Source organism: Castor canadensis, chromosome 6 (genome assembly GCF_047511655.1).
Source record: "Castor canadensis chromosome 6, mCasCan1.hap1v2, whole genome shotgun sequence".
NCBI lineage: Eukaryota > Metazoa > Chordata > Mammalia > Rodentia > Castoridae > Castor > Castor canadensis.
Window position 1 is genome coordinate 21,925,167 of NC_133391.1, and position 67,287 is coordinate 21,992,453.

At 38.8% G+C, this 67,287-nt stretch overlaps 2 protein-coding genes across 4 annotated transcripts; one reads left to right on the plus strand and one right to left on the minus strand.

The window, feature by feature from the left end:
• Nucleotides 1-5,781: 5,781 nt before the first annotated feature.
• LOC109700115 (sulfotransferase 6B1-like) lies at nucleotides 5,782-25,479 on the plus strand. 2 transcript variants are annotated; one of them, XM_074075888.1, is made up of 6 exons: nucleotides 5,782-6,852; nucleotides 8,996-9,180; nucleotides 12,067-12,193; nucleotides 17,770-17,864; nucleotides 18,015-18,201; nucleotides 18,671-19,569. In XM_074075888.1, exons 1-6 carry the CDS (start codon nucleotides 6,708-6,710, stop codon nucleotides 18,685-18,687), a joined length of 756 nt encoding a protein of 251 aa, XP_073931989.1. In that variant the 5' UTR covers nucleotides 5,782-6,707; the 3' UTR covers nucleotides 18,688-19,569. The 2 variants fall into 2 exon arrangements, with proteins under 2 accessions (XP_073931989.1, XP_020040749.2); XM_020185160.2 differs by lacking the exon at nucleotides 18,671-19,569 and adding an exon at nucleotides 24,406-25,479 and having other exon boundaries at nucleotides 5,785-6,852.
• Nucleotides 25,480-37,626: 12,147 nt separating this feature from the next.
• Cmas (cytidine monophosphate N-acetylneuraminic acid synthetase) lies at nucleotides 37,627-57,695 on the minus strand. Of its 2 annotated transcripts, none has more exons than XM_020185161.2 (8): nucleotides 57,328-57,695; nucleotides 49,302-49,444; nucleotides 48,992-49,147; nucleotides 44,569-44,702; nucleotides 42,739-42,833; nucleotides 42,197-42,368; nucleotides 41,275-41,428; nucleotides 37,627-38,227 (listed from the first exon to the last, which is right to left on the minus strand). In XM_020185161.2, the coding sequence occupies exons 1-8, from the start codon at nucleotides 57,585-57,587 to the stop codon at nucleotides 38,037-38,039; spliced, it is 1,305 nt and encodes a 434-aa protein (XP_020040750.1). In that variant the 5' UTR covers nucleotides 57,588-57,695; the 3' UTR covers nucleotides 37,627-38,036. The 2 variants fall into 2 exon arrangements, with proteins under 2 accessions (XP_020040750.1, XP_073931990.1); XM_074075889.1 differs by lacking the exon at nucleotides 57,328-57,695 and adding an exon at nucleotides 56,881-57,220.
• Between the last annotated feature and the right edge of the window lie 9,592 nt (nucleotides 57,696-67,287).

Consider the following 67,287-nt stretch of genomic DNA (forward strand, 5'->3'; position numbering starts at 1 on the left):
CTTCCACATTTGACATTGAAAGTAGAATTATGCATCAAGACACTTGTCAAATAAACCAAGTTATGGTTTTGAGAGATATTTAAATTTCTTTAGTATGCTCCTTCACCTCCACCTCCATCTCTTTATGTTTATCCTCACAACCAACCTTTTGAGGTTAGAGTTTTCTGTAAGGAAGATTAGGTGCAGTGTGCCCTGTCTGGCCATGGGGTGGAAGAAGATGGAGGGAGCGATTCACACATGCATAGCTGTTGGTAGTCCTCTTTATCAGTCACCAATGAGTGTCATACACACTGATGGGCTTTTTCCTATTCCATCACTGCTACTGTCCTTGTCACCATACCCATAAGGCTCCCCAACTCCCAGATACTTGGGGCATTATCTAATTTGTGTAAAGAGCTCTTATAATTAAAAAAATCCAAATATAAAATTCTCAAAGTGTCTGAGAACATGTGTGTTTCACTTTTGTGTTGTGCTGATTCCCCAAATTTCTACTGATCTTGATTTCTAGCTTAACTCTATTGTGGTCAGAGAACATATTTGGTATGATTTCAATACTTGTGAAAGTATGGAGGTTTTTTTTTTTAGAGTATAACACATTATTTATCTGGGAAAGTATTTTATGTGCATTTGAGGAGAATGTGTATTTGTTGTTATTTGTTAGTTTATGGTGTGGTTCAAACAGCTGGTTTATTTTCTGCATATTTCTTTCCATCTGGTTTTGAAAATAGGACATGAAAATCTCCAATTATTATGATTGAATTGTTTATTACTCCCCTAAATCCTGCATATTTTGTTTCACAAATTTTAGGGCTCTGTTCCTGGGTACATATAGGTTTATAATTTTATATTTCTCTGATTGATTGACACTTAAAATCATGAGCAAATATTTAGAGTTTTTATCTCTAATGACTTTTCATTTTGTCTTTTTTGTATTAGCTTCCTGTGGCTGCTATTTACACAGTATTTTTTTCCATCATTTTTCTTCCTTCTTATTTGTGTTTGAAGTTCAATCTGTAGATAACATATAGTTGGAATTTTAATTAATTCTGTCAATCTGTTTTTTTATTAAATTGTATAATTTAGTAACATTTAATGTTATGATATAATTGAACCAATATCTGCCACTTTACTTTGTGTTTTCTATATGTCTCATGTTCTTTTGTTCCTCTTAAAATGCGTTCTCTTGTACTAAGGAAGTATTTTATCATGTAACATTTAAATCCCTTTATTTTTTTATCACATATTTAAATTTTATTGATAGAATTATAAGGCCTAATTTACATATTTTGCAGAATAAATGTCAAATTTATAGAGTCAGTTCTAATGAGATACAGAAACATTACTTCCATATAGTCCTACTTCCAAATTTTGGGTTATTACTGCTGTACATATTACATCTACATATGTTAAAACCCAATAGTATATTTTTATAATTATTACTGCTCATAACTGGTGCTTTTAAAGAAGATGAGAGAGGAAAGGAGATTGGGTGCACATTTATAAGAGTTCATTTCATTAACCTTCCAACTGACCTTTTGTTTTGTGTATTTGTTCTTGTGAACTCAAGTCACCACCTGGTGTCATTTCCTTAGTCCAGTACTACTTTTCTTCCATCTACTGTTGTCAAATACATAACATTTCTGTGTATTATATTCAACAACATATTTTTATATAGTTTCCTTTTAACTTAGTTAAAAGAATAAAAGAAAAGAAATATGCATATGTAATGTTTTTATAACAACTTAATTGCCTTTAAAGGAGGTCTTTGACATTTTTATATGGGTTTTAATTTCTATCTGGGTACTTGATTTTAACCAGATAAACTTACGTTATTTAGATTTCTTGTGAGGTGAGTCTGCTACTAACTAACTCTCTTAGTTACTGTTCTTCTGGAATGCTTTGCCTTCTTCATTTTTTAATACACTTTTGCTGGAATTAATACTGTTTTAGCACCCTGAAAACATTATTCCAGTGCCTTCTGCCTGCAATCTTTCTTAAGAAAAATCAGCTGATAATTATATTGGGGGTTCCTTCATGTGTGAGAAACATTTTTTTCTCTAACTACTTTTAAGATTTTCTCTTTATCTTTGAATATTTTGCTGTGGTGAGTCTGTGTGACTGTTTTACTTAGAGTTCTCGGACCTCCTTGAATGTGTAAATTAATGGTTTTCATCAATTTGGGGGTATATTCAGCCATTGCTCTTTCAAATATGTTTTTCTGCTTCTTTTGCTGTCTTCTCCTTTTGAAATTCCTTTTCTGTATATTTGGGGCACTTAATGGAATCCCACCTTTCTTTGAGGCTCTGTCCATTTGTATTCATACTTTGTTCATTTGTTCATCCTCTTCAGAATGCATACTTTCTAATGACCTAACTTCAAGTTCATTGATTTTTTCATCTGTAAGTTCCTATCTATTGTTTAGCTCCTGCTGTGAAATTTTCATGTCAGTTATTACACTTTTCAACTCCAGAGTTTCTATTAGGTCCCTTTTTTTGGTCCTTTTTTCCTCTGTATGATGACACATTGTCATCATACTTTATTTTTTAAATCATGGTTACTTTAGTTCTAGTGAATATATATATATATATTCAGTGCCTGTTAAGTACAACACATGGGATTTCTCACTGACATGTTGCCTGCTTCCCCCTTTTATGAGTCATACTTAACTGTTTGCACAATTCATAGTTTGGCTGAAATCTGTACATTTTAGAAAATAAACTATAATAGCCCTGGATACTGATTCCTACTTCTCCTTTGGGGCTTGTTGATTTTTTTCTTAAAAGACAGTTTGGCTTGACAACTTTAATAAAGTATATTTTCCCCACAGCATGAAGTTTCTGTTGCACAGTGACCCCAGGGTGACAGTAGCATTACCAGGACTCCCTTGATCTTTCTGCTTAACTGTCTGCTTCTCTCTGTATCTCCCTTCACTACTAGACTCCACCACTGGTAGCTGATTGCACCACTGTTTCCAGCAATACCTTGGAAGGGAGGGTATAAATTGCCCCACAGTCTGACTAAATTAAATGTGAGCCCTTTGCAGAGGTAGTCTTTGAAGCCAACCTTTTCACTGGCCTCTGACTCCAGGAGACCTCTTAGCTGCCTCTTTCCCTGCTCTTTGGTGAGCAAGATGGCCCGAACACTTCTGAATTGCTTACCACCAAAACCTCTATTTTCCCCCTAGAGCGTCCTTCCCCCACATTCTCTTCTAAATTATTTTGACCTCTTTTCAGAGAGATTCAGAATTCTTTATTCTTAGGTCTGACTTCTCCCTCTGAGAAAAATATCTGAGCTGCCATTTTGGATTTTGCTGTGGATACAGGTGCCTATCTCTCTTGGAGCTATGAGCTCTAAGTTCTCCCAGGTCTACAAGCAGGGGTCGGGGAAGGGGTAATAGTCTCTGGTCTTCTCAGTTTGCACGCCTGATGTAGAACCTCTGGTCTCTGAGTGATCTGATCTATGGGCAATCAGAGACTCTATAATATCTTTCTGCTTTGCCAGGTAGAGCCTCTATCCTATGTGTGGAATCTGGATGAAGAAAGAGAGTCCCCAACCTCAACTGCCTTCACCTGGGATTTAGCCTCTGCAAAAAAGAATGGAGGGCAAGAAATGATGGCCTGACTTCCATAGACATACAATAACCCTTGGCTAGAAGCAGGGAGAGAGGGAATCTAACCTTTTGGACATACTTTCCTGTAGTGGAACTTCCATGTTGAACTGGCAGAGGTCATGAAGGAAGGGGCAGATCATGCCTCAACTGTGACGGATTCTCACAGTTCTTATCGAGATTTGGTAGATTTTCTTGAATAAGTGTATACTCACTTGCTGTCAATTTTTAGGACAATTTCTAGAGGCTAAACATTTAAAATGTTTATTTATTTTCATTAATTAATTAATCTGAGACATATTCTCACTTTGTAGCCCAGGCTGGCCTCAAGGTTGCAATCCTTTTGCCTCAGCCTCCTGAGTGTGAGATCACAGGCATGTGACACCACACCCAACTTTCTTATTTTTAGGAGAACTGTCACTATTATTGTTGTTTTCCCAGACAGTAAGTCCATGGAATGCCTCATGTTACTCTTGTAGAAGTAGAGCTCCTTTATAGCATTAGTTTTAACTTTCATTTCCTTAATGAATAATAATATTTCACCTTTTCAAAGACTTCTGTATCTAATTTTTTAAAATATTGAATTATTTGGTTTTTTATTATTGATTAGAAGGGGTCCTTTAAGAGTCTGAAAATGAGCACAGTATTTAATATACATGTCAATATTTTCTAGCAGTCTGTGGCTTGCTTTTTATTCAATGATGTCTTTTAACCAACAGAGAGTTTCTTAATTAAAAAAAAATTTTTATTAGGATATAGTCAATGTACAGGAAGGATTCGTTGTGACCCAATTTCAAATAGGCTTATGTTGTACATTGGTTAGATCACCTTTACAGTCTCTCCCCCTCAACTCCTTCCCTGCCCACTTAAAGCAATTGCAAGAGGTTTCTTTATTCTATCTGATGGAAGTATATGAAGTCCATTCACCATATACTTTCACCTTACTCTTCATTACCCTCCCCTCTCCCACAAGTATCCCCCCACTGTACCTATTTTACAGCCTTGTCTTTCATTATTAATATTTAAGTCAATGTTCCAAGGGATTTCTCAATGTGTCCCCCAGTGAGTCTACTTTACCTTTGGTCCATGTAACCCTTTCTATTGCTCTCCTTACCCTTTAGGATGTCCAATGATAATGATTTAATGGCTAGTGTTTATATGTATCCTTTTGAAGAAATCGTTGCCTTGCCAAAGATACTTGTGATATCTTCTTCTGTTTTCTTCTAGGAGCTTTTTAGTTCAACAATTTAATTCTGTAATCCATCTTGAATTTTTTGCTGTGTATGGTATAAAACAGTATTTATTTCAATAGGGGTCCAATTGAATGAGTACCATTTACTTATTATCTTTTACTTACTGAATTTTATCTTTGTCATGAATCAAGGGACCATTTATCATCTTCTGCATTCTAGTCGTTTCCACTGATCCAGGTGTTCAGCCTTGGACTCAAGCTCTACTACCTTAATTACTTTTGTTCTATGGTAAATCTCAAAATCTGATAAATCCTCCACATTTTTACCTTCTTTAAGATTTCTTTAGCTCCTTTTAGGCCTTTTCATCTTCATATAATTGCTTATCAATTTACACACACATATACACATAAACAAACACATGTGGTTGTGCATGCCTGTTGGGATTTTGATCAAACTCTATTGACTTTATAAATCAAAAAGGAGAATTTAGATATTTTAATAATATTGAATCATTTATCTTATGACATGATATATTTCTACATTTATTTAAGTGTTTAAAAACTATGTCTGCAGTATCTGTAGTTTCCAGTACTTTGCACATACTTCATTAGATTTACTTGTAGGAACTTGATTTTTCATGTGTTTTTATTGCTTTGCTGGGTGAGGGTATGTGTGGCATTTACAAAAGTTCTTACAATGTATCAAATATATCATACTTGAATTCACCCCCTCCATCTTTTCCATTATCTCCCCTGCCCCATTCCTGGAATAGTTTCAACAGGTCTCATTTTTCCATTTACATACGCATGTACACAGTTTTTGCACCATATTCACTCTCCCACACCCTTTCCCCACCACCTCCCCTTTCCCACTGGTTCTTTTAAATAGTATTGCTTTTTGAATTTTATTTCAATTGATTTTTCCTTAGAACATGTGAATATAATTTATTTTCACATATTGACCTCACAATCCAGCAGCCATGCTCAATTCACATATTTATTCTAAATTCTTTGGGATTTTCTATGTATTTGATCTTTCTAAATTTCATTTTTGTAACAGTCATAGGTATCTTTCTCCTTCATTTATTTCGGTAAGCCTCTTTTATTTTGTGCTTAATTAAAAATTGTGCTCATTTGCTTCTTTTGATATATTTCTTTTGATGATTAGACAAACAAAAATTCAAATGTAGCTCACTGAAATAACTGGACATTTCATTAGCATATGTAATTAATCCTTAATATTGCAGTATTACTGACAAGAGCTAAGAGTGCCTCAGACAATAGTTTATTTGCTTTGAGCTAAAACTTCCTGTTTTCATGAAACTTTAAGATATCTCCTTTCTGGTGTGGATGTCTCTTCTAATGTACTTCCTAAAAGTTTGTCTTAAGTCATAGATGTATCTGCCAGTTCCTAGAAAAATCTTATTTCTCTTTTCTCTGTTCCTCTTTTCTTTAAAGCAATATTAGCTACTTCTTCTGTGTCACTAAGTAGAGATCTCATTTTTATAATCATTTTCACAGTGATGTAATTCATTCTAGCCACTAAAAACCTTTCCTTTGTAGGCCAAAGGATTTGATTAATTGTACTATATTAATATAACGATTGCATTCTGATAGCTTGGCAACTTTGTACACAAAGTATCCTGAGTCAAGTTGAAAGAAACATTTTGTAACCTCTGTTATCATAAAAATTTAGATTACATTGTTTTCACACTAGACTTTGGTTCAGTTGCAGTATAAAAATTCCTTTTATGAGGGTATATATACATTCCCCTGATTGGACTGCCGGCTTAGTGATTCTGTGATTACTTTGCCACTCACCTAGGGTGAAGGTTAAGGACTGGACTTGCTGTATGCCTTGTGTAGGGTCAGTGTTTAGTGAACAATTTTTGATAGATTTGACAAAAAATGTCATCCCAGAACCAGCTGAGTGTTCTTCATAATTTCAAGGGGATTCTCTTTTCTACTATGTCTTCAAAAGAACTTCTTAATTCCCTGGATTCTTTTGATGCAAGAGAAGATGATGTGTTTCTGGTTTCCTACCCAAAATCTGGTGAGTTTGTTTTAATACATATTTTAAATGTAGAAATGCAATAAAAATAAATTTAATAATCATTTTTGCTTATTTACTTTTTAGAATTTTCTATCATTTATTCTAATGAAAAAGTTGATGGTGAAATTTTAAAAATTTGCCCTGAAGAAGATTCTCTTGGAATAATTAAAGTTTTACCAATTTTCTTGTTTTTTATTTTGTTTATAAAGACATATATTGATATATATGTAATATGCATAATATCTGTAACATTAGAAAATTGTCATCATATTTGTACCAGGTATAGTGGTAAATACTATTTTTGTCCAATTCATATTTAATGATCGATTTATAAATATAGAAATTTTTTTCCTACTAATAAAAACCGTAAATATTTTATTTTTAAGGGGGTTCACTTCAAAGTTTATTCCCATTTATAGTTATATATCCATGAAGGGATGGTTTTTATGAATAATGTCATTCTGTATATTATTAAAATCATTTATGCATTCATTTTTGGAAGTGCTGGGTATCACACCCAGGGCTTTGGTGTATGTGAGGCAAGCACTGTACCACTGAGTTATATCCCTGGTGAACATTGGTGATGGCAAGTACAGGGTAGCATGAGATCAGCAAGCAAGAGCAAGGCTCCCTTTGAGTCAAGAGTGCAGCAGAGCCTCTCTCTGAAGCCCAGGAGAGCCCCTCTCTGGGAAGATGCAGTGTTCACATAAGACTAGATATCCCAAGCTGCTTTTTTGAGCACATATGTCCAAACATAATATAGATGATATAGATATAGATACAGATCTTTTGTTTTGGAAAATAATGCTGTAAAGACAAATTAAATGACAGTTCCCAGAATACCTCAGGGTAAAGGTGAAGTATGAATAAATGTATATCCAATTGCTATGTTAGTTTAGAAAGGACTTTATGTTACTTTAAATGTTCTTAGAGCAGGTGGCTATCTTCTATGATCTATAAACAGGCTTCCATTTTATACACTGGTGCTATAAGTTGATATCTTCTGCTACCAATAGCATCAGCTGCCAGCAGGTCCCCTTCATAGCACAAAGCCATGCATATTCTCTTCCTTCATCAAAATAAATCAATATATTCTGCTAAAATAATGCAAGTATGTCTACAATATGAGTCACAATTATATAGATACTATAAGTATTTAAGTCTTATTAAAATTACAATCTAAATGATTTTAATGCTAAAACATATAATAAAAATGAGAGTATTGACTAAATTCTAAATATTTATTCAGTTGTAATCTGCTAGTATTATATTTCATTGAAATTACAATGGGATTAATGGAGATGAGGCCTGATTTAAACTCTTTTGGGGCATTGCTTTCAAATTAGCAAGACCGTCTGCCCCCTCCTACAAACTTATTTCTCCACTCCAATTTACTATTGTCTACAGAACTGGAAAGTATCCGCCATCTTCTCTATGTCAATGTAAAGTTGTGTTCTTGGGCTAGGGGTACAGCTCAGTGCATGAGGCCCTGTGTTTGGTCCCTAGCACCTCAAAAAAACAAACCACTGCCAATGACAAAGCAGAATTATAGTTGTATTCTTTACAAATTCCATGCTACTGGGCTTGTATCTGTGGGATGCTTTTATAGAGTATACACTCATTGTTCAAATACTTCGCTTGTAGAGCTATGAGTCAATGCCCACACAAAGAAGGTTCTATGTCTATCTTCAAGGGGGTGGGGATGGGAAGAAAAACATGAACACGTGCCATTGCAACTACTCTGGCGCATGCTCTAACAACTTTGTACAATGTGGGGAGACACCTGAGCAACTCAGCCATGGGGACTCAGAACACAATTTACAAACATGGAAGTTGAATGAGCTCATAGGTGCGAGATCTGTGTGAATTTGTGAATTGAGGGGCCTGGGAGTGAGTAGTAACACAGAAGTGTATTTCAAGCCAAGGAAACAGCAAGAACAGTTGTTTGTACCCTTTTTTCCTTTAAAATGTCATATTACCTATAAAATGAATTAGCATCTCCAAGGTTTCAACAGGTTCTAGTGGTGCAATAGTAACTATTTGTGATAAATTTAATGCTTTCATAACATGCTAGTTTTCTACACTCATTTCATCAAGAGTGATGTTTAATTAAGATTGCTTTTCACTTTATGCTTATGTAAAGGCACTCACTGGGTTGCAGAGGTCATTGAGAACATCCCCAATGCAGGAATTACCCTAACATCTCCTATCGAATTTGGAGACATTTCTAAATTTGAAGAGCTAAAAGCATATTCGAAGAGAAGAGTAATTCCAACGCACTTGAACTATGACATGTTACCTGTGAATGTCAAACAAAAGCAGTGCAAGGTAAGCTCAGTGGGTTAAGGGTAGAGCTTTGGGACTCTGACAACACTGGACTTGGATTTGCTCTGTCACATGGCTGCAAAGTGGTAGAACAAATGCTGCTTATATTTTAATTGTTTTATTGTCATTTATCAAGGCAGTATATGTGAAAAGATAAGTTACAAATTGTGACACAAAATGCTAAAGAATAGGTATTCCAAGCCATTTTAAAAGCTCACACATTATTATCTTAAAAGTGAATTGGAACAGGGGAGATGGCCCAAGTGGTAGAATGTTTGCCTAGCAACTTCAGGCCCTAAGTTCAATCCCAAGTACCATGAAAAAAAGAGAATGAATTGTAATTTAAAAGAATTTTTTTCAATTTTTATATACTGAATAATCCCAAGTTGGTTCAAATACACACACACGTATACAAAAATTGAGGTGTAAGTATATCAGCAAGTCAAGTGGTTTTCCAAAGTATGCTATTAGGGTTCAATTTTATTGTTTTTTTCAGAGTGATATGTATAAGGAACATTTGAAAATTCTGTTTTGATCAGGAAAAAAAGAAAAAAAAATTGAAAACCAAAGACAAGACACATGTGGCAGCTGTATCAAGTTCCTAGAAATGAAGCCTCTTTCGGCAATGTCAGCCTTATTACAAACATAGAAACAAAACAGCCTGCCAGTCAGAGATGCATCCATCAAAGGGGATCTTTATGGCTGTCATTCTGTGACCATGGGGCCTCTGTGCCCACCATCTACTCTTCTACACAAGTGAAAAGTACACACAATCAACCACAGACAAATGTCATAGAGTTTGGCTTTGTCTGCAGCAATTCTGTCAGAAAAGGGAACACCTTGACTCACTCAACCCTTCATTTTCCTTCCAAACAGATTGTTACTGAGACGGAGGGAGAAAGGCAAAGAGAAATGCTTTTCAACATGCTTCTTTTTAATTTTTCCCTGATCAAAATAGAATCAAGACAGAGGAAAGGAGAGAGAGGGAGACACAGAGAGAAGCAAAGAGAGAGAGGAGAGAAAGGGGAGAAGGATGGGTCTGATTAACCTCAGTAAACTCCAAACAGTGTACTAGCATTGATAACATGGCTGCCATGTTGCAGGCTGTGAGCTTCCTTCACATTTCAACATGACAAGTGCAAAGGAAATGAAGTTCTCAGGTAGGATATGATGCTTCTTAACTCCCACACCAAAGGTACAGCCTTAGGTTTCAGCCCTTTCACTGCAACCTTTACTGGGAACTGAATCTTCGTGATTCCCCCTGGTCTCCTGAGAGTTTGAATCCTCCATGTTGCTGATGGCTTCGGTCTTCACAGCATGAGCAATGGACAAGTCTTCTTTGTCCCAACAGTGCCTGCCAAGACTGTACTGTCCTCCCCAAGATTTCTCCCCTGGCTTTCAACCCTACTTGGCCTCTGCATTTATTTCTCCTTCTTCATGTTTCTAAAACTCTCTGGTGTAAAACTTATGCCTTCTTGCTCATGTCGTGTTTTGTTAGATATTTGCTTTCTCTTCCCCAAAGTACTATTCTGCTTACTCTTTATTGTCTTTAAACTCCTCCACTAATTCTTCTGATTTCATAGACTACACTCTTTGGCAGAATAGTTTTAATAGATTGTGTTGTATTTCCCAGTAAGTAATACGGATATAAAACTTTAGGGTTTCTCCAAAGGCCCTAAAAACACTTTTCTCTACCAAAACAAGTGTGCCCAACTGAACAACTGAGGTTTCGATTTTTGCCACTTTGTTGCTTATTGTTAGGCAGTGGATTTTAAGGTTCTCCAAGCCTTAGTTCTGTGAATCTCGTTGAGAAGGCCTAGTGTGACAGGTTATTCATAATTGTGTCTTAGGGTAGAGGATACTGGGGAAGGGTGGGATAAAGGTGTTTCTTCATTACTATACACAGTGACCTTTACACATTTCTCAATTAAAGAAGAACAGGAAGCATTCATGTGAACCCACACAATACCTGGACTATGGACATGATACACAGAGATAATTATGTCCTAGAAATGACTCAGAAAATAACTTCTTATCTAAGTAAATTGTGTCTGCCCTGATTTTCAATTAAAAGGCAAAGAGAACACCTTGTATGCATCATGCAACATTAAATGTGATTGCGAGTATGCCTACCGAACCCAGTTTCTCACACTGGTTCCCTGAGGCCTCTTTATGCTCCTCTGTATTCTACATTCCCCTATTTTAACTCCTACCGTACTGCATTGTTGAGAGCACATTTAATTATCTGCTTCCTTCCCCCACTGGAAGTTTTGACATGGATAGAACCATTTCTGTCTTCCTTATCTTTGTATTCCTTGGATATGGAGTATTCGGCACTACCTATTACACAATAGGTACTAAAGCAGTGTTCATTGAATTAAATTGCAGTTGCCATGTTTGTGGAAATTGGGAGGGAATCTCAGATTCCCTGCTCTTTGGAATGAAATTTAGCAAAGGGAAATTCCAAAATATAGTTCTTCCTGTAAGTCATAACTGACAATGTTAAAGCAATCTTGTCCAGAGGTCAGTTTTGTAATATACAGATAACTGAAAGTGATTTTGTCCCAGGGTTTTTCCAATGTCTGCCCCTACTTGGACTAAATTTAGCACATAAATTTAAAAAGTGTGGTCGGTGGGTAGTATGTCACGTGGGAGCTTGTTAGGAATACAGGATGCCAGGTGGTCCTGAATCTCCTGAGTCCAAATCTGCATTCTAACAAGATTCCCTGATGATTCTTATGCACGTTGTGTTTTCACTCTGTGCTAAAGTCACCCGAAAAAGTCATGCTTTGCACAGGGAAGTTTAGCTGCTATTTTGTTTTAGGACTTTTTTTTTTTTTTTTTGTGGAGCTATTTCAACCCACGAATAAGCTGATTTTTTTTTAACAGATTATCTACATTGTTCGAAATCCAAAAGATACTGCTGTTTCGCTTTTCCACTACTACCGAGATAACCCTAATCTCCCTTGTGTTGAAACATGGGCTGCCTTTTTTGAGCTATTCCTCAGAGGAGATGGTAAATATATTCATAATGTACAGTGAACTTTCTCACTCAAATTGAAAGCATGTTCCAAAAGTGTAATTGGATCCTAACTGTCTATTTTCAGAAATGCTTTGAAGAGATGACTCTTTTATTTCTCCTAAGCATATATTCTCTTTGCTTCTTCACAGTCTTTCTTAGCACATATGCATAGTAACATTATCAGTGATTATTTATTAAGCTAGTTCTAATATTTGCAAAACAGAGACTAATTCTGTAAGCACCTCATTTTTTCATATACCAATCTTTTCAGTAAAGTAATTATGTACCAGCTGGAGTGGATAGGTAGCTTGGATCATACTATGTGTATGTGTGTGTGTATGTGTGTGTATACACCTGCCTGGAAGGTAATACCAAAACAACAAATGCACACATGTTCCCTAAAGACACCAATTAACAAATGCTGAGAGAACTGATTTCATGAAAATTAACAGGAAGTAACTTACCCTGTAAACACCACAGTGAAACCTGATTTGTGGAGCTGCATAGTGCACACTGGTTGTGCTGTGCTCCACCTCTCATTTTACTCTTCTTCCTCTGAATTGGTGTCCAAGGCACTTAAAAGAAACTATTCAGAATGCTTAAACAAGTACTAAAGAAAAAATAATATACCAAGACAATGCAAGAATTTTTAAGACAGACATGAGTTACAAATGGTGAGTATTCAGAGAACCCTGTCTGTGTTTACCGTCAGTGTTCTTAATGGCTAGTGTTGATGTTTTACTGGCAAATTGTTCAATATTTACTTGTTAATTTTAGAGGCCACAGTGCAGCCTTAACATGAGAACATAGGTAACTGCCTAGGATGGGTATAGAACAATAAGCTATACTCATACTTCTCCTGTTATTGATCTACCTTCTTCCTTAACCAATGGCAGACATTCAGCACAATCATAACGTCTTAGGAGTGACAGGTACTTAAAGGTTATCTGGCCCAAGCACCTAGCTGATGTTTGAATCAAGCTTACAACATTTCCAAGAATGATACAGGCTAAGCTTGAACAATTTAACCCTGACAACAAGTTCACCAACCCCATAAAGCATCACATTCCAGAAGTCTGGGAGCTGCTAAGATTTTTTCATTTTAGCATTTACTGTGTGCTGATCATATGGTACACGCTTGAGTGTTGTGCAAACATTATCTCATTCCATCCTCACAAAACACCATGGGTGAGATGTTATTATCCTTACTTTATAGCTGGAAAGAATCTTGACCTTGGGAGTTCAAATAACTTGTCCACAGATGCATGACTAATAAGTGACAGAGCCGAGACCTCATTTCAGGTGTCAGCTTCTACATCTGCCCCTTAGCACTGTGCCATACAAAACAACAACAACAAAAAAGTCATCCCGATTATTAATTCCTCTTCCACATGGTAGCCTTCTAAATATTTGAAGATAGTTACCATGCCTCACTCTGCCTCCATTCCATTTTTGGAACAAGCAGAGTTTAAATACATAAATTATTTTTTCAGAACAGACCATGAGTCTGCTTTTCCTCAAGATGAGAAATGCTGTTTTTTGTCTCCTGTTGGTTTTGCACACTGTGGTTCCTTTACACTGCATGAACTCTGACTTGGCTACAATCATGTTATTGTACAATGCCCAGAAAGCAAGCATGTCCTAGGTGTGGTCTGACAGGGCTGGTAAAGCAGGACTAGCACTGCTTCTGCTCAGTGATAATGTTTATATGAACACAGCCCCAAAGGTGCCAGCCAAGGACAGGATGCAGCGAGGCTACCAGGCCTTGGAGAAACAGCTGCCTCATCACTACCACACTATCAGGAGTTACAGCAGAACATCTAGAAGAGGCAGAGCAAGGTTGGGAAGATATTCCAGGGGTTTCTCTTATACCTCCTTGGGTGAACGAATAGAGTTTTTGTTGCAATGGGATTTTATCTGTAAGTTTTTTATCTGGGTGATCCAGCCTGTGAAAACACTGTCACCACGAGGAACAGTCACTCAATCACTAAAGATTCCAGAGAAAAATCTACTTTTTGTTTTGTTTTGTTTGTTTGTTTGTTTGAGACAGGGTCTTACTATGTAGTCCAAAATGGCCTTGAATTTGTGGTCCTCTTGCCTCGGCCTCAGGAGTGCTGGGATTACAGATGTGTACCACCACAGTGACAGGCTTAGAAAAATCTGTTTGGATGTGAGCAGTAGCTTCATGTTTTACCACTTGTAAGATAGGGTAGTTTGTGCTCTCTGGGTGTGTCATACATATGTGACTGTTTTTCAGGGATGGTCTTAAATGATTCCTTGAAGTAAGTGGTACTTTTCTGGAACTGAGAACACGATATAGTAGAAAGAACAGGTGACAGAGGCCGAAGGCATCCAGTCCTGACTATACTTTGTTCCATGTATAATTTTGGACAAATAGGATAATTATTGAGGTCTACACTCCTAATACAAAATAAGACTAATAAAATGATCCACTTTGTAGGATTATTTGGAGGTTCAAATTAAGTAATGACTAAAATAATGTTGTACAAACCAACTTACTTATTTTATTAGACACAGAAGACTTTTGAGTACTTTCACAGAAGGTGGACCTGTTGTAAATAGGTATCCATCTAAGGAGGTTATTTTACAACTGAGGTATTATGATATCCTGTACCCACCTCCAGGTACACACATTGATCTGAGTTATGTAAGGCGACAATACAGTAAGGAACATAATTAGACTTATCTGTTATTATCTGTCTTTCAGATAGTATATACATACACATTAGCTTTTCAAGTTAAGCAATAACTATAAATTATATTCTGGTAATAGCATATTAGATTAATAGCTCAATGAAATGAGTATCTTTGCAAAGTTCTCTCTTCATTCTTAAATTAATACTCTCTATTTCCTGGGAACTTCAACCTAGAGAGTTTTGCTTTTCTGCACAATTCTTATGTCTTCAGAGAGCTATCTAGAAACTAAAACCTAACACACTCATTATAGTTGGAGGCAGGGAGAAGGTTTGCAGAAAGTGTGGAAGGTCTGTGACAGCTGACAGGAAGAATGGAATTGGTGATGTGGGATAGGTGGGTTGGTTAGGAAGCACTGGAGGCCATAAGGTTGGAAAAAATGAATCTGCAATGGTACAAACACAGAGTTCTATAAATTTCTCCAGCAACACTTGACAGCAATTGGAGAGAAGAAATGAAGGGTAAAGTGATTGATTTGGTACTAGGTGGTTTTTATTTTTTATTTTTAGTTGGTGAATAAGCATTGAGGCAGCAAGAAAGGTGAAGGTATTGCCAAAGAAATGGTTGAGGGGATAAGAAAAGGGAAGAAAGTGAAGCCAGAAAGGGACAAGAATGTTCAGAGTAGGGTATTGCAGGAGCTATCCACTGAAGTCACTCTAGACGATGGTGAGACCTGAGATGACATGTAAGATTGTGACCCTACTCCCAGTCTTCACTGACGTTAGAGAAGATAAAAGGTTATTGATGACTGAGATCAGAAAGGAAAGAGTTCTATAGTCCAAGGATATGAGTCTCAAAGAATCCAGGATTCTATAGGTTAAGAGAGTTCTGGAAGTTTCTAGGAAGCAAACCCTATGTCACATGGGTTGGGTGAGAGCAATTGTGTCTCATCAGGGAAGATGGATTTTGGAAGGCAGAGGGAGGGAAACCCAGGCATCTGTGAGCTGGGAGGTAGTGGAATATCTCTGCATTTATGTGAAGGGTGTAGAGAAAATTATTTCTCACATACATTTCAAATCTCTGTTCTGGAAGCTAAAGGTCAACTAATAATCTGGACAATGGCAATTCTGCTTTAGAAATTAAACAAAATTTTCATCTAAAAATTCTTATCATTTTAAAAACACCTTTCAAATGTAGTACTAATCTACCTTCCTATGTTAGGAAGGAAAACACAGGCAGCGAATTTCTTTGAATTCCTTTGGTGGGCTTCAGTCCTTTTGGAACAAGGTGGGGTATAAATTAATTTGTGAATAATAGAACAGCTGGCTTTCAAATTATGACCAGATGAGCTTCAAAATTCACTCTTAAATGTATTTTGAGGACTGTTGCAATACATTTCCTGAGGAACCATATGGGCAAGGTCAGTTACACCTAACCAGGGCAGTGAGTCTGGTGTCTGTGTCCACCCCACCATTGGCCATAAGAGCATGGCTTTCACACAGCATTAGTGGCCCTGGGCAGTGACATCATGCAGGGGGACTGAGTGGTGGCTGTTGGTGGGACTGGTGGAGGGCCAGGTTGCAGAGTGAGCATATTCTGAAACACTAGAGATTAAATTTGCCTGGGGGAAAATTGGTCTTCCTCTTACCAAGTGTCGGTGTCCAGGAAAAGGTTGGCCATTCTTAGAAAAGAAATCCCATATCACTGATGTGGTAATTTGGGCAATTCTAAGATAAAGTATTGTGCAAGTCACTGAAACAGCCTGTCATTGCTGATACCTAAAGGCTGAAGATATCCTGGCAGCAGTTTGAGTTTACTATCAAACCTTGGGTCTCTGAGGTAGCAGGCTGACTCAGTAATGATGTCACAGTAGTCCTGGAAATTCTTGTTTTAAAAATACACAGGGTTGATTTTTTTTTTTTTTGCCCTTTGTCTCCTTAAAGCTGGAAGTCATGAGAGATTGCAGTAGGGTGTAGTTAATCATGCTTTAATTTATCCATTAATTAGTGGTTAAAATGTCTAGCATGATTTCTGGCTACTTATTAATGCTTAATAAATGTTTATTTGATGAATCAGAAGTCAAAGAACCTTCAGGAAAACACTAGTGGAACAGCTTTTGTACACTTAGGGCACAAACTAGAATTTGGATTTTGGATGATAAGGATACAGGAATGATGTATATATAGAATTTTAAATTACTATATGTTATGCATAATGGTTTAAGCTAGTTGGCATCATGAGATGACAAAAGTGAGTTGTTATTTTTAATCATCATTTCTGAAAAGCTTACTTTGCATGACAACATTTTGCTTTAAGCCTTGGAATTTTTAAGACTGTCGTTTAATAATTTATCAACTGCAGTTAAATTCTTACACTGTATTTTTTAGTCTTGAACAAAATGAGTAAAATCTTTTTAAGTTTAATATAATTTTCATTTAAATTAAATTTATTTTTAACAAATACATAAAAACAAAAGTTTAAGTCTCTTTCTAAAGAGAAGCTTATAAATTTTTATGGTAAGAACCTGTAACTGAAAAAACATTTACCTTACAGGAAGAAAATGACAAATCCTCAATGTTTCCCTATAAGAGTTAAGCAGTAATCAGAACACAATTATTCAGAAAGTGTGCATCTCCATTTTTGCCACCATTTTTGCTGGTTACTGTAAGAATATTTACTTGAAATAAGGAAAAAAAATCAATGGGGTTGCTAAAAGAAGATACACCCATCCACTTTCATATCACAACATGGTGTTTAGTTGAAATAATAGTGAAATTGAGAGACTTCTAAGAAAGTCTTGCTTCAGATGCAGGCAAATCTATGCCTCACTTTGACTGTTTTGGAGAAGTGGAAAGAACACAATGATGTAAACCCATGATTTTTTTCAATAACACAAAAATTCGCTTTGCTTCCAGTTGTGTATGGATCCTGGTTTGATCACATTTTAAGCTGGGAAGAGCACAAAAATGATAAAGACATTCTAATTATATTCTATGAAGAGCTGAAGAAAGTAAGTCCTCCTTAATATCTTGACAGTCGAAATTTAAATCAGATTATGTTAAAAGAGGAACTCAATCAATGAATTGTGCTTGCAGTTTTCAGGGAATCAATTTGGTGTTTTGGTAAGAGTTTTGATCTTGTTAATTTTCTTATTACTCAGGATTTTGCTAAAAGCCTAAAGAAAATAACTACTTTCCTTGATATAAATGTGAATGACAATGAAATTAATAAGATTGCTTCAAAAACATCATTCAGTGAAATGAAAAACAATGCAGTCAAAGAAAACTTTGATCCAAACCACACGATCTGTGCCCTCACGGCTGACAGGAACCTGGTGTTCAGGAAAGGTAAGCAGGAGACACCCTGCTTGGTTTGGGGCTTTGGCTTGGAAGAACAGTTGTCCCTCCCAGGCTGCAGGCTTCTTGCCTGGGACTCAGCCAACCACAGACTGAAAATATTAGAAAACAAATGTGGCTATCCTTAACATGTACTGACTTTTCATGTCATTATTCCCTAAACCATATGTAGCACAACTATTCATATAGCATTTACATTGCATTGGGTGTTATAGTCATCTAAAGATGACTGACAGTAATGGAGGACATGAAGGTGTTATATGCAACTATGATGCCATTTTTTGTAGGCAACTTGAGCATCTCAGAGTTTCCCTGGAACCAAACCCCCTGTATACTGAGGGATGACTCATTTTGAACTTTCATTTCACCTCTGTACTCCCCATCTCTTGGACAATGGGTTGTACCTTTTTGTCCTCCATGAAGGTTTATTAACTGGAATTTTTAATTGCATTCTTTCCAGAGTTGGGATTGCCATGACCACTTAGGAGAGATCTACATAAGAGTCAAACAGATGACAATGATCAGGCTATTTAAAGGATGTACTTCGGATCTGCAGCGTATTGCTGTTGTTAACAATTTACTTGAATTACATCAACATGCCCACTTAGACAAAGCCAATCAAGTACAGTCTCCTCCCCACCACTGGGGTAGGTCACTCAAACCACCATACACACCACCTGTGTTAGTCTAATTTTGTCACTGTGAAAAATATCTAAGAAAATTGTTAAAGGAGGGAAGATTTATTTTGGCTTATGGTTTCAGTCCAGGGTCAGCTGGATCCGTTGCTTTTAGGTTCAAGGCAAGGCAAAAACATCATGGAGGAAGGGCATGGTGGAGGAAAATTGCTCACCTCATGGCTGCCAGGAAGCAGAGAGAGGAATAACAGGAAGGGACTGGGGAAGCAAAACCTCCAAGAACATGCTCCCAGGGACTTCCTCTAGGCCCCACATTCTACAGTTTTCAGCTTCTCCCAAAATGGCACCACCAGCTGGAGACTAAGACTTCAATACCGGAAACCTTCTTGGAGAGAGGGGACACACATTTTATATCCCAACCACAATACCACCCTCCTGAAAAAGGAGGGAAAAGGGAATTCATGTGGATGGTGTATTGTCCCAAATACACCAAGCAGATAACTCTCCCAGCAGAAGTAAGGAAGGATGGGGAAAGAAGATGAGATTGTTATCTAAGGATGTTTGTATGCATGGAAACACAAAGACAAGGAAGTAAATCCTCCCCACTAATTCTTCAGGTTTAACTTAGAAGCAAGTGGGGCATATCTGGATATAGAATTGTTTTGAAGTCATGTAAATTTTTATCCAGATGGTGGGGAAATATTTTATAACTTACAAAGGCAAAAGGTACTCAGATTTCTTACTAGAAAAATAATCATTTATTTCCCAAGTGAATATAATTTCCCCCAAAGCAAATATTTTCCAATTCATGTAAAACAGATACTGTAACTTTGCAAATTATATTTTGTTTTGGTGTTTTTTCTTTTTTATTTTCTTACAGACACAAAGCCAAGGCTAGGAAAGAGGTGAGAATTCAAATCAGTAAATATTTATTGATAAATAATTACTTCTAGCAATATTAAAAAATTGAATAACACACAGCCCTTTTTTTCAGATAACTGTAATCTAAAAATAAAAAGTGCTAATGGCTAGACTGGTAACCAACAAATTTGACCAGAAGCATGAGTAAGGGTGACATCATTTTTCCCCAGCAAAGTAGGGTGAAGAAATCACACCAGGTCTAAGACTGGCAGCATGATAAATATACTATCAGGGAAGTACTGGGAAGGAAATTCATTGTAGATGTGTTAACACCAACAAGAAAAGCCCAGAGTCACTGTGGAGTTGGACAGTGTTTTTCTAGAAAGAGCAGATGGTCCCATGGGCTAGAGTGGCATAGGCATGAGCACGATGAGGGAGATAAAGAAATATTGGCGCCAGAGAGCAAAGGCTTGGCTGGATCTCACAAGGAGCTCTTTTCTTTTTTCCTTGTTATTTTGAGAAGAGAATTGACATGATCAGACCTGTGTGGTAGAAAGTAGTAGGGGCAAGGTGGAAAATTGATAAGGACAGAGTGAAGTGGGGCAGAAAGACCAATTAAGAGGTTGCCATACTCATTCAGTAAGAAGCATTGAGAGTCAAAATGGCGGCATGACAGTGGGATCTGCTGGGTGGAATTCAGGTCAGAAGGCAATGTGGAGACCAGCAGCAGGTTATAGAAGAATTGTCAGGGTTAGTGGGAAGAGGTGGTGCAGCAAGTGACAGAAGATGAAACCCTGGAAACCCTAACATCCAGGAAAATGAAACGGCCCAAGGGGAGCCAAGAAAAAAGATCAGCCAGAATTAGGAGGGAGCCAGGATCAAACAGGGCACTTGGTTTATCACTCATAGCCTCTGATAGCCCAGGTATCATACTCATACAGATGGGAGCCAGACTGCAAGGGAGAGAAAAAAGGGGGAGGTGCAAATGTCTCTTCTGAGACACTTGAGATAGGAGAACAGGAGCAAGATAATGTGGGAGCTAGGGAGAGGAAGGGAGGAGGAAAAGATTAGGAGGGGATGGACAGAAGCACTGAAAGGAAGACAGAAAGGACTTAGAAAAGGACACAAGTGAGGAAGGCAAAGTAAGGTGAGGAGACAAGAAAATTGTGAGAAACCATGGTAAGAGGAAAGTGAGAAATGAGGAATTTCTGGCACATATTGATGTCATGTTTATCATTGTCTTCTGAGATTCTGATAGCAGTCATTGCTAGTCTCAAGTCTTACCTACACACTTGTGAAATATTACTCTAGTGGGAATGGGTTATTCTCTGACCTGCCATAGGAGAACGCTGGCAAATACCCCAGATGAAATCACATTGACATCATTGTAGCTACCACCATTAACTCTAGTGCATCTAAATTCTGTCCAAGAAGTATTGTCCTGTGCTGAAGCTAAGCACAGAAGGTTCCCAGTAGAAACATCCTCTCTGACATTAGTCACCAGGGGTACCTGCTGGTGCACCTGTGTTCTGTGAGGACTTGAACACAGGAGGGACCAGTAGTCTGTTCCCTCCATTCCTTTCATTGGGTAGATGGGGTGGGAGTCAAAGGTCCATAGCCTGAAAATAACTGTTTCAGATAAACTACTGAAGTTCTTGATGCAAACTCCTTGGCACACAGAGAAGTCCCCTTTATATGGCACTGTTGTCTTCACTTTGAAGTCAAAATTGGAGCTCGTATTCTAGAATGTGACTATGGTGGCCGTGGTGATGATACAGGCATCGGAAGTCCCAAGGGCCACGCATATAATAAGATAAGGGGACAATTACAGGAGTGTATAAGGATGTGTGGATTGCATGTTGTGATATCGCTTATAACAATGGAAACCTAGTATGCACTTATATGGTCACTAATCAGAAAGTGTGTCACACATCTACATAAGGATTTAGTATAAAGTCATGAAAATTATAGAAAATCATGTAAGAATAACTAGATTGTCCAGGCATCATGGCTCATTGTAATCCCAGCTACTTGGGAGGTAGAGTTTATTGCAATTTGAAGACAGCCTGGGCAAAAAAAATTAGCAGGATTTCATCTCATTAAGAAACTAGGCGTGGTGGCACACATCTGTGATCCTAGCTACCTAGGAGGTGAAGATGGGAAGACTGTGTTTGTAGGCTGGCCCGCACATAAAGCACAAGACTCTATCTGAAAAATAACTAAAGCGCAAAGAGCTGGGGGGCTTATTTCAAGTGGTAGAGCATCTGTTTACCAAATCCAAGGTCCAGAGTCCAAAACTCCATGCTGCCAGAAAATAGCTAGCATTTCTTGAGAGCTTAAGATGTGCCAGGCACTTTACATGGTTTCTCTTACTTAAACTTGACAATAGCTTGAGGATGGCACTGAAACATCAAGCACCTGAGCAACTTAGTCACACAAGTAGGAGGTGTAGAATCTATTGAGTGTTCTCTCTTTCTCTTTTAGTTGAACTAAGGGTTTTTCAATTTCCAAAAATTAACTCACAGTTTCATTGATGTTTTAGAAAACTGTCTTGCTATTCTCCATTTATTTCAACTTGAATCCTTAGTATTTAATTCATTTCTCTAACTTTAGGTTGAGTTTTTTCTTCTTTTCCTGGTTTGTTAGGTGTAAAGTTATGCTGTTTATTGGAGATATTTCTTCTTTCTTTCATGTAGGCATTTGTCATCATAAATTGCCATTTGGTACTACTCCTGTTGTGCCCCATACATTTTAGATGTTGTGGTTTTAGTTTTGGTCTTGAAGTATTTTCCAATTTTCTTTTGATTTCTTCTTTGATCTATTGGCTGTTCATCTTCTGTTCAACCGTAGTTTTTACTGTGGGTGTATGTTTACTGGCATGATCAAGTTATAACGTGGGTAGTTGATATGGTTATCTATCCTGACAAAGGAAAACTGCTGAGAGAATGCACGCCATGTTACTTGAGTGTATTTCCTCGGTTTTTAATCTTCTTTGCTTATATGCATTTTCTATAACCTACATATACACAACCGCAATAATATTTAAACTTTTTTTTTGGTGCTATTGAGTTTTGAACTTTGACTTGCTAGGCAATCGGGCTGAGCCAGGCCTCTAGTCATTGTTTGCTTTAATTATTATTATTACTATTGTTATTATTGTTTGTTTTATTTTTTGTTATTGTTATTGTTAGTCTTGAACTTTTGCCCTGGACAGCTTTGGACCATGATCCTCCTCCCTACACTTATGATGCAGCTGGGGTTACAGACGGTACAATGTTCCCAGCTTATTTGTTGAGATGGTGTCTTGTGATGTTTTGTCCAGGCTGGCCTCAGATCATGATCCTCTTAATCTTCATCTCCCAAGTAGGTGGGATTACAGGTATGGATCACTATGTCCAGACAAAATTTTTTCTTAAGAAAAATCAAGAAAACAAATCAGAAATTAGAAACCACAGACAAGCAAACAAAATTCAAGTCAAATGAAAGAAGATAATGATAGTGCAGGTGAACTGGTAAGGAGCAGGAAGGGTGAACGTAGGGTCAATGGATATTGTTCATTAACAGTAGTACTGCTCTACTATGGGCCTGGTTCATCGACATTACAAAGTTGGCCTTATGTCCTAATTGGCATAATTTAGAGGCAATCTAATTTCCTGACTTCAAGATTTTCTTTCCAATCTTTCTAATGCTAGCCTTGTTTCTCCTCCTCCCCTCCCTACCCAACAGAAGAATTCCTCTTCACTCATTCTTGGGTTCAGTTTTTTGGATCAGGAATTAGCAACATCACAGATTCCTAGTATGTAATATCTTTCTTTGCTGTGGGTCACATTGTCTGACAGTCAGTCAAGCACAGGTATTTACTGGGCACCTAATGAAACCCCTGAGCACTGGATGAGGACCTGCAGGATTGCACACAAATAAAACACCACAGTCCCTAACTTGAGAGAGTCTTGTTGGAAAGAAAAGATGATAGAGAGCAATATAAGACAGCCCAAAATGTAGGGACAAAATGATGTAGCCCTGCTTCTTATATCTGGAGACCCCAAGCATGAAATGAGGCCAGAAGTGGCAAAAAACCCACAGTGGGCCAGAGCCAGGTCTGGGGTTTGGCATAGTGGCCATAATGGAGGTGAGAAGGGATACTTAGAGGGGTTGACCCTGTGGCCAAAGCTGAGCAAGGTAATTTGTGAGATCAGGAGAGGCTGATGAACTGTGAGATACATACCTTATCAATGAAACCTGATGTTTATTAATTCCTCATTATTAATTTTGTAAAATAAAGTTCCATGAAAATAAAACTAATTACTCATGCTTGTGTTATGTTATCACCCACCTTCTGCTAGGACATTGCCTGAGCAAGGAAATAAATGAAAGAGTATTATGCCCATGTTGCTAATTGATGGTTTTATTGTGCTTAGATTAGAAACTTCTTTGACTGATATAATAAAACCTATGGTGTTCACATATTTTTAATCTTTCTTTCTTTTTAAGAAATAACTTTTTAAACTGTAAAAATTAATACACAGCCATTGCAGAAGAAATGAGAAACAACAGATAAGATGACGGGGGAATTATTTTTCATTTTCTTATTACCAAGAGATACCAAGTGTTCACATTTTATTATAAAACTGACAGATTTCTTTTGTGAGCACTATACATTTAAATTGGTTCTTGTCTGATACATTTTCAATTTTTCCAGGAGTGGTGGGTGATTGGATAAACTACTTTACTTCAAAGCAGAAGAGAGTGTTTGATGAACTATTCACAGAGAAAATGAAACACAGTGAAGTGGCGAGACATTTGAAGGAGTTCTCTTAACACAGCCGGAAAAGGAAACCAATTTCCATTTTGTGCAACGCAGTGCCTGAGGAACATGTAAATATTTTTCACTGATGTGGAAAGCAGATATTTCTTTCAGTGAGAAACAGATACTTCATAAATGTGTCAAAAGCATCATGTGTGAGAGACTATTATTATCTTATTTGGAGATAGCAGAGGAATATTAATAGAAGGAAGTATAAAATTTTTGAATGGCTGAGTTATATATTGGTTTTCAGGATATTCAGTAAGGCAAGGGGATTATTTCTATTCAGAAGTATAGTAATGAAGGTGTTCAATAAGCTGCATTAATGCACAACAAAGGAGGTGAAGAGCTGTCTAAAATAATCGATATCAGAGAAGAATTCATTTTCTGCCCATTTGGACAATCATGACCTCTAAGCCAACATTTCTATTTCAACATTCCCCTGTGTCTGTGTAAGAGATTTTCCATTTCATAATCATGGCAAACACAATCTTAGTAAGGTTGAAATACCTAATAGGTAGATTATATCAAATGACCACATTCCAATATGCTGATAAAAATGAAGACTGGAATTATAGTCTTTCACATTTCCACTGGCTCAGCATTCCAATGTCTTCTTTGTCTTCAGCTAAATGGCAAGTTTTCTTAAGTTCCAAGTTTCAAAAGCATAATTTTCCTGATGTTTTGAATATGTATGCTTTCTCCCAGAATCATTACCAACATCCAATCTTTCTTGTAATGAGTATTAATCTATAACTTAAAGCTAGAGGACATTGTAATGAAATTTCAGTGAACTTATTTTAGCATTATTTGTTATATAAATGATACTATAAAAATTTTGTCATTGTTTACATCTGTCGTAGTACCTAACTCAAGGATTCCTGGAAAGTCAAAATGGCATATTGTGTACAATTCTGAGATCTTCATAATGTGCACTTATTTGTTACAAATAAAATGTCTTCCTTTTGATTTCATGCATTTTTTCCTTCAAAATAGACATTCCTAAAAATTTACTCAGATACCTCCCTTCTTCAAATGAATTGGTTAGCAACTGACAAAGGCAATTAGGGGTGAGCCTGAAAATCATTTTCGTGTTGGAGCTCTAGGTGGGCAGGGAATGGCAAGCCATCAGAGTAAGGAACAGAAGACCTAATGAGGTGGCAAATGAAGGAAACCATGACTGTAGGGTTGGAGGAACCAGATCCCATGAGGCTGTCCCATCCTCTCACAGAATTATAGTGGTATTGAGATGGAAAGAACTAAGGCAGTATTTGATGACAATAAAGTAGCGTGGGATATGAATCAATGTGAACTGGTCCTGCTGGTCAGAATGCACAGGAAACATAGATGGAGGTCACTGCTTGACTTGCTTTCATGAAAACTGCATATTCCCAACTATGTATGATGACAACCCTAACCAATCCTTTTTAATTTTCATGGAAGAGTTTTAATAACCAGGTCTCAAATCCCTTTCCTGATTAGTATTTTGAAGATGAGAGTTTACAAAAATTATTTCATAAAAGCTTATTCTGTATTCATCAGTCATCAGTTCAGTACTACTAACAAATGATATCAAGAAGCTGTATCTTGGTACCCACAAATATAACAGCATGTCATCAATGGTTCTTTCATTAAAGAGGCTAAAAGACAAGTAAAATATCCTTCAGTGGTGACTTTTTTTTTCTTTTACCTGCTATACATATCAGACACAAGCAGGTACTTACAAAGGAAGTACAAGGTGGGGTCTGCATTGAGGGAGATGCCACCTTCCCTAATTTCAGCTCACACTCACTGTGTCTGCTTCTGCTCTGGAGACAGAGCAGGGTCAGCAAATAGACAAATAGCTTCTGGTAAATTCTTTCAAATCCTACTGCTTGTCCTTTGCCTGTTTCTTGGATCACTGCCCAGAGAAGGGAAGCAATCGTAGTCACCAAACTGGCCAGGTGGGCTAACTCTATCCCAGCAGTCCTGGAAACAGTTGCAGGCTGGCTGCTCTTATGTTCATGCTCACTGGAGACTTCCTTTTCCTCCGAACTTTGACCTACCATTCTGCTTTCTCACTTCCTTGGATGTTGCACAGTCACGCTCATTTTTTCACCCATACTGCCCCCCTCTACTTCTCTATTGATTTCCTTGGCCACTTATTTTTCTTCCTTCATTTCTCTGGCTTACCTCTACCTTTTTGTAGTCAATGGGTAACTGCCAAATGTCAAAGATTCTTCTAAGTTTCCATGTACCAGCACTTTGTCACTTCCCAGGGTTCAGAGTACCTGAAAGGCCTTTCTTACCATCGTCTATTAACATTAGTTCTAGGGGAAACTGATAAGCCCTGCTTTTTGACCTCATTATTTTTCAGTTCTTTTCTATTGACACTGCAATGACTCTTCACTTTTACTTTACTTCTCAGTCTTATCAGTCAGGCCTTGTATTATAAGTGAATGTCCATCTCCCATTCTGGCTTGTAAAGTTCTTGCAGTTAGAGTCCCTATCCTCTTCCTTTGTGTCTCTTAGCCCAGCACAGCACTCACAGAGGATGTTTCACCAACGTTGAATATGATTTGAGTTCTTGAACAAATTTAGATTCTTCATCTTCCAGAAAGCTCATTCCAACCTCGCAGCTGATGTTGCTCCTATTTTGTTGTGTGTGTTTTCCTAGCACTTCATGTCTACAGTAGTCAATGCTTTTTTAAAACCTAATAATATATTCTGTTCCATTACTGCTTAAACTGTTTCACACTGCACAAGTCTTTTCTTCTCAATTTTACTATAAACTTAAAGACATCTTATAGGAAGCTTCTTCAGGAACTGATGTAGTATATTGACCACAGGAATTGCTTAATAAGTGTGTATTGAACAGAAGAATGAGTGAACTAGCAAATGATTTAAAGACTGAATGAATGAATACATCCCTGTTTCTTCATTTAATTTTTGAGTGCAAACACTCATTTAATTCTTTGTTTTTCCTTTACTTACCAAATCAAACTACTCACAATATGCTTCTGGTTCTTAATTTTCAGTATCGCCTAACAATTCTTCTTAAAGTATGAAAATGGAAAAATGAGATCTGTTGAAATTGGAATAAGAATAGGAGGAGGGATGATAAAGGAGAATGATGGAAAGGTGGATTCAAGTATCATATATTTAAGATCTTTGGTAACTATCACAATGTACCCCCCCAGTATAATAGTAACAAAAAATAAATTAATTTAAAAAAATAAGTAAGATTAATTCATATATAAAACATAAAAATCATATATACTAATGGGTTATTGTGCAATGTTTCAATAGAGGTATACATTGTGTAATCTAGTTAAACACATCTATCTCCTCAAAGTCTTCTCACTTCCTTTCTTCTAGCTTTTTGAGATATACAATACACAATCTCTGTCTATGGCATCTTCTTTAATCCAATCTGAGTTTAATGAAACAATTTTCAAACATTAAGGTAGGCAAAGATTAATAATAAATCATAAAAATGGCTACAGAGGTCGTCTTTAAGGTACATAAATCTGACATTCACTCAGTGTGTGTTTTGACCTTTTCTTTATTCTATGTAAGACTATCAAATAGAGTTTTTCACACATTTGTAAAATACCTATTAAAATCAACTAACTGAAAATCAGTGTCAAAGGGGAATAATGTCACATTTCAATAAAATGTCCTGTTTCAATAACATTCATGCTACTTACTTTTAATGAAGTCTAATGAAAGGATCCCTGGACCCTTTTCTAGATGCACAGATACAGATCTAGATGGAACTGTCTAGAGTCAGCAGAGGACTTAGTTAAAAATGGCCTTTATGGCTGCTTTAGGTGGAAATCTACGGGATATAAGAGCCAATGAGTCATCAATCCGCTAGCCCCATAAGCAGCCAATTAGGAAAGTAATTACAGGAAAATGCTGTGTGCTCCACTGAGATAAGGACAGAGGATTACTGCCCTTCCAAAGTATGAGCACAATCTCAACTATAACAAAACAGATTTAGGTAAATAAATGTGAGGGATGTTTTTGGTTCTTTTGCAATGTGACCATTAGTAGTTTAAAACTTTTTCATTATTGGGATACAGTTATGAGGGCTTACTAACTTTTAACTGTTAACTGGTTGTATTACTAGTATCCATGGGATTAAAAGAAAATTCTCAGACTGTAAGTAATGACAGGATTTTAAATGTGAGCCACTCTACGAGTATGATGAACTTGTGTGTTTAGGTAATTATAAAATTGAAATAATTTGCTATTATTTCAATGACATGTTACTTTGTAATATCAAATTTACTCTTATAGAAGTGAGAAAATGTAGAAATTCTCCATTACTTTTCTCCTTCATTTTGTCAAAGATTCATAGGCACAGGATGTGTCTGGTAAGTGACAACTGTGGGAAAATTCAGGCAGGGGTGAGGGAATGCCCTTCTGATGACCTGACAGGTCCTGGGGAGAGGGCACATTTCTGGGTAATTGGCCCAAAGGGAATTTTGATTAAAATGAATTAGTGTGACCAACTAAATCTTGCTAGGTTGTGTACAGCTAACTGGAAAATGATATAGAGAAGTTTATTCACTCCAGACAGAAACACTTTTAAATCATTTGATACAAATATAAAGTTAATACTAATTTTATTCCAAGTGGCAGTTCTGACCAACTCAGTAAATATTTTATTCTTCTGTTTGTATAGTAAAGATTCCCTCCCCTTAGACTTATAAGCTCTGAGTTAGAATCCTTGAGCCTTGTACAAAATGCAACTAAAAATAAGACCCAGGGGGTGATGTGGCTCCAGTGACAAGCCTCGTCACAGTGCTCCCTCTATGATGCCGGTTGAGCAAAGGTCAGGTATGGCAGAAGGGACAACTAGGAACTACGTAAGTCTGGCTTGATTCGAGTCCTATCATAAACAGGACTCTAGGCTCAAGTAGGCACCTGGTCTTCATCATAAATTTTGGTTCTGGAGTTTTGTCAAGGTCCAGGTGTCTGCTATGAAATGCAAGATAGAGAATTCAAAGAAAGGAACTTGAACAGTTGTATTCATTCTGTGATGTGGGAGACTGATGTCTGTCTAGGTCAGCACCTCTTCATAACCCAAATTGCTTTCCTTGGGAAGAGGAGGAACAGCACACCAAGAGGAGGAGTCATTTCCTCAACCACATCATGTCCTGTCTGACTTCCATCACTGTCGCTCTCCCATCACAATTTCAGGCTTTCTGCTAAACAGAAGCAAAATAATTTCCTGTTAAAAGGATAAGCGCAATAGTTTTGCAGGTGATGGATCCAGAATAGGGAGTCCTTTAGAATGGGCTCTAGAGACTACCAAACACTGCAGATTCTCATGAATAAGCCAGACAATGCTGTCTTTTCAGAGTTTTTGTCTAGAACCAGTAGGTGACAGTTAGGAAAAGTGTAATGACAGAACTCAGCTGACCTGCATCTCTGTGAATGGGGCTACTAATCAGGTCCAGAAAGGAGTCCCAGAGACAGCACCTGGGAGGCAGCGATGCGGTAGATTACAACTGTTCTGGTGGAAGCACACCCAGGGTGCCTATGTAGACGACCAGGTCTCATCTTCTGCAAAACTTGCCCCCCTGGCCACATGCATCAGGCATGGTGGCAGAGACCATGGTTGAACTTGATGACTCTGTGGTAGAGCCTTTTCACTCAGGGCTGACACACTGTTCAAGACTGTCCTCCTTTCTGGATCCAGAAAACCAGCCATGCTTTCATTTTGCCTAGAAAGGTCTCAGTCTAACTTAAAACTTTTTCTTTGCTATCCTTTTCCCCTGCTCTGGATTCTTGTTCCCTGACAAAGTGTCTCAAGGTAGGTTTTGCAGAACATCAGCATGAGAATCAGTCATTTCTGAGGTACTTGTGGAGTGTTCGGTTTGAGAAGTATTGCTGGAGAACAGTAGTAAGCAACAGGCCACCCATGAAAATCACAGGAGACAGTTTTAACACCAGTTATCTGGGCCCTACCCCAGAAACTCTGATTCGATTGGCCTGTGTTACATCCGGGTATCTGCATGCTTCATAAGCTACCTGTGATGACTAAAGCGAACAGTCAGGGTTGAGATATCTGAGTTAGAAGAGGCCCCTTGAGATGCACAGGTCTGTGTCTGAGAAGGATGGGAAGGACGAGACTCTCCAGGCCTGATGGTATGCAGGAAGGTCTCCTGGGCACAGAACGAAGAGGGCATGGGCCGGCCTCTGACCTGGGTTCCACTCTGCTACACTTTCACAGGGCCAGTCCCTTTCCTCCTTTCCCAGGAACTTTCTTATCACTCCTCCAGTTAAAGGACTCACAATTCACTGTGCATGAGTCACTTGCTAGAACTTCACTAACTTGCAGATTTTGCACACGAATCCAAACCCAGAGGTTCAGATTCAGGAGATCCAGGACTGGAGCTAGAACATGTATTTTATCAATGATTATATTTAATGATTATTGTATGGTATTTTGCTGAAGGTGGCTGAAGAATCATACTTTGAAGAGACATTTTTCAGGCCTTTACCAGAGGTATGACCTCCTACCTTGGCAAAGTTCTGGATCTGCCACCTAGTGACCAGTCTGGGGTAGTTACTGCTGTCAGTGTCCCTCAATTTCCACATGTGTAAAAAGAAATAAAAGTATTTGCTTTACATGTGAGGATGAAAAGAAATTAAGACACAGAGGCCATTTTTGTGAGCTGAGGTAACCACGTAGCTGAGCTCGGTGGTGTTGGGATGTGTCTTCTTTTGTAATGGACTCGGGTTCTAACAAGAACATAATTTGCATGTCCTCTTTCAGACTTAGCCTCCTATCTCTTTCCCCACTCACTTAGGTTTCACCCCAAACATTGTTAGAAGAGGCTACTTACATGTTATTTGCTGAGAAGTACCCAACTGTACTTGATAAAGAATTTCCTATAGTGGATATTGGTGTTTGATGAATGAAGCTTGAACAATCAAAATGTGATATTAGTAGTCATTTGCAATCAGATAGCAAAAATGCCACATTTTTAAAGTTAGGTCTGTGATGACACCCAGTGGCCAAAATGTCAACCACTGGGATTTTTTTTAAATGCATAAAACATTTTCCTCAGCATATGGATTTTACATATACTTTACTTTTAAAATTTAAGAACAATTCAATAGCACACAAAGCATGAAATAGTCCTGCATTAGCAATACATCATGAAATGTGGACAAAATTCTATAACTATAATTTAAACTTTCCTAGCTACTTCAGGCTGATGAAGACAGCAGGTCATCAAAGGTGCCTTGAGACTTAAATGATTGGCGTCAACAGGTAGTAAATAAAAACTCAGACATAGGAAAGTGTAAGAGATGTAAGACATAACACTGTCATGAATGGCCTTCTAATTAATTAGGAAAATTATCGTTTGTTTTTTAATAACTAGCTTGTTTACCTTGGCAATTCAAGTAATGGCAATAACTTTACTAGCAGCCCTTCCAAAATGATATAGGATATTTTGTATTTATTTAACTTACTGATTCAAAAAATATTTTCTGGTGTCTCGGTTGAAAAGAAGATTTGAGAGGAATAGTTTGGGTTAACACTGTAGAAGGGACAGGAGGGGAGGAGGGAAGGAGAGAGGGAGGAAATGGGCAGCTATGCAAGTCTCAAGCAAACCTCAATTGACCTGACAGGTTGCTGGGAAGCTAGCTTGGTCACTCAGGGTTATCACTCACTGAGGCAAGAAGGCAGGACTTTATTCTTTGTGCTCATCCAGTCACTGGATGTGAGCTACCCCTAGAAAGGGTTTCTTGAATGAAGCATAGAAAGATGGCTGAGAGCTGAGATGGTCTGCTGGCAACACTCCCAGCAGTTGCAGGGATGTCCTCCAGGCTGGAGGGTGATGTGTGGCCATCATGGCTCCCACCACACTAAAGCAAGATGGCGACAGCAGAGTAATAGGTTTTCCAATCTTTTGTAATTTAAGACACACATTCAGCAAATGAACACTCAAATACTTAGGGCTTTTAACAGAATGATGGGCAGGCAGGGGGAGGAGGGCAGGGCTAATGCTCAGATCTCTGCTTTTTTCACCATCAGGACATGAAAGAGAATTATGATATGTGCACTGGGGAGTGTTCCTGATTCTATGAATAGTGTGGAGTCACTGTAAGTTTTTACAAAGGGAACAAAAAGTACAGAGTAGACAACTAAAGTGAGACTAGGACAGTTTGGATTGGAATGGCAGTGGGCATTTCAAAGTCAACACAAGATCAAGCATTTTCTATTAAGGTCACCCTACATTAGGTCCTGTGTTTCTGGTATCCTCTTTCACCATTTCCTTCAGATCCTGTTTTATACAGTGGCCTCTTCCATTCTCTGAACACATGTCAACCTCATTTCTGTGGCATTATCCCAACATTTTCTGCAGTCTTTAATGCCCAGCTCAAATGTCACCTGCTCCTGAAAAGCTATTCCTGCTTCAAGCCTTTTAATGGACTTTGTTCTTAGGATAAAGGAGAAATTACTTCCATAACTCACAAAAACCTGTATGGTCTGGTCCCCGTTTATTTGCCTCTCCAGACTCATATAATTTCCCTGTATTCGTCTTCCAGCCTAGGTGGTAAACCTGTGCTTTATTCTTTTTATTTTCAGAAAATATCACAATGTCTTTAATCTGCTGGATACTTTATTGTGGAATTAAGAAAAAAGTTCAGCTTGCTGATAGCTATTCTCTTGGAAATAATCAGTGCAATCAGGAATGATTTCTTTCTAAGTTCACCAATGTACTAAGTAAATAACTTCTGCACTATACTTTTTAACCAATCATCTGCAGAGCCCTAATGTCATTTACCATAAATATGGCATTTCTTTTGTGTGAAGTATTTCTTCTAAGTAAAACATTAGCATGTTTGCAACAACAGGATTATAAGGGAAGATAAAGTTAGTCTATTTAAACTAGCTGTGGGGTGTGAAATGACTTTACTTAATGACAAAAATGAAGACAGAATCCCCACATCTTTAATGTCAATGATACTAATATACATTTAGAACTCCTTCATGAGCCAAGTACTCTCAGAACATTTAATCTTCAGAGTACTGAGTGATACTGCTTTTGGTATTGTTTTGAGACAGATCTTGCTATGTAGCCCGGGCTGGCCTTGAACTCGAAATCCTCCTGCTTCATTCTTCCAAATGCTGCGATTATGGTTGTGTACCGGCATAGCGAGCCAAGTTGATACTATTATCTTTAACTAAAGTAAGGAAGAGAAGGCATAGTCTGGCTAAACTTGCCTGAAGTGTAAAATGCATAATCTATCATCTATGTAATTGTTTTGTCTTTGTGCTTAGTGTTTTCCTCCTCCCCCTTTTCCTGAATTCTTTGGGTTTAATTGAGCATTTTGTAGGATTCTATTTAACCTCCTCTGTTGGTTAAATTCTTATACTTCATTTTGTAAAGAAAAAATACTAGAGGCTATCCCAGTGTTTAAAATGTGCATTTCAAAATCATCTAAGTCACCTTCAAATAACACATTACACAACCTCTCCTTTTCAGAGTGTATTCCCAACACATCCCTCCCATCCCTGGCAGTCATTTCACTTGCCAGATGGTATAATTATCCTATACACTACCATTACTATTACTTTAAACATTTATCTTTAGGATCAGGTAAGGGTGAGAACAAAGTAAGAGATTATTTTTGCTTTCATTTCTTCGTTAGTATTCTTCTTTGTGGTGATCCAAGTTTCCAGCTATATCAACTCTTCTCTCTTGAAACATTTAACACTTGTTTGTAGGACAAGTCTGTGGGCAATGAAATCCCTCAGTTTTATGTGAGAAAGTATTTTTTTCAGGAAAATTTTCACTGGACATAGAAATCCAGGTTGGGGAAGTGTGGCTCAAGTGGTAGAATGCCTGCTTTGCAAGTGCAAATCCGAGTTCAAATCCCAGCCCTACCAAAAACAAACAAAACCAGTAAGAAATCTACATTGGCAATCTTTTTTTCTTTCAACATTTCAAAGATTCCATGCCACTGTTCTTACATGAAGAAAAATATGCAATAATTTGTACCCTTATTCTCCCATGCTTCCATCCCCCCAAGGTTTTCCTTGATTTTCTGCACCTTGAGAATGATATGCCTGTTTGCAAGATTAGGTTTTTGTCCTTTGATACTTTGTGTTCTGAGATTCCTGGATGTGTGGTTTGGTGTCTGTTGTTAATATTGTGAAGATCTTGGCTATTATTACTTCAAATATCTCTTCTGTCCTGTTCTGTTTCTTTTTTGGTGCGACAAGGTTTTGAACTCAGGGCTTCATGCTTGCAAAGCAGGTGCTCTACTGGAGCCACACCTTCAGTTCATTTTGCTCTGGTTATTTTGGAGGTGGGGTCTCGAGAACTACTTACCCCAGCTGGCCTCAAATATGATACTTCTGATCTCAGCCTCCCAAGTAGCTACTATTACAGGTGTGAGCCACCAGTACCCAGCCCGTTCTGGTCCTTACCCTTGTATTCCTGGTATGTTATAGTTGGTTACTGTGTCTGATTTTTAGTACTTCCTTTTAACTCTTTCTCAGTTTCCATCTCTCTACAGACATTGCTCATCTGGTCTTGCTTGTTGTATTATGTTCTCACTACATCTCTTTACATAAAATCACAGCTGTTTAAAATGGTATGTCCAATACACTAACATTTGAGTCTGGATATAATGACTGCTTTGCTTCTCTAGATTCGTCTTGCCTTTTGGCATGTCTTATCATTTATTATTGTTAAAAATCGAGAATCACATATTGGGTAATAGGTACTGAGACAAACAGGTCTTTAGTGTGAAGATTCGTATCAATTTTGCTGGGAGGTGGACTGTATCTTACCAGAGACATCAAATTTTTTCTTTGGTTTGGACTTTGGGATTTCCTTTTGTATTTCTTCTTAGAGAAAGTCCTTGTCTTGTGGCTTTTTTGGTCTTAATCCATTGTTATTACACTGGGGTTTTGGTATGGAGAATGCCAAGGGGGGCATTCTGAGATGTTTTAAGTCCTGGTCTTTTCCATGAGCTGTATCTTGAAAATACCAGCTTTCCAGGTTTTCTCCCCCTGCCCCTGGGGGCATTACTGATCTGCTCCATTGTAGCCTTCTCTCCTATCACTGTGGATTTTCCCCTCGGGTGAGGCAGGAAAGCAGGTTTTTATTGAGTAGACTTCCTCTCACCTGGGAGAGAGGTTGTTCCTACTGGAGAGTAGCCCTGTTGGGGAGGATCTGCAAGGATTTCACAATGGCCATTGTTTCCCCTTTTGCAAGGGCTATGGGGATTTTTTCCTAGATCCTTAGATCCTCTGGTGAGATTTTGTGTTTGTGTGTGTCTCTATTTGCTGCCTGCCAGTGGCCTCCTGCAGTCTCTCTCACATTAGTCCATACACAGCCTTCAGTCATCAAAATTACAGTTCAAGTGTCCCTATCAGTATGTGGCATTCAGCAGTGATGGCTCCAGCAGGTCTCAGGTTCTCTCTTTGCAGTACTGAGGTGTGAACTCATGGCCCTACGCTTGCTAGGCAGGTACTCTAACACTTGAACCCCAGACCCTCCCCTCATGTTCTCTCTTTGTATGGGCCTCTCTCTCTCTAGATTTTGGGTGGGTGTTTGCTTTTTTTCTGACAGGGCCGAGAAAGTCACTGATTTTGTTTATCCAGTTTTCCTTACTGGGAGGATGGGAGTGGCAACCTCTAAATTCTTTACAGATCAGAACTGAACATAGGGTGTTTTCTTGACTGAGACTTTCTACAAAGGAAGCAGTTGTACAGAGGAATGCACTCATCTCCTTGTACTCGGGTTTGGGTGACAGAACTGAAACAAGGACTCAGTGTCATCTACATTCACACACAGTAACTACTTTGGAAGGAATTTTAGCAGGAGATGTTTGAAGAACGAATGGCTCATGCTGATAAGGCAGGACTTGAGAATAGACACTGAGAACTTCATAGAAGAGTTTGATTGCATGGAGGGCCCTGCACTCCTCTGTAGGAACTATGACTGGAAATGTTAGGCTGTGGCCAGACCACAATGTTCAAATTGAAGCATGTTTTATTCTGTGACCACCATGGAGTCACTGTCAGATTTTGGAAAGGGTAACAGCAAATGTGAATACTTAACCTAGCAATAGTATTGGATAAACTGAAAGGACCACCAAGCTAGAAATCTGTAGCTTTTTTTTTTTTTTTTTTTTTTGAGACAAGGTCTCGCTATGGCCTAACTCATGGTCCTCCTGCCTCAGTCATCCAAATGCTGGAATAATAGGCACATACCATCACACCTGGCTAGGCTATAATGCCTTAATAATTACAGAATCATAAATCTGAGAAGTGAAGTCCTAGAGTCTAAGTTATAACATGAACAGTTTGAGATGAAACCAGAAGTCACAACAGAGGACTGGAGCTGGAGATTAGATATGTGTCATGGTCTTGAGTTATAGTGAAATCTTGACTGTAGCTGTTATTTCTAGGGAGAACAAAAACTGCGGTGAATACCTCTGGGGTAAGTTTAAAGGAATAGAAGAAAACAGTCAGCAGTGGGAAAACCAGAAAGAGGAGAGCAAAATCAGAACAAGATGGAAAGGAAATTAAAGTAGAAGATGGCTCTTTATTCCCCTCCAACTTCCATCTGTCTATGGGGACAGACTCTGAGCTGTGCAAATCCAAGTCCTGACAGAGGAGCAGCTTTCTGTATAGCTTAGTGTGAATGACCTGCTTCTTGTCAGTTTAAACATGATCTTTCTTAACAATATAAGGAGATGTAAATGTGCCACAGGAAATGGTTAGTATTTATTAGTTAAGTGTCTACATTTAAGAGATGATGCCCCACTCTCGGAGTTCAATAAGGTAAGCATAATCTGTGTTGCCATAAAATTGTGGTGACTAAACTTAGTGCAAAAAGTTACCATTTTTCAGAAGTAACTGCAAATGATTTACTCTGCCTTCTTCAAATCCATACATAACCTTCAAAATATATGAATTTATTTGGATATTCTTATATATAGGTGCTCTCTTTATGCATATATAAAATATCACATGCTTTACAACTGGCATTCAGCGGCTTGCTTCTAAGACTGCACAGTTAGCGTTTAAAGTAAATATGGGAAATGCTTGGGAAATGTCTTCTACAGAATGAGGCAGTTTTCATCAAGTTTGTGAAATGCAATTTTATTAATTAATGGAAGGGCATGTCTTACCAGACATGCTGTCTCCAATAAATAAAACCCCAGCATCATTGGAACCACACAACTACACAGTTTCACAGGGAACGATACAAAGTCAATTTTGATGGTGTTGTACTTGCATTTACTAAAAATCTGAGAAAGACTATGATCAATCTCTAAAAGATTACCTTGCATGAAGAGAAAAAAGTAGAGCACAATTATCTCTTAGGTTTTGGAATGATCATTTGATTAGACTTTGCTTTTAAAAGATATCAAGATATACCACAAATCAAATCACACCCTCTGCAACACTAAACCATGGAATTGTATTTAACAAAAATGAAAGGGAAGTGGCTAAAGCAGACTGTGTTCTTTCTTTCTCAACATCATACTGGTTTCTATTTTTGGCAAGAATTATTCACCTTTTCCATTAGAAGGAAAATGTGCTCTGCGAACTCTCGGATGGCACCGCGGCCACCACTGCATCTGCAAATATATCCAACAGCCTTCTGGGCCGTGGAACAGGCATCAGCAGGAACACCACTCAGGCCCACTCTCTTCAAGCACTCTTCATCAGACACTTCATTTCCTATCGAGTAAAATAAACACTGATTGAACATTTTAATAGACACAATATGCTAGATAAATAATGCAAACAGCAACCAATAAGTAACTCTGGTAACTTCAGTAAAATAAAGATCTAAGGTACTGCAGGTAAGAATACTAATGATGAGGTCAAACAAACAAACAAAAACATGTGTAACTGAAGTCTGGGTTTTCCCTAAGCATTTAAAAACAAACTCTCATCATCTAGAGAGAGGGAATGGAGTATACTTTTTCTTGTCACACATATTACAATTATAGAAATTGTATACATGAATTACAAATCACTTCCATTTTTTACTAAGGAAAATTTCAAACATATAAGAGGACTCCAAGTTCATATTTAATAATTATCAATGCTTTAGATTATTTATCAGTATTTGTCTCCACACCTACATCTTAGTTTTCTTGCAGGTAGAGCTGAGGAAGGAATTCCCAGACATCACATTTTATCCAAAACCTTTTTAGAATTTATCTTTAATAGATATAGTCTTAGAACTGACATCACAAATTAACTATAATTCCTTAATATTATGTAATAACTTAGTACATGTTCAGGTATTCCCAACTGCCTTACAATTCTTTTTAGCACTGATTTCTTTTTTGAATCAGGAAGGTCCATATATTGCATTTTGCTAGTATATATCTGAAGTCTTTTATTTCTGCCTGATTTGTATGCCATGTATTTGTTGAATTACCATTTTCACAGAAGTCCACACTAAACCACACATACAATGTAACAACACCATTCCTTTCTTGCCCTGGCCTCTACTCTTCCTCCTTTTTGGACAGGATACATTTCAGAAGCTCCCAGTACCTGAAATTCACCATTCCTACTGTAACTATTACTATGTGTTTGAACAAATAGTACTAATAAACGGCTGGTTAAAAAAAGCATTTGCTTTAAATTTATTTTGCATCTACTGAAATGTTTTTCTTTTATTAAATTTACTGAAAATTGTCATCGAAAAATGATGAAAAACAGAGTTAGTGTTTCTTTGCATAATTCTGTTTTTAAGCTTTGCAAATAAATTTTACTTAAAAAAGTAGATGTTCAATTGGAAGGGGAGATTTGAGACAGAGTCTGCTATGTAGTCCAGGCTGGCCTTGAACTTGTGATCTCCTGCCTTAGCCTCCTGAGAGCTGGGATTATAGCATATACCAATATACCCAGCAAAGTGGTAATGTTTTTATTTAATTAAAAAAATTTTTATTATTGTTGTAGTGGGAGTACATTGTGACATTTACAAAAGTTCTCATAATATATCATGGTTGAATTCACCGCCCCCCCATCATTCTCCTTTATCCCCCTTTCCTCATTCCTGGAATAGTTTCAACAGGTCTCATTTTTCCATTTTCATACATGTGTACATAATATTCCACCATATTCACTCTCCTACACCCTTTCTTAAGGGTATTTTTATACATTTATGTGTCTTGTTCAAAACACTGCAGATGTTTAAAACAAAAATCTGGAGATATCTTCTATTTTCTAGCCTCTCCTTAGTTTCTTTATGATATGAGTTATGCATATTCTTGGTAGATACCTTTTCCTAAAATAAAGGCCAAAAAATCAAAACCACCCCAATTATCTCTATTTTTTAGATAATCAATACATCTTGGCATATTTAATTTCAAAGTTTTACTATTAAATGATACACTTATTATTGCTATTTGAAGACCTGTGGTCTTTTGTTTTTCTTTCCAATAGCCTTATAAAATTTGGTCTGTAATTTAGGTTATAATACATATATGCATGGAAGTAACACAAGCAATCTCCCTATATAGCTATCTTTACCCAAACTAGCAAAAAGAATAGGAGGATAGAAAAGGTTCTGCACAGAGCAGAGGTGGGGGTGGGGGGTGGGGGGGAGGTGGGAAGGGGGGGAAGGAGGGGCAAATAATGTATACACATATATGTAAATGCAAAAATGATACCTGTTGAAACCATTCCAGGAACTGGGGTGGGGGAGGCGGTAAATTCAAGTATGATAAATACTCTATAGTACTCCCACCCAGCACAATAATAAAAAATAATAAAATTTGGTTTGTGCTTTTGTTACAAATAGGAAACTAAGCCATGGAGAAGCTTGCTTAATGTCTCACAAATGAATATAGCTGAGAGAAGATTTGTTGTTTTATTAAAATTCTTTTCCTCTTACAAAAACTGGGCTGTTCTTTAACAAACATTCTATGATGCTTTCCCCCCTCAATCTTCAGCTGTGGTTCCAAGGTTCCTTAAGTGTTACTCTGCTGCTTCTGAGGATCATATAACCCTTGCAAACATTTACAGTTACTGTATCTTAAAACTTGCCATTCCTAATATTTAAAATGCTGACATCATTAGACTGTAGGCTCCGTAAGCAGTATGTATGTCCATCAACCAGTTCCATGACTGCAAATTCTGGGCACCAGATAAATATTCTGCTTAATATCGAAGTGAAAAACTTATTATCACATCTGACCATGCCAATAAGTACAGGTGCAGCATTGTTTTTAATGGTTGCATTTTGTGCATTTTATGGGCATGCTATTTTTTTTGCAGGATATTTAGATGGGTTATTTTTCCCTCCATCATTTGCACATTTACCCTGTTTCTTTCCTGGAATTGTAATTTCAAGGCAAAAGGTAAGTTTCACAGTAGCCAAAACTATCAGAGTGTAATTCTTATCTACCTGAAACTCCCACTGGTTTTCCCAGATTATTTTATAATCCCTAGAACCCACAGGCAACACGTACTCCTGGCATCTCTAGCTTAAGGACAGGAAAACAGGCTTACCTCACTAGCCCTGGCTAGCCGGTGGCTCAGGCAACTCGGTGGAATGTGCTGACACTCACTCTGGTGGGCTACCCTCCACACATCCTGTCAAATCTCCAGAAAGGCTGCCCCAATTTAACACTTTGCTCAGCAGTGTAAAATATTTCCTATTTCCCTACAATCAAATCAATTTTGGGAATTTTCTTTCCAATTAATCTATTTCTTTAAAAGCCACCAAAGCCTATTTCACTATGGCTGAATGAAATGATACCAACCAAGATATGCCACTTCTTTCCAGCATAGGCCCATTTCTTTTCTCCATTCATCCACAACGGCTAGCTTGTCAGCCACACTGACTTCCATTTTGCAATCCAGCTTTAAGGCAGATAGGGTCTGCTTGGAGCAGGCCCTTTCTGAGATGAGCCTCACCTGAAAAACCAAAATCAAACCAAAACCAAAAAAAAAAAAAAAAAAAGGAAAAATTAGAAGGTGAAGGAAACAGAAATCTTTCACAACAAAATAAAGCCTTGTAAATGGTCCAAGTCACAAATGGCTTGTACTTTGACTCTCAGAAGGACCATTTAAGTAAAATCAGCTAATATTTTAAAATGCTGACACATTAAAACAAGTCTTCCAATGGCCCAGTAAAGGCGAGGTACAGTTTTCTATAACCGAGAGGAGCCAGCCTATCCACAGGTAAAAAAGGCAACATACATTAATGCTAATTTAAGATTTTCCTGTAAGTCAGTTTATCTGGAGGAAAAGTCTATAATCTCTCTCGTGCTGCCTAGTGAACTGTAATTTTATTTCAGCCTTCCTTTTTTAAAAATTACTGAAACACTGTTTTTGAATTTAAAACTTCATTCTTAAGAATGTACATTTTATAAACATACTAGATATTTAAGCTCTGTAAATGCCAAAACCAGTTACCAAGGCAGCCTCTCTTGTTGCCAGGTCCTACAGGAACTACTAGACAGCTCCCGCTTAAGAGTGTGTTCATACTTCTTGGATAAGTATTACCTGGTAATTGAAAAATTCCTAACTTAACTCATCTAAAAGGAAATAGAGTGATCATCTTCTAGGCATGCAAAGGCTAAATTTCAGACATAATAGTTTATATTAAAAATTTTGATTTCATCATTCATTTGACCCTGAATCAAAATCTTACAAAAATCTCCATAACTGGGGAGCACATACCTCAATACCACTTTTCTTTAGTAAGCTTATCCCAATAGCATCTTTTACATCATAAGATATTATTTCTTTTTGGTCTCCTGACACATAAATGTGGCCGTTGGTGAGACATCCATCAATATTGCAAACCAAAAGCTTTATCTCCTTAAGCTTCTCTTTGCCAAAATAGCCAAATCTAGAAGAAACCAGAAGAGACCTTTAAGCACAAGTGCAACACTAGTCTCTTCCTTCACCTGGCTAACACCAGTGAGCTGAATAACTCGGTGCATTTAGTTACTCAAACACCCCTCTTCAAAGTTGCTTCACATACACATTTGGACTTTCAGTACAATATGTAGGTGCTATTTAACCAGACTTGTGATTCTCAGTTTTCTGAACAAGTCATCTAAAAGCGTATTTCACATGTGTCTTCCCCAGATGAGCAAACTAATTTCAACGCTCCTAAGACGTTTGTAGTAGTAGAAGTGGTGTCTGGAAGAGCACTGAACTACACATTTCACACGATGTGGGCTCTCGTGCAAAGGCTTTCTGAATCTGATTTTTACCTCAGCACTCTCTGCTCTGCAATCGGCCAGTCAATGTCAACATCGATGTCCACGCTATGCTCAGCTCGCATCTCATAGTATGCCATTTTCCCACCCTAAAGAGACACAATGTCATGATTGTTGTTTTTAACATCCACTTACCTGTATGAACAAAAATAATGGGTCTACTCCCACAGTACTGAGAAAACCAAATCCAGTAAAATAAGTAACTATCACAAATCATGTTTAGAAGAAAGTTCACAAAAAACCTTAACATTTTTTTCAAGTTCTATCTTGTAGATAAGTTCTGTTTTCTTTTAATATATTTCTATTTTAAGATTGCAATAAGCAGAAATAGTAGCAATCCTCCAGTGTTCTGACCACAAGTAATTTTCCAAGAATCCCTTAACTATATCCCCCTTTTTCTGGAAGTCTCCCCCATCATCATCCAAAAGCAGTATAAAGACTTTCAGAATTTCTTTTCTAATCTGCATCTAAAAGGCAGGATAGGGTGGGGGAGGCAACTATAGCTCTCTTGTCCAGATCTGTCTTGAGTACCTGAGCTATAGACAGTGGACAACAGCTGTCCAGAGCATGTGGGCCAAGGCGGGGCAGATTCTGGGGCAAGAGGAAAGATCTTTCCTCCAACCGTGTCTGCTTGAATGACCAGGTCAATTACTGGGAAACTTCGTTTTCCAGAACTGGAAGTCTTTTCACAAATCTGGTAACAATGAGAACATTATTTTTCCTCATACTTTAGGAAAGGTCTGCACAAAATACGTTCTTAGAAAAGAGCTCAGGGAAGGCAAGCAATATCTGTAGATTTGTGAAATCTAATTTTCCTAAACACTAGAACTCAACCAAACAGCTAGAATAGTGGAAGCTTTTTCCTCTTTTCTTCAGAGCCAGGGTCTCAAAGCTTTTACAAGTGCAGTTTCTTCCCTGAGCTAGACCCCTAACCCCCTCTGCGTTTTTCTTTTTAATGCTGTGTTCTGAGAAATGTAAGAACTAAATCTAAATCTTGATAGTACCACTGACTAGGTATTTCTGCCTTGAGCTACTGACTTCATCTTTTAGAGTATCAAGTTTCTCCTGTGCAATGCCGGGAAAGGAATGTCCACTTCCTTCAGCTGCTTTGCAGATCACATGAGATCACCCATATGAAGAGTTCGTATTGCCTTTGGTGCATGCCAAGTGCTGAATAAATCACAGCTGTAACTAAAATTAACTATTTTACACATACACGACGCAGCCACATAGGCTCCAAGAATGAGAGGTGTTCTACCCCCTTAGTTTAAAATGAAATGTCAGAACAGACAAAATGGTACATTCAACGTTACATAGCTACATAAAATCTTGTTTCTCTGATGCCAGGGTCCTGCTCTTTCACCTCTACTATACTGGTTATTTTCTCTCATTAAAGTAATAGAAATTATTCAATCATACAGCCACAACCTATGTAACCTAAATATGGATTACAAACAATTCTGAACAGAATGTAAATATCAGGACATCGTAAATATTCATCTCTTTTATTTTGGATGGTACTAGGGTTCGAACCCTAGCATTTCCTAGGCAAGTGCTCTACCAATGAGCCCCATCCCCAGCCCTCACTTTTTATCTTAATGTAACTGTTAGCACAGAATCTCTGTGTATTTACTGAATGGATTCCAAACATCACACTGGGGATGAATGAATGCCCGGATGATAGATCCTGTCAGCTACTGCCTTTCCCCTGGGGCTGATACCTTTTTTCTTCTTTTTTAACAAACTGTGCATGCTTCTTCCCTGGAACTCAAAGTATACATATGAAAGTGTTTGAAGGGATTTTTGTAAAATGAAAGTACAAACCTGTAAGTAACCCATCTCTATCAAATGTCGTTTAGCAAAATAGAATGAGCCATTTTCATATAACTCTCCATCCCAGTCTTGTCGACGAGGCCGTTTAGCTGGATTCAAATTCAGAGGCTCAGTCACTTCGCGAACTGAAAGGAAAAAGCTACAGGAAGTCCACATTGCCTCGAATACAGAAAGTAGTCACTTGGTAATTTTAAAAACCAACCCAGAATGTAGACTACTTCTTTACCTAGATAAATAACCAAAAGGATTTCTTTAAAGGAACAAAATGTGTAGTTAACTGAAAACTAATTTATAAAGGAATTTGAAATAGTTAAGATTTAAGACTTTATACAAACATAATGCTTTGGGAGAGCAATGCAACCTTAAATTACTTTCAAAGGAATTAAGCTTGTCACAAGAGCCCCATGTTCAGTATTTAACTGCTTTAATTTATTTCTCATTACTTGTATCTATGGAAATACAATATGTTATTTATCTAAGGTGGTTGAGAAATCACTTTTGTAGAATTATGAGGGTTTTTTCATTACGTTACTCAAGCTTTTGTATCAAAGGGAATGCTTATATATTATACCAGCTAAAAATACATGAAATACCATAACAAATCTTTTTCTTTATTATACGTGAAAACAAAGGCTCAGTAATGCCAGCATTGTGATAAATTATTGCATAGTGTACTAGTGAAGCTTTTGGTATACAGAGATTCCTTTGTCTTTTTGCTGAGTTTTCCCAAATGGGGGTGTGTGGGTAGGTATGGGCACATATGCACATGAGTGTGCATGTTTAACTTGTGTTTCTTCAGAAACATTCTCCTCTTTTGGCTGTCACTTCTGGGTAAAGGCAGCTAAAACTAAATTCTATTTACTTCCCTAACTAAACCATTCTTTGTCCATTATACTCATGATTGATATAGTTTAGGAAAAAATTCAGCAAATACATTCTGAACAGCTAGGCAGCGGTCTTGTAGGGCATCTCTCACGCAGTGTAGTGGTGAAGACAGCAGTAAATAACAATCCAATTAACTCAGGAAGTAGTGTGAAGAAAGCAAGAGGGCGGCAAGTCTTTCCTCAGATCAGTGGCTGTTTTCTCCCTGCAGATATTTGCTGAGTTTGGAGGAAAGAGGTGAAAGACCAGCTTGGCATAAGCATGGGGATTGTGCTGTGGTGAGGACAGGGCACGCCTTTCAATGTGGGATTGTGGGTCTGCAGGAACCACAAACACAGAGCCAGCTCTCTCTACCCACTGACACCTTCCATATGAGTTTTACTGAGAGTGCTATGGCATGGAAACCTGGGAAGAGGCTGGAAAACAGGGCGAGGTTCTCACAGTTCTGTGGTGCCTAGATCCACAAGTCCTGTAGGCAATGGTGGCTAGGTGTCAACAATACCTACAAGACATGTCTCCTAATAAGGCACCTGCTCAAAGACATGACCTGAACTTACAGTTTAATTAAAGTAATTAGCCCCTCATGCTATCTGCCTGTTAGAAGAAAAGGGATGTCGTCTCTGGAGGAAAATGCGGACTTCAGCTTCTTATGGCGGGTACATACTAAAATATGAGACAAATGAAGAAGCAGAAAAAGCAGAAATCTGTGATTCACAATCAAGAGAAAAAACAGAGAATCTATAAATGACTCAGATGTTGGAATCTGCAATTGATGACTTCCAAATAACTATCATAAATATGTTAAAGAAGTTGAGAACAGGATTTTAAAAATGAATAAACATGGAAAATTTCAACAGAGAATGGAATCCCTAAGCAATCAAGTGTATACAAAACCCTGGATTAGTCACTGGATACAAGTGACAGTGCACCAGGCGTGTCAGAAGAAATGGCCAAGGAATGCAAATGAGTTCTAGAAATTGTCCAAAATTAAGTCCAGATAACAAATAGTATAAAACTGACTACGTGAGACATGCGTACACCAAAAAAAACTGTCTAATACTTACTTAAATTGGAGTCCCAGAAAGAGTGGAGAAAGAAAACGTGGCAGAAAAAATATCCAGAGGTAAGGGCTAAGAACTTTTGAACAGTTTGCAGATATCAACCTACAGATATGAGAAGCTCAGAGAAATCAAAACAGGATATACACAAAAGAAAACCATGGCCATACACATCAGAGTCAAACTGTGGAAAACCAAAGATAAAAATCTCAAGAAGAGCCTCAGTAAGAAAGATGTGTTTATATTCACAGAAATGACAGTCAGAATAAGGCTGATTTATTTTAGAAAATATGGAAGGCAGAAGATAATGGAACAATATCTTGAGGAAACATTTTCAAAACAACACCATCACAAAAATGCAATCTTGAAATGCTAAAAGAAAAAAGGGCAATTGAAATTTAATACTCAGTGAAATCAGCCTTCAAAAAGTAAAGGCTGATCACACCCATTTTTGGATAAACAAAAGCTGACAGAATTTGTTTCCAACTGTTGCATAATGTAAGATGAAAACAAACATAAATAAGGAATAAAAAAGGGCCCAAAAAGTATAAATATGCAGGTGAAGATATATGACTATTTAAAATAATTTTTGTTGTTATCGTTATGTGTATGTGTGTATGGTGCTGGGGACTGAGCCCAGGGTCTTACACATTTTACCCTGGGCAAGCACTCTACCACTTAAAATAACTTTTAAATACTATTAGTTATTTTAAATAGATATAACTGCATTGTGGCATAATTATGGAGCAATCACTTGCTTTACAAAAGGAGAGCATATATAGACTATACTGGAGTGAAGGTTCTTAGTTGTGAAGTTGTAGCATGCTAGGTAAACGTGGAGTATACAAGCTAAGGGTACAGTGTAGTCTTCAGAGCAGCAAGCCAAGCAACGCATGTAATGTTACACTTTCTAATGTATATTGAAATGTACATTTTAATATGTGTATTTTGAAGGAGTAAAAGGAAATGTTATTTTTACCAACACGTTTTATTTCACCAATGGATCCAAAATGTTATTTCAACATGTGATAATTAAAAAATTATTAATGTGATACTACAGTATTTCTTACATACTAAATCTTAGAAGTGCAATATACATTTTTGTACTAAGGGCACACCTCAGTTTGGCACTGTTAACATTCCAAGTGTTAGTGCTGCTGGTGGCCACTATATTTAAGAGTGCACTTCTAGCATGACAACTTTAAAAAAAAAAAAAGGAATATACAAGTTATAGAAAATAAAGTGGAACAATTTTTAAAGTATTGATTAAACCATCAGCACTTTCAGCAGTGAAGATTTTATAAACAAGGAGAGTAACAGAATCTTAAGAAATAGTGGTCTGGTTTAGAATCACACTGCCCATAAGTAGCACCGTTTCACAGTAGTTCCAAGGGAGTACATCACATGAAAACACAGAACTACTAACCCTAACAGTCACTATTTCTTCAGACACCCCTCATTTGCTTAAGAAATACTCATGGCTCTGCCACCTATGCATCTGTCATCTGTTCGATCCAGGTATTTCTTGAGCTTATCTAACTTTACTCATTGCAAATAAACACCAATATTCAGTTTAACTTTGTGTTTTTGGTTTGCTTTAAAAAGTCTGTTTAACACTTAATAGCTCTTTCCTCTATCTTATTTCTGAAATATGGTGGATAAGTTCAAAATTTTATACATATAGCTTAGCACAGACCTGGTACAGAGAAAACAATAAATATTTACTGGATGAAATTAGTAAATAAATGCATTTACTAATCACTGCATTTTCTGGTTCTGATAGCATTCCTATTTTGAGACTGAAAGTCATTCTTTGCAGCCTACCTATAAGATCTTGGCTGTCCTAATGGTTCTTTTTCTACATCTCCAGGTTCCCTGCATCCGTCTTACCAACTTCTTTAAGATACACATGGTAGGGACAACTAGGCAGCTTTCCCAAACTCAGCAAATATCAGTGCATCTAGCAGAAATCACACTGCCTTTCCCCAAGAATGTTACATTTACCTGTTTGTTAGAAATTCTATTCTTTATTATAGCGTTTACTATAGCGTTTGAAAGTTTAGTCAGGCTCCCACTAAACCCTAGGAAGCCCTTCTTATTTATGAGTTATAAACATGGGAAAGCTAGCCACAATTTTCTTCTTCAGAGCTCCTTGGCAAACGCTTTATCCCCAGGAGTTGTACAAAGCTTATGAAACAAGTGTGGAATCACTGCAGAAATATTTGATCTAGAAAAATGACATGTCTTCTCAAAACACAAATAAAAATAGAGGGTTAGTATAGCAAATAATTGGGTTTCACTGTCTTGCCTCAATAACAAGATCTAGAATTGACTATCAATGTCATTACCTATTGCAATCATGAATGAAACACTCTCTATGGCTCCTTTTTCTCTTTCTCCTAAAGAATATTTACATATAAAAGCACTGATTCTCAGTAAAAATAAGTTAAAATAAAGAATGAAAACAGATTTACCTCCTTTCTGAATTTCACTCCATCGAAACTGATGGCGTCTCACAACAGAGAAAACAGAATCATATCCTTCTTCTCGAATCATTTCTGCGACTTTCTGAAGATCAGTAGGATGTAAACATGGAGAAGTAGCTTGAATATTTCCTACGATGTCAACCTCTTAAGACAACAAAAGTAAAACAGACACCAAAATACAGTTACTGCAAGCTATACTAAGAATCAACATTTAAGAACGCGAATGTTAAAGCCACCTGGTAAGATGATAGTTATAAATTATATGAGACTTTGGATAAACAAGAATCAAAATTCTCACCATTGTGATAATTAAGAAATTCTACAATGGCGTCTAGCGAGGTAGCGCTGTCTTTGGAAGTTTCAGAACTTCTTCGATGAACTTGTGCACCAAATTGCTTGGCCACATTCTCAATTTCATCATGGTCTGTTGAAACCCACACGCTGTTCAGATATTTAAAAAAAGAAAATTTAAATAGCCAACTCATCCAAAGAAATCCTTAGCAATAAAGAAGGTATTCTGTAACACCAATTACAACTTACATAATGTAACTTTCACATGATCAAAATGTTAAAGATCTAAAGTAATATAAAATATAAAGAATCATAAAGTTCTTTGCATGCAAATTATATTAATGTACAAATAAAAGTGTAGATGTGGATATTTTTATAAAATAAGTATCTATTTTATGTATTATTTATGTAACTGTTACTTAGGTAGTCCAAGGTAGAGTTTTACAAAAGGAAGGAAAAAAAATTCTATTTGTTTTTTTGAGACAGGGGTCTTGCAATGTAGCTCAGGTTGGTCTTGAACTCACAATCCTTCTGCTTCTGCTTCCCAAGTGCAGAGATTACAGGTGTGTCCTACCATACCCAACTGATACTTGGTATTTTTTAAACTGCTGACAGATTAAGCAAACAGCACTAGAAGTCAAATATAAAGGAAATTTAAAAAGCTCATCCAAATCCACACTGTATAAAGTATTTTAATATGCTTAAAAAAATGGATGTGGCTTAGCCAAACCATAGCTAAAACACTTTCAAGCTCAGGAGAATTTAACTGAACACTCTGTTAACCACAGTGGCAACAGTTGCTGATTTAGATTCTGTAAGATGAAGACTGAGAGCAAACTGCTACTTTGGGGAGATGCACTAGTCTCTATTGAAGTTTTGTTTCCTGGACCTTTACAAATTCCCATTGCTAGAAATAGAAGATGTGAACGTCTTAATACTGATCTCATGTACAGATGTTTTAATGACGTACAGCCTTTGCCATAAACATTCTTTTATCCCATTCATTCAGCATCCACTGAGGGTGAGATCTGCACGTTTTATATGTCCATGACCATTAAAGGTGAAGAGAAGTGAGGAACAATTTCTAACAACTCTGGATGTCTTTATTAATTTCATTTCTTCTGGTTAACACATGTAGAAAGACAATATAAATCAAAGGATAAAGTCGATACCCAAAAAAATTTTTCCAAAGGAGGCCTTGTGAACAAGATGAGCTACTGGCCAGAGGTCAGAAGTCTCCCACACCTGCACATGTTACAAGGTAAAACACAACAGTCCCGTTTTCCTTCATCTTGAACTTTGGAATAGTTTGGAGACAGATTTTTCACTGAAGAAATGTCAAAGATATATAACAAAGTGAATAAGTACTAATGAAAATCCAGTGCATTTAAAATAGAGAAGGGAGGATAACAAGGTAATTAGAACATAGTAAAAAATGACTAAAAGCAAGACACAGGTCTTTTTGCATCTAATTCACATGAACTGAAGTAAATACTTAAGTCATTTACTTTATTGTCCTAGTCTTCACTGTGGTAAAAATTCAAAAGCAGAAGGTTCAGTGATCTTTTTGAAACGTATGACAGATTTCTAAATATGAGGTTTTAGAGAGGTCTGTTGGCTGGTTTTTCTTCCTTCCTTCCTTCCTAAAATGTTTGTGGAGTGCCTATTCTGTCCTGGGCACTATTCTGGACAGGAGGGTATAACAATTGATACAGTATAGTACACTTTCTTGAGTAACTCCTGTCCTATCAGGAGAGACAGCCCCAGATGGTACCCAACTTCCTTTAAATATCAGGAAGAGAGGTGAGGAGTCAGTTAAATATGCTTTTTATAGTGCCTTATTCTTCACACAGTACTTTCATAGTTCTTGCTATATAACTGTGCTCAACATGTATTTGTTGAGTAAATGGAACAGCAAGTGGCTAAGAGCATTAAGTGGAGGTGGTGCTAATGATGGGTGCCACTATGGTTGCTGTGAGCATTACATATAAACAGCTTACCAAAGAATAAACACTTAATAAGCATTATGAAGTCTAAATACTAAAGTAGGAATGGTGTAAAGGCACACCCATACTGTCTCATTGAACCCTCACACTGATCTGCTGCAAGAAAAACTGAATCCACTTTCTGATCCTTAAAGGTCTACATGCTAATGTGTATGCATGTGACAATGGCCCCATGGATCTGAAAGTAGCATTCCATACATGTACACTTAAAACATAATGATCCCCCTCATTGAAAGGACTGAGGGAACTGATCACTTTTCTTTGGCTTAGGAGCATCAGAAAAGATCAGCTATAGGGAAAGAATGAGCAAGTGAACAGAGAGGCCTAAAAAATTTAAAATCAAGTTAGTACTGTCAAAGCCTATAGCTTAGCCTCAAATGAAGTCAAGACACCAAGTCAGATGAGCAAGAATGTCAACAGTGGTAATGTACATTAGGTATACACACAGTATAATATATTAGGGTAACATTATATAGGCCTTTCATGAATCCTAAGTTTACACCTTAGCAATGAAACTAAGCCATATTTATTTTTCACCAGTATGTTACACAAGATTGTAAAGGTCAATTTGTTCTGAGGTTTACCAGGCTACTGTTGAAAAGCTCTAACAAAGTCAGCTTTAATAACAACTCTTTAGTAAAAGAAAATTTTTATCTCAGCATTTTTCTTAACTGCTAATTATCCTAGTTAGTAGGTAAAGTTTAGCAACTCTGAAAAGTATTGTTAACTTTGATTCTGAGCAGGCAGGGAACTATGCCTTAAATCAAACCATGGTTTTTGTACAAAATCATTTCCAAAGTATCTTCTGGCCTTGAAAAACTCAAAAAAGGTAGTTGTGATTTCCTTCCATTTCCTACTAAGATAAACTTATGGTGAAAGAAGAAAGGAGAGGATTGGAGGCAGGAAGCTTAAACCAAAATTCTCCTATAGTCACAGTAAATCAATTAAACCCAAATCAGCACATCTTAATTGAGTAAAGTATAAGGCATAGCGGGATGAGTAAAATAGCTTTTTACCTAATCTGGGGGGTAAAGTGGAGGGTTCTCCCCAATTCAAATTGAGTCCACCCCTCAGTCTGTTTGTTTCTCATTTTATTGGAATACAGCCACATCCATTCATTTATGTATCCTTATGGCCACTTTCACAACATAGAACCGCAGAGCTGAGTAGCTGCAAGAGACCATCTGCACTGCAAAGCCTAATGTGTTTACTATCTGGCCTTTTATAGAAAAAGGCTGCCAAAAAGCTGAAAATCAGAATAAAGATGTTTCCAATAACTTCAAAGTCAAGGAATGTTAGCACTAGAAAGAATGTTGGAGGTCATTACTAATTTTCCATTTACAAGCAAGGAAACCAAGCCAAGGCTCAGGGAAGAGACAGTGATTGTAAAGACCTTCAATACAAGAGAAAATGTCAATGTTAGAGCACATCCTTTGGGCCAGGCACTGTTGTAGGGCTATGCACACATTATCTCTCTTAATTCCCTAAGTCCATTTGGTGGATTCAAGATGAGGAGACTCAAGTATGGAGAGGTGAAGGTTACACAGTTAACACATGGACAAGCTGGAATTTATTTATTTATTGTGGCACTGTGATCTGAACTCAGGTTCAGGGTCTTGCACTTGCTAGGCAGGCACTCTTACCACTTGGGTCACTCCACCAGCCCTTTTCTTGTGATGGGTTTTTTCACAACAGGGTCTTGCGAACTATTTTCCTAGGCTGGCTTTGAACTGCAATCCTCCTGATCTCTGCCTCCTGAGTAGCTAGGATTACAGGTGTGAGGCACCAGTGCCTGATGAGAAGCTGGAATTTAAAGCCACAGTGTGACTGGGCCTTACTACCCTGCACAGTGCTGGTACTAAGGGAAGCTATGGATAATGTTGCTCCAAATGGAAAACAAAGCAGTTGCTTTTCATTGACAGGGTCTGCAAAGACAAAGTAGTGCTGGCCCCTGCTATTACCTCTTGAGTTCACTTTCCAGATCTCCAGAAAGGATGCCACATAGCAAGCAGCTGTGAACAGAGTAAAGCACTGTTACATCCTATTGCAAATTTCAGAGGGCAGACTTAGGTACACGCTCGTTTGCTAGTCAAGGGGAACTCCTGTTTTACTTTCTATAATCGCCGTTATTGGTATGGTGAGATACCACAGGTAGCTCTAAGAAATATACTAATCCTGTGGTAAAGGGGCTTATACTCTAGTCTAGATATATGAAGTAAAACTGGTACAGAAAAAGGTGACACTTAAGTTATCTTTAATGGCATTTTGTACAAATGCATTTTACTAAGTAGAAACATGAAAAATCATTGTTTAACATACACGAATTTTCCAATCATTTCCTCGCAGAATCTCCAATGTCTGCTATAATGCTGTTGGTTGGGTTTTGACTCCTGGAATCTACTCTCCCCCTTTTGGTGATACTACTCATTTCCTCTTGATAAACCTGCATGTGCCTCAGCGGGGGTTCTATCACTGGCTCCCAGTAGCAGAGTGACTAAACTGCACCAATACTAGTGACTGGTTAGAGGATGGGCAGGGAACCCAACGAGAAGTTTGTTGAAGCTTGGCGGAGAGCTGATCCTTGTGACTACATTTACATCTGGAAACATGTGAAGAAGTGTTGTAAAGGATAAACAAGCAGGTGTTGCTTTAACTACTCCAACAGGGAACAGGCTGGTATGAACTGAACCCAAATGTCCTGAGAACAAAAGTCTGAAGACTTTCTTGAAGGCTGTGGTGTTAAGGGAGACACACCAAGAGGTGATCAAGGGGGCTGGTCTATTTGGATTTATTAATTGGGGCTTACCAGGAGAAAAAAAAATATCTTTATGAGAAGGGACAACAGTACAAGTTGAAGCAAGGCATCAACCAAAGTTAGGCCCCTATTCTCCCACAGGGACTAGAAAGGACAGCAATAATCCTCCAGCATGTTTGCATTTCACCTGAAGGGGAGGGACACAGTTTTGGATGGTAGATTTACATCTCCAAGGGCAGAGAAGGTCTGTACAATTGAAAGCTTTCTAAAGTAACTTCTGTACGAGAGGTTTCAGCCTATCATCATTCTCCTGGTAGCAGAGTCTTTTTAAGTAGGTATTTTAAAGGGGACTAGGATCACCCTAGTTACCTGGCCTTAAACTATAGTGGCCATAAGAACTTGGTCATCACTTAGTGCAAAGATTTGGACACAGTCCATATGTGCAGTGAATCTTTCTGTTCTTTGTTCAGTTATCCTAAAGGGACGGAACCAAGAACTAGAATTTTGGTAGCAGAGGGGACCCTTAGCCTGCTTTCTTCCCTTCAACCAGTTATCGCCACCTAATATATCTTAATGTGTTTGCATGCTGCCTGCCTGGGTTAGTCAGCTTCCCTGCTATTGTGACAAACACCTGAGAGAAACAAGGAGGAAAGGCTTATTCTGGCTCATGATTTCAGAGAGTTCAGCCCATGATCATTTGGCCCTATCACTGTGGGCTTGTGGTGAGGCACAGCATCATGGTGGAGAGGGCGTGGAGGAGCAGAGCTGCTCACTTCACCATGGCTGGGAAGCAGAGAGAAGCAGAGAGGGCCCAGGACAAGATACAACCCCCAGTAACCTATTTCTTCCAAGCTTCCTCCACCACCTAGTAATGCCATTAAGAGGTTTGTCCACTTGTTAGGTAGACCCCACACGATCCAATCACCTCTAAATGACTGAGTCCACCAGCTGGGAAGCAATCCATCAATATGTGTGCCTTTTGGGAGACACTACATATCCAAGCCTTAACACCATCTCTCTGTTTCAATGTAAGCTTCATGAGGTAAGGTGTATCAACGAGTGGGTTAACTCTATCCTTGCACTGGCAAGTCTGTTTTTCACTGTTTCTGTTTTGCTTCACTCCCCAAATATTTTAGCAAAAGTCAGCCCTGTCTGAAAAGAAGAATAAGGGAAAACATCAAAGAACAATATGAGCCATACAACCTCCTAATGAGTAATCTTTCTTTAGGGTTGTAGAGACTAGGAATGTCCAGAATGCCTGGTGATTTGTGGACATGAAAGCCACATCAAGAGAACTGACTAATGCAAGCATTAGTGACCATCCAGTCCCCACCTGGCTGTGGGTAAATCAGACTCCCTAGAAATCCCATATAAGCTTTTGTACATGTGATCTCCCTGCAAGATAGAATTTGGGTGAATGTCCTCCATCCCCCACCTGCCTGCTTGTTGACAATAAAGTTCTTTCTTGGGCTATCACTGTCTCTTCAGAAAGTGGCTTCTTCGAGTGGGAGCAGAACCCACTTTTCCCACCTCTATAACCTCCCGCTTCCTTTTTCAGGACACAGTGCCTGTAACAAAGTAGGTAGTCAGTAGGTATTTCTGAATCAAAGAATGGTGGGTTTTTTTTTTGTCCTTGAATCTAATTACCTGAAACAAGACCTAACCTTTTTGTTAAGCCAGTTTGAAAGTGATTTCCTGACATGTAATCCAAAAGTTGTTGTAAATGAGTTTTGCTCTCCATCTACTGTGAATGTGATTTTGATCCCATTTGTTTCACAAAAATGAGATTTGAGTATAACACTGTGACCTGCATTATTATTATTATTTTTAAAGAGTTTGAACTCAAGGCCTTATTCTTGCTAGGAAGGTGCTCTACCACTTAAGCCAATTCCCCACCCCTTTTTTGCTTTCGTTATTTTTCAAGTAGGTTCCCACATTTTTGCCTGGGGGCTGGCCTTTGACTGTGATCCTCCTACCTATGTGAGTAGCTGGGACTACAGGCATGAACCACTGTGTCCAGCTTACAACAAGGTCTTGCTAACTTTTTGCCAGGGCTGGTCTGGAACCACCATCTTCTGTCATCTGCCTCTTGCAGTGCTGGGTATATCCACTCCTCTCAAGTCTTTTGCAGTTTGTGCTATGTGTTAGGAAGTTACTGTGAGCTTCACAGGGACAAGAACCATGTATGGATTATGGCGTTCCCTTGCATGGGTATGACAGAAATTAAGGCACAGGAAATGTTTGCTGAGTTGAACCAAGTCCCCAAGTCCTTCCCAATCACTCCTTAGCACACTTCCTGTTGCAGTAGTGTTATCTTCTAAGCACTAGCTCCTGCTTGCCTGCTCCACCCAGGGCTCCCTCTGGGTTAAAACATTAAGAAAACTAGTAAATTTACCCTTTTTTGGTATCTCATTTTTAATAAAGTTAGACAAATAAGTTACCCATAACATAATATGGGTAATTATGGAAAAATTAATATACTTCAAAAACAATCATCTTCTTAAAACCCTAAACATCAAGATTAAGATAATTTAACAACCAATTCAAGTGTAATTAGGTTGGAGCTAATAGGGGAAAAACAATTCTCAGCAAAGAAGTCTCTCTCTCATCTTTGACGAATGACATCGACGTGTAACACCTGCCTAAGGTGGCATATGGCAGTGTCCGTAAATGATGCACAAATGAAACCGCCCTTAGGGCAAAGTTCAAGTGTTATGTAAAACCATTTACATCCTCCCATAAAACGGTAGACTGTGTACACTGCCACACACAGGTCTCTCACATCCGTGCAAAAGCAGGGAGATTTCAGGATTGTGCTGACTCACCGACAGAGAAGTAGTTTCCGAAGGTTGTATAGGATCTCCAAGTCGAGCTAAAACTACAAAGCCCTGACACTGGACTCCACTCATGAACCTGATGCCTCCCTGATCGTTCAGCCCAGCGCATATAGCGAAGCTGAGCAACAGGGGGCACCGAGGCCAGTGTGTCCCGGACCTCCCAGGTCACAGGAGTGACGGGGGAGAGAAGGGGTTCCTTCGCTTGCTTCCACCTGGGGTCCACGGGGCGGGGGTGACATGTAGAGCAATGCCCAGTTTTGGGGGGCATGCTCAAGGGCATGACAGAGGCTGCTCCAGGTCACCGCTAAGGAACCGGAAGGCGCTGCGGCCGGGGAGTCCCGGACCCCGCACTTCCCGGGGGGCGCCGCCCCCGCCCGGCCCGCGCTCCCGCCCCGCCCTGGCCCGGCCGCACCGCCCACTCTCGCACATGCGCACCTCTGGAAGACCCCCGAGTCCAGGGCCGCACGCAGGACCCAGCCAATGAGCGGGACCCCCGCCAGGTGCTTAATGTTCTTCAGGGGGATGCCTTTGCTGCCGCCGCGGGCCAGCACGAGCGCCGCCAGGTGCGGAGGCTTCTCCACGCCGCGACCCTGGCCGCCGCGGGAGTTGCGCTGCAGCTTCGGAGGCCGGCCCCGAGACGGCCGCCCCCGCGGGTTGGGGACGGAAGTGGCGGACCCCTTCTCCACCGAGTCCATCTTCCTCCCACGCCTTCTCCCCAGCTTCTCCACATCCGGGAGCTCGTCCCCCGCCAGCTCAGCTCGGCGCCGCCCGCTTTCCGCCCGGCCTCCCGCCCGCTAGCTGGAGCGGTCGCGGCTCGCCGCCACGCCCCTTGCCACGCCCCCTCGCGGGGCACGCCGGGAACTGCAGTTCCGACGGGCCGAGTCTGTTCGGCAGGCGCTGAGGAGCTCCGAGAGGACCCGAGCCTCACACTGGTAGGTAGGTGCTCTACCACTTAACCAGTCCACCAGCTCTGTTTTGTATCGATTTTTTTTGGAGGTACGGTCTCTCCAACTATTTGCCCGGGTTGGCTTCCAACCGCGATCCTCCGGATTTCTGCCTCCCAAGTTACTAGGATTACAGGTGTGAGCCACCTGCGTCTGCGCCGGGCTTAAACTCACATTCTTTGTGTGGCAGCAGGGGTGTGCATCATCTTCTGAACACACCTGTGGGCTAAGGACAGGCATAGGACCAAGGAAAACCCATGGCGTTCTTTCCAGAAACTCGTGGGAAGGATCTTTTTCCTGCTGACTGTTTTGACCTGAAGCTTTGGGGTCAGGAGGCAGGAGGCTGTGCTGTTCTGGAAGGGCTGGGAGGCTGATGTTCACCCTGAAGAAAGCAGGACCAGGACATACAAGGAGAAGAGAGGAAATCCAGCCAGAAGGTTTAAACACACACTCACCCCATGCATGTGTGTTTTACACATTTTTAAGCGGGTTAACCCAACACATTTTGTATGTAGAGGTAGAATTTCCAGAAGGAAAGGAAGGGGTTGTGTTGCCATCTCTTCTTCAGCATGGATAAAAGACCTGTTTCTCAGGACTTGGCCACTTCAGAAAGGATAGAACAGGTTTGGTGTTTGGTCCTAGGAGAAGCACTGGACACTGCACAGCTCTTTGCCTGTGCAAATCAGTTGTTGGTCCAGCCCTTGCTGGGACTGGTTCTGGGAGGGGGAAGAGAGCTGTGAACAGATGTAGGTGCAGTGCTGGAGAAAGGGGCTGGTTCTGTGGACCACCCCCCCCCCCACAGCCCTGCAAGCCAAATGGCCAACTTACTCCCCTGCCCCAACGCTGGCTCTTTCAAGAGAACCTGTGCAGTTGGGGTTCAGAGGCACAGGCTGTCTTGGTAACCATATGAGAAGGATACCTACTGCTCTTACCGCCAAAACCCCTTGCTTCTCTCCACCCCAATAACAAACATCGTTTCCCTAATAATTTAGTTTCCATTCTCTACATTTCCTAGAGGCCCATAAACCCTAGTGGACCACCAACAGCTGAATAGTTTGTCTTCTTGGTGCTCCAAGCTGGGGACAGAGCAAGTGGCACCACTGTTGCTTGCCAAATGAGATTACAGCAGTTTGCATAAGTGTTGGGCTGTTCTGTCTCCATCTATAAAACGCATCTATGAAACATATGGGTCATAGTAAGTGCTCAATAAACGATGGTGAACCATGTCTTATTTACTTCTCCAGTCTCTGCTCACACGTACTTTTTTATGCACTTATAATATTGTGATATGAAAGCATTTTATATTCTTTGTATTGTTAAAACACAATTTTTACTGGAACTCACAACTGACTGATCTCAACCTTGAAAGGGTACTGAAAGGGAGAGACAGGTGAGTAGTCAAAGTGGAAGGCAGTGAATCTAATAGAAATTGGATAAATTTTTAAGTTAAGTTGAAGTATATTCATTTAAGATTTATATATATACGTATTATATATGTGTGTATATATGTGTGTATATATATATAGATAGATAGATAGATAGATAGATATAGATATAGATATATATTAGTTTAAAGAGAAAGTAATTGTGCCGGAAAGAGGAAGTGTTGTCTTTGGAGAAATAAAACTTCTCTCAAAGAAAATATTCAGAGTCATCCTATCTTTAAAGATGAAGTGTTGCTGCCAGAAAAGAATTCATTGACATTTAGAGTGAAAGGATAAATCTTCCTAATACCCCTTGTTTTATGAATCCATCTATGAACAATTTCTGTACACACAGGAGTCCATTCATCCATTCACATTTATTGTATGCCATGAGCCATGCTCTGTTCTGTACATTAGAAATAGCAAACCAAGAAGACCAAGACAGGGAAATTGGCATATGATACCGAAGAGATGAACCACTGTAGGGTGTGGTTTATTCTATGATAGAGGTGGACAAGCACAGAGGAGAAGCAGTGACACTAGAGTGAGGTTTTTGTTAAAGAAGATGACTCTTAAAAGTCTGTTGACATAGCCTGTTATAGGCTGAGGTAATAGCACTGTGAAGTCATGAAAGAATGAAACAGCATGATAAATTGGAAACTCAAAGTAGGCAACTATAATTAGAGCATAAGATATGGGTTGGTTAGTGGAAAAAGATGAGAACAGAGAGGAACATGTGAGCCAGATTGTCCATAAAGGCCTTGAGGACTCAGTTTTGTCAAAGAAATTACAGGAAGCAGGGTGGTGACAATATGCACTTCACCTATTTTTTTCAGTGTGTCAGTATTACATGTCTGCTGTGTGTCAGGCACTTTTATGGGTAGTGGAAATGAAGACAATGAAAAGTGCATCTTAAATGTGTGGCTCACAGAATTTTTCTGACTGACCAGGGGTATAAGAAAATGAGGGAGACAGGTGGCACTAGAATCTGTGGCTGGATCATCAATGGGAGGGAATTGCTCTTAACTGAGATGGAAAAGACAGTAAGAGGACCATACTGGGGAGCACAATTGGGGATTCTGCTTTATAACATCAAGTCTGAGATCCATACTAGACATAGAAAGGGACATATAAATGGGCTATTAAATATATTGCAGTTCACAGGAGAGCTCTAAAATACAGATTGAACTTTGGAGAATCACCATGTGGATAGAATCCAAAAACCATATACTAGGTGAGGTTGAGATTTGATGGTAGATAGAAAAGAAGAGAAACTCAATAAGATCAGCCAGAATGAAAAAGTTGAAAGCAAAGGTATGAAGTCCACAGATTGAGCTCTGGGGATCTTTACCATGTAGACTTTAAGGACATGAGAAGAAGACAGCAAAAGAGACTAAGACAAAACGCAAAACAGAAAGAAGACCAGTATAATAGCCTGATATCTAAGTGAAAACAAGTTCTGGAAGGAGGGAAAAATGATGCTGTGATTGTCATGTGATCCACTGGCTTGAGGGTTGACTGGGGAGGATTGAGGAGGGACTGGGAGGAGGAGATGTGGAGATCATGAGTATAGGCAAGCAAGGAATTTTGGTTTAAAGAAAAAAAAAGAGGACCAGGACAACAGTTGAAGGGTTGAACGGGTATCAAAAAGTTGCCTAGTTTTTAAAGAGGTGAGAAATAATATTATGTTTGCATGTTGTTAAAGCTAATCTAGCAGAGGGGAGCATAATGATACATGAGCCAATTTTCTTCATTGTGCCACCCGGGGGATGTGATCTAATTCTAGGTTGAAGGACTGGCTCTGGCTAGTGACAGAAATTAAACTTGGGCCTGAAGCTGTAGACCTGGCACCTCAAAGACAAGATTTAAAGCCTCCAAAACCAAAGAATGCTTCTGGAGTATGACCTTGCAATGTGGTGAATTAAAAATCACTACTTTTATTATGATAATGAAGAATGGCCATGTTCTAGAGGAATCTAGTTGTATTCACAATTAATTTATTGAGAATTTGGGTGCCATTCAAGGCACAGAGTTTTTACATGCATTCTCTCATTTCATCCCCACGATAACCCTTAACCACTCAACACCCCAAACTGCAGGTGAGAAAACTGAACCTCATTAAGGAATGATTAACTCCTGTTCAAAGTCCCACACCCGGACAAGTGGTCAAGATGAGATTGGAAGACAGACTTGAACTCTAGAAGCTCTTGTTTTAAACTCCTGGGCTATGAGAGCCTGTGCTGAATGATTTTGTACTTAAAATCTGACTTGATGAAGAGAGGAAAACACAGAGGCGTCGGTGCGACTGAGAATAGATAGGACATAAGAGATGGCTATATGCTATGTTCTCTTCTCTGGGATAGATGGGAAAAACACTGAAACTGTGAAGCTTTAGGAATAAGGCCAAGAAGGAAAATAGTGCTGATAATATCAGGCACCTTCTCAAACTACTTCCTGAAGGAGGGCCCATGGGGAATTCCACTGTTCACTGCACACCTGCTAAAAAGGCACTAAGGTTAGAATAAGGCAGCAGGAAGTATTGCAACTGGAAGTAGAGACATGGGAGAGGGGTGGGGTCACCCAGGATTAATGGATGAAAAGGGTAAGTTATCTGGTCAGATCTTTGTCCCCATATGTGGTAATGAGAAGAAGATAGTTGCTGACTCCAAATCGCACAGAGCCAAAGCAAAGGGGGACTGCTTATTCCTGGGGGAGTTTACTGGGGACAAGGAGACTTGGGACAGAGGTGATTTATCTACAGGGAGGTCACAAGTTGTCCATTGTTCTGGTTTTCAGGCTGTACTCCTGCTATGCATGGGAATAGGGATAGATAGCCCTGCTTTTTTCAAGTGTGTGGGAGTCAATGACCCTGGGAGGAAGCCAGAAGTACCAGAGTGCCCTACTTAACATTCAGTCCATTCCTTTGAGTACCACAATGTGATTATGTGGGTAGGTTGATCACTGCATGTAATTAAAAGATTCTACAGGGAACACGGTGTCTCCTACACATGCATGTGCTCAGTGGCCATGTGCTCAGATCTTCCTTTTACCATGTTTTGTTGACTGACCTTGGGAAAATTACTTATCTTTCAGGAGTCTAAATTTTCTCATCGGTGTCATAGATATGATAATAACAATGACCACATCATAAGGTTGTTCAGAGGACTAAAGCACCCACCATATTAATGGAATGAAGTAAGTGGGGTCATTTAAAAATATTTGTATATCAGTAATAAAAAGGGGGGCTAGTTTGAAGAGGTGCAAAATATCCTATTTTATCACCCAAAAACCGAGTTTTTAAAAAGCATAATAATTAGAGAGACTCTTTGGGAAGAAGGGTAAAGTGTGTAGCCTGGATGAGCTCTAATCAGAGCATTTTAGGATGTTTTCTGTGCCACACGATGCTGAAAAACACAGTACTGCAACTGTCTTCTGTGACTTCTTGTCAAGTCAGAGCCTCAATTTGGGCCAGTGTCTGGATTAGACCAATTCCATCTCCAGGGTCCTGTCTAGGACAGTGTCAAGGGGGACAGAATGTCCAAGACATCAGATGGAGAAGGAGATTTTAAATGTTGCAAAGCAAGGAACCAGAATGGGTGATGAGAAGGCTGAGGTTGCTACTGGATTTGTTAGTAGTTGTTCTGGACAAAAAGAAGCCTCAGTCCATGAAGCCTGCATGGGGTGGGGACGATCCTGAAGAGGCTGCAGCATCAGTGATACAATAGGGGCTTATTGATGGACACTGGTTATCCCCCTGGAAGACTGGAGGGACACTGATGAAAGGGTGGACCCTGGAATGAACAGGGAAGCCAGTTTTGCATTCTGTCTCAGTCGCTTTTGCAGTCTGCCAAGATTCTGTGGAGAAATGAGAAAGGATAATGGCTATCTTACTATACATAATGTGAGAGTTCGAGGACATTTTACTGAAATCTTAAAGTACAAGGTCACCACACAGTAGGCTCAGGATTCTGAAGACTTGTATGAGACTTAGGTTATGACTTGCATATGACTAGGTTATAGTTAGTATTAGTTTGATTCTAAGCTTAATCACATTGGGGGGGGGGAGGGGCATTTGGCCAAAATGGTTGTAGGTCTTGAGTACTCAATTGTTTTTGTTCACATGAAGGCATGTGCAGTAGGCTGAATAATGGATTGCCCCAAAAGTCTAAATTCAAATCCCCAGAACCTATGAATAGGTTACTTTACAAAATAAAAGTAACTTTGTAGAGTGAATTAAATTAGGAGTCATGAGTTAAAGAGACTAGCCTGGATTATCAAGGTGGGGCCAATGTAATCACAGATTCATAAAAGAGGGAGACAGGAGCCAGTCGCTGGTGGCTCACATCGGATATCCTAGCTACTTGGGAGGCTGATCAGGAGGATTATAGTTCCAGGCCAGCCGAGGCAAACAGTTTGAAAGACCCCATCTCAATGGAAAAGGGCTGGTGTGCTGGCAGGTATCTGTCATCCCAGCAACCACGGGAAAATTATAATAGAGGATCAGGGCCCAGGCTGCCTAGGCAAAAAGCAAGACTCTGTCTCCAAAATAACCAGAGCAAAAAGGGCTGGAGGCATGACTTAAGCATTAGAGCACCTGTTTAGCAAGCACAAAGCTCTGAGTTCAGCCCCCCCCCCCCAAAAATAGAGGGAGACAGGTGAGTCTAAGTCAGTGGGAGAGGACATAAAAAGAGAAGTAGAAGTTAGCAAAGAGAGAAAATGCTACACTCTGTAGTTTTTGAATCAAGCTGAGGCATACCAACAACCTTTGGACCTTGGAAAAGACAAGAAAATGATTGTCCCTTAGAGCCACCAGGAAGAACACAGGCCTGCAAATGCCCTGATTTAAGCCCAGTGGAACTGGTTTTGGACTTCTAACCTGTAAACTGTAAGACAATAAACTAGGATTGTTTCAAGCCACTAAATTTGTGGTTCCTTATTAAAGCAACAATAGGATACGAACACAAAGGAAGATTTCTGAGTATTTTGGACAGGAGTGGGAAAGTAGAGAGTGAGGTATGAAGTCTGTCCCCTGCCAGGCCATATGGACTGGTGGCAGGACCTGTAGATGGGAGATGGAGGACAGAAGCAACTGTGCTTAGGGTTCTGGGTAAGAAAGCATGACACAGCAAAGAAAGGGGAGGGCTAGCACAGCTCTAGGCTGAGGTTGCTACTAGATTTTTTAGTAGCTGTTCTGGACAAAGAGGATGCCTGTATGGGGTGGGGGAGATCCTGAAGAGGCAACAGGATCTCTGTTATGATATGATATGATAGGATAGGATATGATATGATATGATAGGGGGTTATTGATAAACACTGGTCATCCCCCTGGAAGACTGGAGGGACACTGAGGAAAGGGTGGACCCTTCCCTGTTCATACAGAGAAGCCAGTTTGAATTGTTACTGTTTCCATGCCTTCGTTTGTAGGGCCTGTAGAAACTTGGATTACAAAAGGGTTTTAATAGCAGTCTTAAGAATCCTGCTGTGTGTTGCACAATTGCTTTCCAGGATTTATTTACAATGCTCCCAGATATGAATGAGAAACAATGAGACCTCAAATTAAAAGGGTGAGGACATAATCTGGCCACTAGGTGGCCCCACTCTCCTGAATTGGATAATTTGTTCATGGATTTCTGCACTGAGGGAGCTGGCAGTTTGCCCTGGTTCTAGACTTGCTTAATTCCATCACAGAACGTGATTAAAGACTTAGCCTTTCACTTCTGCTAGTTGCTTTAATCAACTACTCTGATATTTGGTAGGTCAACTCTCCCTTTCCTGCTCAGCTGAGCTCCTGGTACAGGAAGTTGGGTTTGTTCTCATCCATCATACAGATAGGCTTGCATGCCTAAAGATGACTTGAGGCCCACAGACTTGGTTAAGTTACTTCATATGGTGACTGCTTTCTCTCTTATTTCAAAATGTTTTTGGATACAGATCAAATACATACTCTTTTCTGTTATTGAATTTTTACTTAAGATGGGAATTTCAGTGATACAGATGTTACCTGTCTTTGCCTTTCATTGATTTCTAGAACTTTTTCCTCTAATTTTTTTGGTACTACTTTGGATTGAACCCAGGGCCTTAAGCATGCTAGACAAACACTGAACCACTGACCTACAAATCCAGTCCTTACCATAATCATTTTTAACTTTTCATTTTCATTTCATTTTATGGGCTCACCTTACTTTTATCTTTGATGTCGTTTGTATTTTTGACAGTACCTAATTTCTTGATAGTTCTCCCAATGCAGTTTTGTTCTGTGTTATTTTATGTTTTCCCTTCTTTTCTGATTTATTCCAGCTTTTTAAAAATTTCTTTCTATTTCTTCATCAAATCTTTGCTGAGCTGCCAGATCACTGCTCCTTATTCTTTTCTCTTTCCTTCTTTTCTCTTCCTCCCTCCCTCCCCCTCCCTCTTCCTTCTTTCCTTCTTTCCTTCCTTTCTCCTCTCTGTCTCTCTCTTTCTTTCTTTTTCTTTTGCATAGAGACAATGGCTTCATAAATACTTTCTCATTTTCATTAAGTATCTGATAATTTTTGCTTTCTGCTTGGCAATATTACTCTAGTGAGTATCCCTGGTCTGCCAGCTGATTTTCCTTTTCCTCTCTCTCAGTCTCATTTTCTTTCTCTTTATATGAATCCTGAACAGATTTCCTTTTAATAATTCATCACTGAAACAGGTCAACTCCTCCAGATATATACAGGATTTTAAGGGGATGAGAGAGAACTAGAATAGTGGAGTAACAGAATATCTGGGCAGGCAACCTAAGCTTTGCTTGTTTCTCTATTGAGGCAATGTCTCTCTACTGCCAGGAGGCAAGCCTGCTTCAACAAAAGTGGCCCCTTTCTGTGATTCCTACTCCAGTACTGGAAAGAAACTGGGTTCTTGCAATAAATGCATGTTCTGTCCCCCTCCACTGTTAGAGTCAGGGACATAGTCTTTGCAGCTCAGGTCAGATCCTCCGTTTCATGAAATGCACTCTGGTTCTGGCTCTTTCGGAGCCGAACAGCTACATTTCCCCCACTGCTTCTTTGTAAGCATTGCCTTCTTGATCCTCACTGTATATGAAAGCCTTTTCATGTATTTCATGGTTAGGAGTTTTAACTATTTCCCAGTTTCACCCAAAATAACTTTAGTGTTTTCATTTCTCTTTTTCCTCATTGCTTTGGATGATTTCCAAGAAAAGCCAGAAATGCCAACCCTATGCCACTATTTTGAAACATGATATTTCTATCTTGAATTCAAACATTTCTTTCTCTTGCTTTTTAAATTTTCTCTCTTCTTTTTTCTTTGTAGATGTTTCTGTGCTCACAGTTTCATCTAAATGAGTGACTGTTAAATTGTCATCTCTTTCTCTTGCTTTTCTCTTATTACAGTCTCTTATTGCCTATTATTAGAGTCACATAGATATTCCTAAGAAATTTCCAATATTACTTTCCATCTGTAAACTTTTATATCAATGAGTCATAGCCTTCCCAGCAAATACTGATGAAAATCCTAGAGTCATATTTGATGTCTCTCTTTTCTCCATTCTATATTTGAAATAATTCCTACCTCCTTGTCTCCTTTTTTTTCCATTGATACCACTTTCATCTGGACCCTCATCTGGACCCTGCACCTGGATTATTGCTTGTCTTATCCAAGTCTGTTTAGTCTACTTGCCACACAGAGCTAACTTCCGTTAATACCTCTGATTGTGTTTCTCCAGAGGTGGCCAAAGGATCAACGACACCATTACAGACCTTGGTTCTTTATGGTATGCACCTCTGTAATTCTTAGAGTATTATCTTCTTTCTCAGTCTGTTTCTCCTCATCAAATATGGGCTGAATTTCCAGGTATGAAGTTAAACACATCATCCAGAAGTACAGAGGGACTAATACACTTGTATCTTTCTAAAGGAAAAGAAACCTCTCCCTGAAGCCTCCACACAGAAATGTCTCACAGATCTTTATTGATTTGTGAGTTAGCTGCAAACTAACTCACCACTGATGCAGATGGTCAAGATTCCCTCCTGAATCTGGGATATCTC

Bases quoted from the DNA above. Each gene is read 5' to 3' on its own strand.
- LOC109700115 (XM_020185160.2), top strand. From the start codon at position 6,708: ATGTCATCCCAGAACCAGCTGAGTGTTCTTCATAATTTCAAGGGGATT. The intron at 12,194-17,769 runs GTAAATATATTC...CTTTGCTTCCAG, and splicing joins GCTATTCCTCAGAGGAGATG to TTGTGTATGGATCCTGGTTT. The intron at 18,202-24,405 runs GTAAGCAGGAGA...CAATTTTTCCAG, and splicing joins GAACCTGGTGTTCAGGAAAG to GAGTGGTGGGTGATTGGATA.
- Cmas (XM_020185161.2), bottom strand. From the start codon at position 57,587: ATGGACTCGGTGGAGAAGGGGTCCGCCACTTCCGTCCCCAACCCGCGG. The intron at 49,148-49,301 runs GTGAGAATTTTG...TGTTGTCTTAAG, and splicing joins ATTTCTTAATTATCACAATG to AGGTTGACATCGTAGGAAAT. The intron at 42,834-44,568 runs GTTTGTACTTTC...GTGTCTCTTTAG, and splicing joins TAGAGATGGGTTACTTACAG to GGTGGGAAAATGGCATACTA.